Genomic DNA, 72,089 nt, shown 5'->3' with positions numbered 1-72,089 from the left:
CATGAATGCTTGAAAAGAATATGCATTCTGCTCTTTTTTGATGTAGTATCTTGTAAATATCAAGTTAGTACAGCTGGTCTATTTTGTCATTTAGGACCTCTCTATGGATTTCTATCTGGTTTATCTGTCCATTGGTATCAAAGGAGTGCTAAAGTCTCCCATTATTATCATAATTCTAACCATTTCTCCCTTAATGTCTGTTAGGATTTACTTTATATATAGGTGTTTTTACATTGAACGTGTATATGTTAGCAAGTGTAATTTCTTGATCACTTTATTATTTATACACTACCCTTCTTTGTCTTTCTTTATGATCTTCCTTTTAAAATCTATTTGTCATATGAGTGTTGCTACCCCAGCTTTCTTATCATTTCCATTGGCATAAATAATTTTCCATCCCCTAACTTTCAGTCTATGTTTGTCTTTCAGGTTCTCTTTTTTAAAAAAATCTCATCAGTCAGTCTATGTCTTTTGATCAGCATATTTAGTCTGTTGATACATAAAGTAATTATTGATAAGTATGTAATTATTGATAGGTATATATTTATGGCCATTATTATCTTTGCTTTCCAGTTGCTTTTGTAGTTCTTTGTTCATTTCTTCTTCTTCTTCTTTTTTTTTTTCTTTTGTGCTTTGATGATTTCCTCTTGGGTAGTATGCTGGAGTTCTGTTATTTTTGGATTTTGTGAATTTGTTTGTTTTTGATTTGTGGTTAGCATAGCGTTTATGTATGTTGACCTATAACTATCTACTTGCTTTAGACTGATAGTCATTCAAGTTCAAATACATTCTAACAGACCTATATTTTTATACTCCCCTAAAGGAGATGGCAACCCACTCCAGTATTCTTGCCTGGAGAATCCCATGGATGGAGGAGCTGGGGGGCTACAGTCCATGGGGTCGCAAAGAATTGGACATGACTGAGCCACTTCACTCACTCACTCACTCACTCAAAGCATCACTATGAATAAAGCTAGTGGAGGTGATGGAATTCCAGTTGAGCTGTTTCAAACCTTAAAGATGATGCTGTGAAAGTCCTGCACTCAAAAGGCCAGCAAATTTGGAAAACTCAGCAGTGGCCACAGGACTGGAAAACATCCGTTTTCATTCCAATCCCAAAGAAAGGTAATGCCAAAGAATGCTCAAACTACCGCACAATTGCACTCATGTCACATGCTAGTAAAGTAATGCCCAAAATTCTCCAAGCCAGGCTTCAGCAATACATGAACCGTGAGCTTCCTGATGTTCAAGCTGGTTTTAGAAAGGCAGAGGAACCAGAGATCAAATTGCCAACATCTGCTGGATCATGGAAAAAGCAAGAGAATTCCAGAAAAACACCTATTTCTGCTTTATTGACTATGCCAAAGCCTTTGACTGTGCAGATCACAATAAACTTGGAAAATTCTGAAAGAGATGGGAATGCCAGACCATCTGACCTGCCTCTTGAGAAATCTGTATGCAGGTCAGGAAGCAACAGTTAGAACTGGACATGGAACAACAGACTGGTTCCTATTTGGAAAAGGAGTACGTCAAGGCTGTATATTGTCACCCTGCTTATTTAGCTTATATGCAGAGTACATCATGAGAAATGCTGGACTGGAAGAAACACAAGCTGGAATCAAGATTGCCAGGAGAAATATCAATAACCTCAGATATGCAGATGACACCACCCTTATGGCAGAAAGTGAAGAGGAACTCAAAAACCTCTTGATGAAAGTGAAAGTGGAGAGTGAAAAAGTTGGCTTAAAGCTCAACATTCAGAAAACTAAGATCATGGTTTCTGGTCCCATCACTTCATGGAAAATAGATGGGGAAACAGTGTCAGACTTTATTTTTTTGGGCTCCAAAATCACTGCAGATGGTGACTGCCGCCATGAAATTAAAAGACGCTTACTCCTTGGAAGGAAAGTTATGACCAACCTAGATAGCATATTGAAAAGCAGAGACGTTACTTTGCCAACAAAGGTCCGTCTAGTCAAGGCTATGGTTTTTCGTGTGGTCATGTATGGATGTGAGAGTTGGACTGTGAAGAAAGCTGAGTGCCAAAGAATTAATGCTTTTGAACTGTGGTGTTGGAGGAGACTCTTGAGAGTCCTTTGGACTGCAAGGAGATCCAACCAGTCCATTCTGAAGGAGATCAGCCCTGGGATTTCTTTGGAAGGAATGATGCTAAAGCTTAAACTCCAGTACTTTGGCCACCTTATGCAAGGAGTTGACTCAGTGGAAAAGACTCTGATGCTGGGAGGGATTGGGGGCAGGAGGAGAAGGGGACGACAGAGGATGAGATGCCTGGATGGCATCACTGACTCAATGGACGTGAGTCTGAGTGAACTCCGGGAGTTGGTGATGGACAGGGAGGCCTGGCATGCTGTGATTCATGGGGTCGCAAAGAGTCGGACATGACTGAGCGACTGAACTGAACTGAACTGATCCAACATTATGTAATTTTACATCTTCATGCTTATCTTTTTACTGTTTATTGTAGTTATAATCACTTTTACAAGTCTTTTAATGTATTTTAAATCTACATACTGACTTATTTAAGTGATCTTCAACCCTTACTATGTATTTTCCCTTCCTATTTTGATTTTCCTACAGGTTCTTGATTCTTTTCAATTTAGAGAAGATCTTTCAATATTTCTTTTAGGGTAAGTTTAGCATTGCTAAATATTTTTCGTTTTTGCTTCTCTGAAAAATTCTTTATCTCTCCTTCTATTCTAAATTATAATCTTGCTGGGTAGAGTATCCTAGGTTGCAGATATTTCCCTCTCAGGACTTTGAATACATCATAACATTCCTTTCTGGCTTGCAAACTTTCTACAGGGAAATCAACTGATACTGAAAACCTTTTAGGGGTTCTCTTTTAAATGACTCTTTTTTTTTTTTTTTTAATCTTGCTGCCTCTAGAATCCTCTTTTTATCTTTAATTCTTGCCATTTTAATCATAATATTCATTTGTGTGGATATGTTTGGGTTCATCTCTTTTGGGGCCCTCTGAGCTTCCAATGCCTGAATATCTGCTTTCTTCTTTAGACTTTGGAAGTTTTCAGCCATAACTTTTCCAAATACATTTTCTATTCCATTTTATATTTTTTCTCTTTCTGGAATTCTTAACTTGCCTAGGTTGGCATGCTTTCAGCTCAGCCACTTAGTAGTGTACAACTATTTGTGACCCCATGGACTGTAGCACACCAGGCTTTCCTGTCCATCACCGACTCCCAGAACTTTGTCAAACTCATGTCCATTGAGTTGGTGATGCCATCCAACCATTTTATCCTTTGTCATCCCCTTCTCCTGCCTTCAATCTTTCTCAGCATCAGAGTCTCTTCCAATGAGTCAGTTCTTTGCATCAGGTGGCCAAAATATTGGAGTTTCAGCTTCAGCATCCGTCCTTTCAATGAATATTCAGGGCCGATTTCCTTCAGGATTGAATGGTTTGGTCTCCTTGCTGTCCAAGGGACTCTGAAGAGTCTTCTCCAACACCACAGATCAAAAGCATCCATTCTTCGGTGCTCAGCTTTCTTGATAGTCTAACTCTCGCATCCATACACGACTACTGGAAAAACCATAGCTTTGACTAGATGGACGTTTGTCAGCAAAGTAATGTCTCTGCTTTTTAATATGCTGTCTAGGTTTGTTATAGTTTTTCTTCCAGGGAACAAGTGTCTTTTGATTTCATGGCTGTAGTCACCATCTGCAGTGATTTGCAAAAAGGCAAAATGGTTGTCTGAGGAGGCCTTAGAAATAGCTGAGAAAAGAAGAGAAGCTAAAGGCAATGGGAAAAAAGGAAAGATATACCCATTTGAATGCAGAGTTCCAAAGAATAGCAAGGAAAGATAAGAAAGCCTTCCTCTGTGATTAATGCAAAGAAATAGAGGAAAACAATAGAAAGTGAAAGACTAGAGATCTCTTCAAGAAAGTTGGAGATACTAAGGGAATATATCATGCAAAGATAGGCCCAATATAGGACAGAAATGGTATGGACCTAACAGAAGCAGAAGATATTAAGAAGAGGTGGCAAGAATACAAAGAACTATACAAAAAAGATCTTCATGACCCAGATAACCGTGATGATGTGATCACTCACCTAAAGTCAGACATTCTGGAATGTGAAATCAAGTGGGCCTTAGGAAGCATCACTATGAAAAAGCTATGGAGGTGATGGAATTCCAGTTGAGCTATTTCAAACCATAAAAGATGATGCTGTGAAAGTGCTGCAATCAATATTCCAGCTAATTTGGAAAACTCATCAGTGGCCACATGACTGGAAAAGATCAGTTTTCATTTTAATCTCAAAGAAAGGCAATGCCAAAGAATGTTCAAACTACCACACAATTGCACTCATCTCACACACTAGCAAAGTAATGCTCAAGATTCTCCCAGCCAGGCTTCAGCAGTGCATGAACCGTGAGCCTCCAGATGTTCAAGCTGGATTTAGAAAAGGCAGAGGGACCAGAGACCAAATTGCCAATATCTGCTGAATCATTGAAATGGCACGAGAGTTCCAGGAAAACATGTACTTCTGTTTTATTGATGACATCAGCCTTTGACTGTGTGGATCACCAGAAGCTGTGGAAAATTGTTGAAGAGATGGGAATAGCAGACCACCTTACCTGCCTCCTGAGAAATCTGTATGCAGGTCAAGAAGCAACAGTTAGAACTGGACGTGTAACAACAGACAGGTTCCAAATCAGTAAAGGAATACATCAAAGCTGTATACACCCTGTTTTTTTTTTTTTTTCAAATTTGAAAGCTTCTTTTTTTTTTTTTGTAAGAGAGTTTTATTTATTTTATTTTTTTTTTAATTTTTTTCCTTTATTTCTCATGTGTTCCCCATCCTGAACCCTCCTCCCTCCTCCCTCCCCATACCATCCCTCTGGGTCATCCCAGTGCACCAGCCCCAGGCATCCAGCATCGTGCATTGAACCTGGACTGGCATCTCGTTTCATACATGACATTTCACATGTTTCAATACCATTCTCCCAAATCTTCCCACCCTCTCCCTCTCCCACAGAGTCCATAAGCCAGGAGGAATCAACCTACCTGACTTCAGGCTCTACTACAAAGCCACAGTTATCAAGACAGTATGGTACTGGCACAAAGACAGAAATATAGATCAATGGAACAAAATAGAAAGCCCAGGGATAAATCCACGCACATATGGATACCTTATCTTTGACAAAGGAGGCAAGAATATACAATGGATTAAAGACAATCTCTTTAACAAGTGGTGCTGGGAAATCTGGTCAACCACTTGTAAAAGAATGAAACTAGAACACTTTCTAACACCATATACAAAAATAAACTCAAAATGGATTAAAGATCTCAACGTAAGACCAGAAACTATAAAACTCCTAGAGGAGAACATAGGCAAAACACTCTCTGACATACATCACAGCAGGATCCTCTATGAACCACCTCCCAGAATATTGGAAATAAAAGCAAAAATAAACAAATGGGACCTAATTAAACTTAAAAGCTTCTGCACATCAAAGGAAACTATTAGCAAGGTGAAAAGACAGCCTTCAGAATGGGAGAAAATAATAGCAAATGATTAACCGACAAACAACTAATCTCAAAAATATACAAGCAACTCCTACAGCTCAACTCCAGAAAAATAAATGACCCAATCAAAAAATGGGCCAAAGATCTAAACAGACATTTCTCCAAAGAAGACATACAGATGGCTAACAAACACATGAAAAGATGCTCAGCATCACTCATTATCAGAGAAATGCAAATCAAAACCACTATGAGATACCACTTCACACCAGTCAGAATGGCTGTGATCCAAAAGTCTACAAATAATAAATGCTGGAGAGGATGTGGAGGAAAGGGAACCCTCTTACACTGTTGGTGGGAATGCAAACTAATACAGCCACTATGGAGAACAGTGTGGAGATTCCTTTAAAAACTGGAAATAGAACTGTCTTATGATCCAGCAATCCCACTGCTGGGCATACACACTGAGGAAACCAGAAGGGAAAGAGACACGTGTACCCCAGTGTTCATCACAGCACTGTTTATAATAGCCAGGACATGGAAGCAACCTAGATGTCCATCAGCAGATGAATGGATAAGAAAGCTGTGGTACATATACACAATGGAGTATTACTCAGCCATTAAAAAGAATACATTTGAATCAGTTCTAATGAGGTGGATGAAACTGGAGCCTATTATACAGAGTGAAGTAAGCCAGAAGGAAAAACACCAATACAGTATACTAACGCATATATATGGAATTTAGAAAGATGGTAACGATAACCCTGTATACGAGACAGCAAAAGAGACACTGATGTACACCCTGTTTTTTTAACTCATATGTAGAGGTCATCATGTGAAATGCTGGGTTGGATGAAACACCCTGGAATCAAGATTTCCAGAAGAAATGCCAATAAACTCATATATGCAGATGATACCACCTTTATGGCAGAAAGTGAAGAACAGCCAAAAACCTCTTGATGAAAGTGAAAGATGAGAGTGAAAAAGTAGCCTTAAAACATAACACTCAAGAAAGGAAGATCATAGGATCTGGACCCATCACTTTGTGGCATATAGATGGGGAAACAATGGAAATAGTGACAAACTTTATTTTCTTGGGCTCCAAAATCACTGTAGGTAGTGATGGCAGCCATGAAATTAAAATATGCTTGCTCCTTGGAAGAAAAGCTATGCCCTATATAGACAGCATATTAAAAAGCAGAGACATTACTTTGCCGACAAAGATCCATCTAGTAAAAGCTATGGTTTTTCCAGTAGTCATGTATGGATATGATGGTTGGACCATAAAGGTAGCTGAGCGCCAAAGAATGGATGATTCTGAACTGTGGTGTTGGAGGAGACTCTTGAGAGTCCCTTGGACTGCAAGGAGATAAAACCAGTCATTCCTAATGGAAATTCATCTGGAATATTCATTGAAAGTACTGATTCTGAAGGTGAAGCTCCAATATTTGGCCGCCTGATGTGAACAACTGACTCATTGGAAAAGACCCTGATACTGGGCAATAGTGAAGGCAGGAGGAGAAGGGGATGACAGATGATTAGATGGTTGGATGGAATCACCGACTCAATGGACATGAGTTTGACCAAGCCCCAGGAGTTGGTGATGGACAGGGATGCTTGGTGTGCTGCAGTCCATGGGGTCGCAAAAAGTTGGACACTACGGAGCGACTGATCTGAAGAAAAAAAAAAAAATGAACTGCGTGTCAAGTAGTTTCTCAAATCCAGGTTCTTTTAACCTGTCCATCATTTCTAAGAGATATGTGTCTTTCCCTGCAATTAGTTTGTGAGCACTTTGAGCTGAAAGCAAAGCCTGAAGCTCACACAGCTAGTTGGTGATAGAACTTTTATTTGAACCTAGGGCATCTCTGGAGAGCTGCCTCTTAGATGTCTATACCATGAAATTACTGACAGGTGTAGGGGGCCTACCAGTTTACCCAATGTGCCCTTCGTAAAGCTGTTGTCAGTTTCTACTGCATTTATACCCAAGGCAGCTCCATACCAGCATTAACACATCCTTTCCAGGAAAGTTTCTCTTAACGTCAGCAAGGAGAAATGGTTTATTTGTATCCCTGAGGGCCCATAATGTAGCAAAACAGTCACATTCTTCATTAGCAGCCTGGGCCAGACAGTTAGGGAATGCTTTTAAAAACAAACAGTGTCTCAATAAAGAATTTTGGAAATAACCCATTGTCCCCTTATTTCTCTATGTTTCACCATCGCTCTGTTAATTTCTGTCATTCTCAAAAGGAAGACTCCTAGTTAGATATGCGAAAAGAGTGCCATCATGTGGGGAACTGCAGCATCTCTAACACTGTGCTCACTTCTCTCTCCAAATCATGAGAACACCAAATACCCTGCAAGACCAAGTGTGGCTTCTGCTCTGCTTCTCCTAGGTCAGGTCATTTGAGCCATGGTGCACAGGATCCTTGCAAGGGAACCATTCAACAGTGCAGACAAGACATCTGGAAGTTCACTGCCTCACCCTGACCCCATGTATCAGGATGGCTGAAATACTCACCCACCGGAAGAACAAACAACCAGGTCAGGTCACTAACTACAGGCCAGGGACTGCCAGGCAATGGCAATACACACAGTGGAGGGCAAAACAGACAAGGCTCTGCCCACAGGGACCAAACCACTTAGCAGGAGAAACATTCTTAAAGTAGTGATCACAATGAGGCTTATAAATTTACAAACTGTGATCAGGATTATGAAGTCTATGGGAGAGTGCAGTAGGAGCCCTGGCTCAGTGGAGGGGAAGGGTGGGAAGGCTGTCAAAGGACTTTCATGAAGAAAGCCAGAGAAAAAGCATAGCAATGTGACTTTCTGAGCTCAGATTGGCCACTGAGTGACACTGGGTGATTCCCCTACCCATAAAACCAGGGCTGTGATAATATTAGCTCCTACTTCCCAGCTTGTTGAGAATGTTAATGACTTGAGAATGGTAAAGTGCTTAGAAGGGTGCCTGACATGAGAATGCTACAGTGTTTGCTGACTAGTTGTTGTTCAGTTGCTCAGTCATATCTGACTCTTTGTGACCTCATGAACTGTGGTGCACCAGGCTTCCCTGTCCTTCACTATCTCCTTGAGTTTGCTCAAATTCATGTCGATTGAGTCAGTGATGATATTCAACCATCTCATCCTCTGTCATTTCCTTCTTCTCTTACCCTAATCTTTCCCATCATCAGGGTCTTTTCCAGTGAGTCCTCTCTTTGCATCAGGTGGCCAAAGATTCAGAGTTTCAGCTTCAGCATCAGTCCTTCCAATGAATATTCAGGACTGATCTCCTTTAGGATTGACTGATTTCATCTCCTTGCAGTCCAAGGGTCTTTCAAGAGTCTTTTCCAGCACCACAATTCGAAAGCACCATCAATTCTTTGGTGCTCAGTCTTCTTTATGGTCCAACTCGCACATCCATACATGGCTACTGGACTAGAGGACTCCTGTAATCATAGCCCTGAAGGGTGAACTGAAACTAGCAAGCCAATGGTGAGAAAGCAGGTTCCAGGCAAGAAAGAATGACACAATGAGAATCTCTGAGGCTGGAAAGACTGTGGCATTTTGAGGCACCACAGCAGCCTGAAGAGACCACGCTACAGGGGAGTAGGCATAAGAGAGGCAAAGAGGCGGCTAGGTCTTAGAGAGGACTCTCCAGCTCACTGTAGGCAAAATGGAGCTTCTGAAGTATCTGGAACAGAGGAGGGGCATCACCAGAGTAATGGTTTAGAGAGAGATAGTTGACTGGGATGCAAGGGCAAAAAGGGAGAAAAAGTTAAAAAGAAGGCAACTATCTGACTGCAGGCTTTAGTGTCTAGTCTGTTGTACTCTACTGGTCAATCAGAATGAGAGGTTATTCTCTAGCTACTGGATGGTCTTTTCTCTGATGATGGGAAATTTTGTGGTCAGATCTGGCTCTGTAAGTATGGTCCCATACACGGTGGGTAGAAGTTGAGACAGCTTCCCTCAGGTGCAGCATACATGTCATATGGCCCCTTGGATGGCTTGGTTTGAAATGTTCAAAGCTCAAGGGAAATGTTCTCCTCTGTGTTGTGTCCCTGGGCCCCTAAGCCTAGCACAGACCTTCTTCATCCACTGTTTTATGCAGAGCCAGGATCTGATGGAAAGTGAAATCACAATCTTATGTAGGATTGGAAACCTAATTGAGAAGAACAAAGTCCTCCACATCCAGTGTTAATCCCCTTTTTGATAGAGGTAGGATCTTTAAAAACAATAACAACAACATTGAAATTTTGTGGAAGGGAAAGGGGCACTTTGACTCATTTAAATTTACTTAATATCAATATAGTAGGGAAGCCAGTTGCAGAGATGTCATGAACAAGAAATACAGATGTTTCAAATTAAATATGCAACCCCAGAACACATGTGGTTTTTGATATATTCAAGGTACAACTTTTCCCTGTCATTCTGGTATTTTAACCTTGGTTCTATTACATTTGTCTTTACAATGTCAAGTAGAGAGTATCAAACACTAAGATTTAAATTAAATTAGTCTGACCTGAGATACACACGCTATATGAAGCTGTAATAAATGTTTTGACCCAATTTCTAAGACTTAACATGTTGATGCTTATAACTGTGTGGAGGGGACCCTAACAGTTCTCATCCCTGCTAAGTTACTGTCATCTACAAAATGAATTTATTTCATTTGAGCACCTGTCTTGGCCAGCCCATAACCTTTTCCGGAAACTGATACAGATTAATTCATGAGCATAAAGTTCAAATTGTGTTTGGATGTTGATAATTTTTCACCTCAGCAATTAATGTGTCCTCTCAGTTCAGTTCAGTCACTCAGTCGTGTCCAACTCTTTGCGACCCCATGGACGGCAGCATGCCAGGCTTCCCTGTCCATCACCATCTCAAAACTCACTGAGTTTGAGCTTACTCAAACTCATGTCCATCAAGTCAGTGATGCCATCCAACAATCTCATCCTCTGTTGGCCCCTTCCCCTCCTGCCTTCGATCTTTCCCAGTATCATGGTCTTTTCTAGTGAGTCAGTTCTTTGCATCACATGGCCAAAGCATTGGAGATTCAGTTTCAGCATCAGTCCTTCCAATGAATATTCAGGACTTATTTCCTTTAGGATAGCTTTGTTAGATCTCCTTGCAGTCCAAGAGACTCTAAAGAGTCTTCTTTAACACCACAGTTGAAAAGCATCAATTCTTCGGCGCTCAGCTTTCTTTATAGTCCAACTCTTGCATCCATACATCATCACTGGAAAACCATAGCTTTGACTAGATGGATCATTGTTGGCAAAGCAATGTCTCTGCTTTTTAATATGCTGTCTAGGTTGATCGTAGCTTTCTTTCCAAGGAGCAAGCATCTTTTATTTTCATGGCTGCAGTCATCATCTGCAGAGATTTTGGAGCCCCCCAAAATAAAGTCTGTCACTGTTTCTATTGCTTCCCTATCTATTTGCCACGAAGCAATGGGACCAGATGCCATGATCTTCATATTCTGAATGTGGAGTTGTTTTTTTTTTTTTAATTTTATTTAATTTTTAAACTTTACATAATTGTATTAGTTTTGCCAAATATCAAAATGAATCCTCCACAGGTATACATGTGTTCCCCATCCTGAACCCTCCTCCCTCCTCCCTCCCCATACCATCCCTCTGGGTCATCCCAGTGCACTAGCTCCAAGCGTCCAGTATCGTGCATCGAACCTGGACTGGCATCTCGTTTCATACATGATATTTGACATGTTTCAATGCCATTCTCCCAAATCTTCCCACCCTCTTCCTCTCCCACAGAGTCCATAAGACTGTCCTATACATCACTGTCTCTTTTGCTATCTCGTTCACAGGGTTATTGTTACCATCTTTCTAAATTCCATATATATGCGTTAGTATACTGTATTGGTGTTTTTCTTTCTGGCTTACTTCACTCTGTAGAATAGGCTCCAGTTTCATCCACCTCATTAGAACTGATTCAAATGTATTCTTTTTAATTGCTGAGTAATACTCCATTGTGTATATGTACCACAGCTTTCTTATCCATTCATCTGCTGATGGGCATCTAGGTTGCTTCCATGTCCTGGCTATTATAAACAGTGCTGCGATGAACATTGGGGTACACGTGTCTCTTTCCCTTCTGGTTTCCTCAGTGTGTATGCCCAGCAGTGGGATTGCTGGATCATAAGACAGTTCTATTTCCAGTTTTTAAAGGAATCTCCACACTGTTCTCCATAGTGGCTGTACTAGTTTGCATTCCCACCAACAGTGTAAGAGGGTTCCCTTTCCTCCACACCCTCTCCAGCATTTATTATTTGTAGACTTTTGGATCACAGCCATTCTGACTGGTGTGAAATGGTACCTCATAGTGGTTTTGATTTGCATTTTTCTGATAATGAGTGATGCTGAGCATCTTTTCATGTGTTTGTTAGCCCTGTATGTCTTCTTTGGAGAATGTCTATTTAGTTCTTTGGCCCATTTTTTGATTGGGCCATTTATTTTTCTGGAGTTGAGCTGTAGGAGTTGCTTGTATATTTTTGAGATTAGTTGTTTGTCAGTTGCTTCATTTGCTATTATTTTCTCCCATTCTGAAGGCTGTCTTTTCACCTTGCTAATAGTTTCCTTTGATGTGCAGAAGCTTTTAAGGTTAATTAGGTCCCATTTGTTTATTTTTGCTTTTATTTCCAATATTCTGGGAGGTGGTTCATAGAGGATCCTGCTGTGATGTATGTCAGAGAGTGTTTTGCCTATGTTCTCCTCTAGGAGTTTTATAGTTTCTGGTCTTACGTTGAGATCTTTAATACATTTTGAGTTTATTTTTGTGTATGGTGTTAGAAAGTGCTCTAGTTTCATTCTTTTACAAGTGGTTGACCAGATTTCCCAGCACCACTTGTTAAAGAGATTGTCTTTAATCCATTGTATATTCTTGCCTCCTTTGTCAAAGATAAGGTATCCATATGTGCGTGGATATATCCCTGGGCTTTCTATTTTGTTCCATTGATCTATATTTCTGTCTTTGTGCCAGTACCATACTGTCTTGATAACTGTGGCTTTGTAGTAGAGCCTGAAGTCAGGTAGGTTGATTCCTCCAGTTCCATTCTTCTTTCTCAGGATCGCTTTGGCTATTCGAGGTTTTTTGTATTTCCATACAAATTGTGAAATTATTTGTTCTAGCTCTGTGAAGAATACTGTTGGTAGCTTGATAGGGATTGCATTGAATCTATAAATTGCTTTGGGTAGTATACTCATTTTCACTATATTGATTCTTCCAATCCATGAACATGGTATATTTCTCCATCTATTAGTGTCCTCTTTGATTTCTTTCACCAGTGTTTTATAGTTTTCTATATATAGGTCTTTAGTTTCTTTAGGTAGAGATATATTCCTAAGTATTTTATTCTTTCCGTTGCAATGGTGAATGGAATTGTTTCCTTAATTTCTCTTTCTGTTTTCTCATTATTAGTGTGTAGGAATTCAAGGGATTTCTGTGTGTTGATTTTATATCCTGCAACTTTACTATAGTCATTGATTAGTTCTAGTAATTTTCTAGTGGAGTCTTTAGGGTTTTCTATGTAGAGGATCATGTCATCTGCAAATAGTGAGAGTTTTACTTCTTCTTTTCCAATTTGGATTCCTTTTATTTCTTTTTCTGCTCTGATTGCTGTGGCCAAAACTTCCAAAACTATGTTGATTGGTAATGGTGAAAGTGGGCACCCTTGTCTTGTTCCTGACTTTAGAGGGAATGCTTTCAATTTTTCACCATTGAGGATAATGTTTGCTGTGGGTTTGTCATATATAGCTTTTATTATGTTGAGGTATGTTCCTTCTATTCCTGCTTTCTGGAGAGTTTTTTTTTTTTATCATAAATGGGTGTTGAATTTTGTCAAAGGCTTTCTCTGCATCTATTGAGATAATCATATGGTTTTTATTTTTCAATTTGTTAATGTGGTGTATTACATTGATTGATTTGCGGATATTGAAGAATCCTTGCATCCCTGGGATAAAGCCCACTTGGTCATGGTGTATGATCTTTTTAATGTGTTGTTGGATTCTGATTGCTAGAATTTTGTTAAGGATTTTTGCATCTATGTTCATCAGTGATATTGGCCTGTAGTTTTCTTTTTTTGTGGGATCTTTGTCAGGTTTTGGTATTAGGGTGATGGTGGCCTCATAGAATGGGTTTGGAAGTTTACCTTCCTCTGCAACTTTCTGGAAGAGTTTGAGCAGGATAGGTGTTAGCTCTTCTCTAAATTTCTGGTAGAATGTGGAGTTTTAAGTCAACTGTTTCACTCTCCTCTTTCACTTTCATCCAGAGGCTTTTTTAGTTCCTCTTTGCTTTCTGTCATCAGGGTGGTGTCAGCTGCATATCTGAAGTTACTGATATTTCTCCCGGTAATCTTGATTCCACGTGTGTTTCACCCAGTTCAGCATTTCACATGATGTACTCTGCACGTAAGTTAAATAAGCAGGGAGACAATATGCAGCCTTAATGTAGTCCCTTCCCCATTTAGAACCAATCTGTTGTTCCCTGTCCAGTTCTAACTGTTGCCTCTTTACCTGCATACAGATTTCTCAGGAGTCAGGTCAGGCGGTCTGGTATTCCCATCTCTTTCAGAATTTTCCACAGTTTGTTGTGATCCACACAAAGTCTTTGGCATAAACAATAAAGCAGAAGTGGATATTTTTCTGGAACTCTCTTGCTTTTTTGATGATCCAACGGATGTTGGAAATTTAGATGCCACCAAACTCCTTGAATAAGGAGATCTGGAACCTTAAAAGTGAAGTGAAAAGTGAAAGTTAAAATTACTCAGTCCTGTCTGATGATTTGCAACCTCGTGGACTATATAGTCCATGGAATTCTCCAGGCCAGAATACTGGAGTGGGTAGCTGTTCCCTTCTCCTGGGCATCTTCCCAACTCAGGGACTGAACCCATGTCTCCTGCATTGTGGGCAGATTCTTTACCATCTGAGTCACCAGGGAAGCCCAAGAATATTGGAATGGATTGCCTATCACTTCTCCAGGGGAACGTCCTAACCTAGGAATCAAACTGCCTGCATTGCAGGACGATTCTTTACCAGCTGAGCTACCAGGGAAGCTCTTGGAAACTTAATACAACCAAAGTGAAATGCCCCCTGAATATTATGGTTCTGGGTTAGGATGGGGGAACACCACTCAGGGTTGTGGCTTATGAAGTCAGTTAGAGGATACCCTTCTCTGGTCCTGCTCTGCAACTTGAGGAGATGGGTACATTTCAGGGTTTGCACATCTATTGCCTTATTTGCCATTCAGTTCACATAGCAGCTAACACTAAGATAAATGAAAATATATTTATATGAAATACTTCATTAAGAAAAGCTCATCATCTTGTTCCATGACCACAGAGAGGGTGATCATAATAAATGATTTACAATAGGAAGATATGAATATTTATTCAAAACTTTTCATTTTGTGATGTTACTACATTGGTTAATTTTTATAACTACTCAGGCTTAAAATACCCTTGACCTCAAGGTGAAACAACTGGAGACCAAAATCCTTCCTGTTAACAAAGCTCTTTGTTAATCCCAAGTCCCACCTTGGCCCATTAATCCTAAATCCCACCTAGGTCCATTCTGTTGTTCCAACAGCTCATCTGGGATCAAAATGAATGGAGAAGGGAGAAAGGAGCATGTCTGTCTACAGGACTTCAGGCAACTTCTTTTTTTCAGTTAGCTAAACAGTAGGCAAATTTCCACTCAATATAATAAAGAGCTTTTAAATATGCAGAGCTGTCTATCAACGGAATTAATTGCATCAGCATATAGTAAGCTTTCTCGTATGAGGAGTCTGCAAACTGAAAGATATGTAATAGCTACCGAGGTATCTTTCTATTCAGTAATGCTTTATTTCTTCTAAGCAGCTCTGGATGCAACAACTAATCTGTCTTGGAGAGAGATAAAGACAAATATTAATTGAAGACCTGTTGTGTGATAAGCATTGTGGTAGGCACAGGCCAGGGATGACAACCACAGAGCCTCAAGCTTCAAGAGTATGACAAACAGCTGGGAAATTTTCTTTTCCTCTTGATAAGCAGGTAGTGGGCACTAACCCTTCTTGACTTCTAGGATCCTTACCTTTTTCATCAACTCCAGTCCACAACTCTCATTTCATGGTCACCAGGAATACATCCGGGTTCGGTTCATAGAAGGCCACATGCCAGAGTCTCAGCATCCAGCTGGTGCAGCAAGGGTCAAAGGGCACCAGACAAATTCATGTCAGCAGAGTGTAGCATCATCCTTTCAGAGTAAAAACTTAAAAACTTTTTCACTGTAGGTCAAAGCACTTGACCCAATCAGCAAAGCTGGTCAATTTCCTCAACTCTGTTCCCTAGCAGAGTATTCTAGCCTTTGGTTTTTCTCTCGTGTTTGGGAAAAGACTGTCTGTGAGCTAACTTTCTGCTAACAACTGTGATAACTCCTAGATGACAATCTGGTCACAACCAAAAATCCCTATGGTCTATCATCTTCAGGCACAAATGCATTTCTTTATTTCTTGTTCATTTCTTTATATATTAATTTTTAAGGTCCTGACATATTAAGGCCCTGGCACCAAAGGAATCCAGCTTTAAAGAAATATTTCAAGAGAAAACCTCGTCCCTTAAACAGAGAACCATTAATTTTTTCAATTAGCAGAAAAAAATAAGCCAAGGCTGTTAATGCTTTACATTATTCCCCTAGGCTACAAAAACTGATAACAAATTAATAAATAGTTAATATGTATTGAGGAGAAGGCAATGGCAACCCACTCCAGTACTCTTGCCTGGAAAATCCCATGGGCGGAGAAGCCTGGTAGGCTGCAGTCCATGGGGTCGTGAAGAGGCGGACACGATTGAGTGACTTCACTTTCACTTTTCACTTTCATTCGTTGGAAAAGGAAATGGCAACCCACTCCAGTGTTCTTGCCTGGAGAATCCCAGGGATGGGGGAGCCTGGTGGGCTGTTGTCTATGGGGCTGCACAGAGTCGGACATGACTGAAGCAACTTAGCAGCAGCAGCAGAAGCAGCAATATGTATTGAACACTTATGTATGCCAAGTGCTCTTCAGTATATTTGTAAGTATTATTTCATTTAATCTTCAAATCATTTGTATGGTGTTTGGAGAATCCCCTGGAGAAGAGAAAGACTACTGACTCCAGTATTCTTGCCTAGAGAAATTCATGAACAGAGGAGCCTGGCAGGTTACAGTCCATGAAGTCATAAATAGTCGGACATGACTGAACAACTAACATGCCCCATATATCTCTTTATTCTGGGACTAATGGCTAGCTGGGATATACTCTTTTCACATCTGAGTTCAAGAGTGGAAGATGATGACCAGAAACACCACAAAACAAAACATTTAAAGCCTCTGGCATGTATCTGTTCCTATCACATTAGCCAAGAAATTCATAAGACCAAGTTATAGTTGGTGGAGTGAGGATGTATGTTTTTCACTCAATAAACTAAAGCAGGCAAAGAGTGGGGAGAGGAAGAACTGTCAATAAATATTACCAATCAATCCAGAGAAAAAAGTACTTTCCTTACAAGGTTGTGAAAGTCACATAAGAAAAGTGTTTAGTTTAGTGCCTGGTACAGAGTGAGTGCTCAAAAACAGTGAACTAATAATAATTTGTTATTTTCACCCGCACAACAGAAAGGAAAAAAGGGACCTTGACATTAACCTATGTGAGAACTTCATCTCTGCTTGACAAACTCTCTCTTTGCAAGAGGAAGCAGAAATATTTTATGCTATGTATGGTGGGCCAATGCCTTACTTTGCATAAAAGCAATTTCGTGATTTGTAATAGGTTTATCCTTTGACACAGTTATTTTTAGGATCTTCTAGGAGCCTATTTTAATAATATAGACAGAAATACAGGAATATTTATGTGTGAAGATGTTCATCAATGCCTTTTTAATCATAACAAAAAATAAGAACAATATGTCCAGAAATAGAATATTTAAATCCATTTGAGGGAGGGAGAATTGCAAAGTTAATTTTCAAAGGGTCTAAGGAGATATAATGAGATAGGAAAGTGTACCTAAAATAAGGCTAAGTGAATAAAGCAAAATAAAGAAATATACAATATAATCAGTTTTGTAACACATTTGGATCTGTATCATTGAGAAATAACTGGATGGAAGTTTGAAAATTGCTAACACTGGCTAGATATAGACAATGGACAGATGATATAGTCTGAGTACTTTTTATTTTCTTATTTTTTCCTTCTATGTTTTCCAAATTTCCTACAGGAAACAAATAGACAAATGTTTTTAAGTTGCTAAGCTAATCATGGGTGTGCTTTGATGATGGAGGTTCCCAACCAAACTGCAGTAAGAGTTTGGATCATGTTTCCTAGAACAGAGATTCCTGGAAAGCTCTGCCTCAGTTCATTGCCATTTATCTTGTTACCCTCTAATTATAAACAATTGATGCAAATGGCATCCACATCCATAGTTGAATCAATTTTGCTTCACTGACTACGCTAAAGACTTTGACTGTGTGGATCACCACTAACTGGAAAATTCTTCAAAAGATGGGAAAACCAGGCCATCTTACCTGCTTCCTGAGAAATCTGTATGAAGGTCAAGAAGCAATGGTTAGAAATGGACATGTTCTAAAATTAGAAAAGGAGCACATTAAGGCTGTATATTGTCAATCTGCTTATTTAACTCATATGCAGAGTACAACATTTGAAATGCTGGACTGGATGTAACACCATACTGGAATCAAGATTTCAGGGAAAAATATCAATAAACTCAGATATGCAGATGATATCACCCTTATGGGAACAAAGAGTGAACTAAAGAGCCTCTTGATGAAAGTGAAAGAGGAGACTGAAAAAGCTGGCTTAAAACTCAACATTCAGAAATTGAAGATCATGGCATCTGGTCCCATCACTTCGTGGCAAAGAGATGGGAAACAATGGAAACGGTGACAGACTATTTTGGGGGGGCTCCAAAATCACTGCAGATGGTGACTGCAGCCATGAAATTAAAAAATGGTTGCTCCTTGGAAGAAAAGTTATGGCCAACTTAGACAGCTTATTAAAAAGCAGAGACATTATTTTACCAACAAAGGTCTGTCTAATCAAAGCTATGGTTTTTCCACTAGTCATATATGGATGTAAGAGTTGCACCATAAAGAGAGCTGAGTGCCAAAGAATCAATGCTTTTGAACCGTGGTGTTGGAGAAGACTCTTGAGAGTCCCTTAGAGTGCAAGGATATCCAACCAATCCATCCTAAAGGAAATCAGTCCTGAATATTCATTGAAAGGACTGATGCTGAAGCTGAAACTCCAATACTTTGGCTACCTGATTCAAAGAACTGACTCATTTGAAAAGTCTTTGATGCTGGGAAAACTTGAAGGCAGGAGGAGAAGGGGAGGATGGAGGATAAGATGGTTGGATGGCATCACTGACCCAATGGACATGAGTTTGAGCAAGCTCTGGGTGTTGGTGATGGACAGTGAGGCCAGGCCTGCTGCAGTCCATGGAGTCACAAAGAATTGGACATGACCGAGTGACTGAACTGCACTGAACTGACCAGAAAGACACCTCTGACCCTATTAGCAGTATTAAAGAGGATGAGACTTTGTTCATTTGATTAATTTGTAGATCTTGAAAATTACATTTGCAAAGGAATGGATGTGAGACTTGGACTGTGAAGAAAGCTGAGCGCTGAAAAATTGATGCTTTTGAACTGTGGTGTTGGAGAAGACTCTTGAGAGTCCCTTGGACTGCAAGGAGATCCAACCAGTCCATTCTGAAGAAGATCAGCCCTGGGATTTCTTTGGAAGGAATGATGCTGAAGCTGAAACTCCAGTACTTTGGCCACCTCATGCGAAGAGTTGACTCATTGGAAAAGACTCTGATGCTGGGAGGGATTGGGGGCAGGAGGAGAAGGGGACGACCGAGGATGAGATGGCTAGATGGCATCACTGACTCGATGGATATGAGTCTGAGTGAACTCCGGGAGTTGGTGATGGACAGGGAGGCCTGGCGTGCTGTGATTCATGGGGTCGCAAAGAGTTGGACACGACTGAGTGACTAAACTGAACAGAACTGTAGCTAACATTGTTATTGAGGTTTTCGGGAGATAGAAAATATCTAATGTTTGAAAACTAGGGTTCTCTGTTTTGGTGCTGATTTATTATTCTAAATGATTATTTTGGGGCCTTCTTGACTTAGAAAAATGAATTTGGCTTATGACTTTGGAAAGACAGCCTTTAGAAGCCAGGGCTCAATAAATCCCTTCTAGTCACAAAGTCACACACAGACCTTAGATATTTTGATATTAGAATTAGATATTCCTTTTAGTGGGGAAGGCAACCAGTCCCTTACTCTCCAACAGTTATTGGGATTATTTGCCCTCAGGATTCAACTCACCTATTGGTACTACCAGGTAAACAGCACCAGGCAAGTACTTTCTGGACAAAGTTTTCCCTAACTTCTCTCTTAGCACCAGCTTTCTTGGAGTCAAAATTGGGCAGTTTATCCCACCACTGGATTCATCAGCATGCCAGGAAGTTTCCCTTTACCACTCCCAAACTGATCTGAGTAAATCTGCTCAAGTGCCCCTTCTAGACATAGATCTCCTATGCCAGGTTTCTGACTGGAGCACATTCTTTTTTCCAAGTTACCATCTCCAAAATATTGGTTTCATATTGGAAAGGCTGACATAGTCTCAGTCACTGAGACTCAAGCAGTCCCCAATCATCCTTATGCTGCCAAAAATATTTATTATCATTTCTTCATATAATCACTATTTAATACCAGTCATGGGCTTCCCCAGTGGCTCAGAGGGTAAAGAATCAGCCTGCAATGAAGGAGGTGTGGGTTCAATCCCTGGGTCGGGAAGATCCCCTGGAGGAGGAAATAGCAACCTACTCCTGTATTCTTGTCTGAAAAATCCCATGGACAGAGGAACCTAGTGGGCTATAGTCCATGGGGTGGCAGAGTCAGATAGGACTGAGTGACTCACTTTCACTTTCCTCTGTACTAGAGCATTCCACTAAGAGCCAGGTTGGGCCCTATAAGCAGACACAGGAAAAAATCTGGCCAATTATCAGACACACAGGAGCCAACCAGCCTTCCTAGCCTGACTTTATCTTAGGAAATAGTAATAAGACCTCTTATGGAAATTAAGCAGTTATTGAGGAATGGCCTCTTTGTGCTTTTCTGGAAAGAAACTGTTTTAAAGCATAATTGATTTGTGAGCAGAGCTGCTTTCCCCAGATGGATGGGGTTGAGTCCTCATAGATCTCAGCAGTAGTGATCAGGGGTCCCAGAAGCACAAGTCACCTGCCCATTGCCAGACTCGGCTCCTGTGGTCCTCTAGGTAGAAAACTGACTGAGAGTTGTACCCATCTGCCACACACTTCAGTGCCCCTGAGTCAGGACTAGGAAAGAGATTTTCATAAGCTCACCAATGCTTCTTGAAAACCAGCTAAGGCATCCATTCATTCCTGATAGAATTCTGTCCTGGCTCTTGGATTGTACTTGTCAGAGTTCTCTTGAACTGGAGGCATGTCTTAGTAATCCCTTAGTAACAAGGACAGCCCAGAGCACATTCCTTGAGTAGCCTGAGCCTTCTGCAGCTCCCATGGGGCACTGACCCAGGTACTCAGCAGTCTGCTAAGAAAACTTCAATACTGCCCCTTCTGGGTTGCTTGTTTTGCAGGCCTCATTGTCAGGAAGTGGAGGAGCTGACCACTTTGGTTACATTCTTATATCTTCTTTTCAACCAAATTTTCCCTCAAGATGTTCAAGCTGGCCACAACTCTGCCTTTTCTCAGCCCTTCTGCTACCTGAGCTGATTCTCAGTAAAATTATGAAGTTTACCATATTTGTCTCTTATCTCTCGGATCTCCCCTTCCATCTAACTCCTGCTCTAAATCCCAGAAGGAATCTGATGCCCATTAGAGCTCAGTGTGGAGCAGTTTCAGTAGAGCCATAGATCCCAGTGCCTACAAATCCAGCAACTTAAATAGCACTGCCTGTCTGCACTCACCTCTTGTGGCAAACTCACAATAGAGCATCCTCATGTTGCTTGAGCCTGGATTTCTCCCCTTTCTTCATGGCAGCTTTTACCTGATCCAGGTCATGTATTCAAAATATCCAGTAATTCACCAAGCAGCAGGCCTGTGGGAGGGATGGGGATTCTGCAGTACCTAATTCTCTGTACCTAACAGGATAAAATCACAACTGGTCAAAGGGAAAACAGAATCAGGTTGACAGGTAAGCCCCATTGAAAGTGAAAGTGAAAGTTGCTCAGTTGTGTCCAACTCTTTGTGACCCCATGGACTATACAGTCCACGGAATTCTCCAGGCCAGAATACTGGAGTGGGCAGCCATTCCCCTCTCCAGGGGATCTCCCCAACCAAGGGATCAAACCCAGGTCTCCTGCATTGCAGGCATATTCTTTACCAGCTGAGTCATAAGGGAAGCCCAATAATACTGGAGTGGGTAGCTAATCCCTTCTCCAGCAGATCTTCCTAACTCAGGAATCGAACTGGGGTCTTCTGCATTGCAGGCAGATTCTTTACCAACTGAGCTATCAAGGAAGCCCTAGAGTAACACAATTCATTTTCAGAAACTTTATAATTTCTATTCAAAAGATGACCAGAAGCTTGCTGCTCCCTTGCCTTGACACACATAGGCTGCCAAACTCATTTTTTTTTTTTAATTCCCTGGACTTTACATTATATTCTAGTGATCTTTACAAAGTGTCTTAAAAGCACTTTGTGCAAATGTATCTCAAAGCCCCTTTGAAGCAATCTCCCACCACCCGTGCAGTAAAGGTGCCAAACAGAAAAACACCAAAATAGAGGTTAGGTGACTACTTCCAAGTGATGGCTTCCATAACTTGGAGTCTCAGTTTTCACTCTTTGCTTTCTGCTATTAGCATAGTATTATCTTCATATCTGAGGTTGTTGATATTTCTTCTGGCTACCTTGATTTCAGCTTGTGAATCATCCAGCCCAGCATTTCATGTGATATATTCTGTGTAAAATTTAAATAAGCAGTGTGACAATATACATCTTCTTGACCTGCATACACGTTCCTCAGGAGACACATAAGGTGGTCTGTTATTCTCATCTCTTTAAGAATTTCCCAGTTTGTTGTGATCCAAGCAGTCAAAGCCTTTAGCATAGTCAAAGAAGCTCAAGTAGATGTTTTTTCGTCTTTTTATTTTTTAAAATTTCCTTGCTTTCTCTATGATCCAATGAATGTTAGCAATTTGATCTCTGGTTCCTCTACCTTATATAAACCTAGCTTGTACATCAGGAAGCTCTTGATTCACTTATAGCTGAGGCCTAGCTTGAAGGACTTTGAGCATAACCATGTTAGCATGTGAAATGAGTGCAATTGTGTATAGTTTAAGCATTCTTTGGCATTGCCCTTCTTTGGGATTGGAAAGAAAACTGACCATTTCCAGTTCTGTGGCCACTGCTGAGTTTTCCAAATTTGCTGGCATGTTGAGTGTGGTACTTTCACAGCATCATCTTTTAGGACTTGAAATAGCTCAGCTGGAATCCCACCACTTCCACTAGCTTTGTTCATAGTAATTCTTCCTAAGGCCCACTTGATTTCACACTCTCGGATGTCTGGGTCTGGTGAGTGATCACACCATTGTGGTTATCCAGATAATTAAGACCTTTTTTGTGCAGTTATTCTGTGTATACTTGCCACATCTTCTTAACCTCTTCTGCTTCCGTTAGCCCACTTGACTTCACACTCTCAGATGTCTGGGTCTGGTGAGTGATCACACCATTGTAGTTATCCAGGTAATTAAGACCTTTTTTGTGTAGTTATTCTGTGTATACTTTCCACATCTTCTTAACCTCTTCTGCTTCCATTAGGTCCTTATAGTTTCTGTCCTTTATCATCCCCATCCTTGCATGAAATATTCCCTTGATATTTCCAATTTTCTTGAAGAGATCTCTAGTCTTTCCCATTCTATTGTTTTCCTCTATTTCTTTGCATTGTTCACTTAGGAAGGCTTTCTTATCTCTCCTTATTCTCTGGAACTCTGCATTCAATTTGGTATATCTTTCTCTTTCTCCCTTTCTTTTTGCTTCTTTTCTTTCCTCAGCTATTTGTAAAGCCTCCTCAGACAACTGTTTTGTTTGCTTGCATTTCTTTTTCTTTGGGATGGTTTTGGTCACCACCTCCTGTACAATGTTATGAACCCCCATCTATAGTTCTTCAGGCACTCTATCTACCAGATCTAATCCCTTGAATCTGCCACCTCCATTGTATAATAAGGGATTTGATTTAAGTCATACCTGAAGGGTCTAATGGTTTTCTCTACTTTCTTCAATTTAAGTCTGGATTTTGCAAAAAGGAGCTCATGATCTGAGCCACAGTCAGCTCCAGATCTTGCTTTTGTTTTTGCTGATTGTATACAGCTTCTCTATCTTTGGCTGCAAAGAATATAATCAATCTGATTTCGGTATTGATCACCTGGTGATGTCCATGTGTAGAGTCATCTCTTGTGTTATTGGAAGAGGACATTTGCTATGACCAGTGTGTTCTCTTGGCAAAACTCTGTTAACCTTTGCCCTGCTTCATTTTGTACTCCAAGGACAAACTTGCCTGTTACTCCAGGTATCTCTTGACTTCCTACTTTTGCATTCCAATTCCCTATGATGAATGTTAGGTGTTAGTTCTAGAAGGTCTTGTAGGTCTTCATAGAACTATTCAACTTCAGCTTCTTTAGCATTACTGGTTGGGGCACAGACTTGGATTACTGTGATTTTGAATGGTTTGTTTGGGAAACTAACCAAGATCACTCTGTTGTTTTAGAAATTACACCCAAGTACTGCATTTTGGCCTATTCTGTTGAGTATGAGCAATCACTATGTTGAGAACTAGGCTGGTATCCCTAAAGAATAGGGTCCTTTCACTGGGACTTCTCCTCAAGATATTGGTTGGAAAGAGCATCTTCCAAGATGTGTTCAGACAATGAATTAATGTCTATTAGGCTGACTTCTAGCTCTGCTCCTCTGTTTGTTTCCTAGAAGAGCAAGAGCCATGTGTGTTGAGAAAGGCTTAAAGTGGGTCGGTTTTCTTACATTTTCTTAACTCAGATGCTAGGAGTACTGCCTATTCAGACCTTTGCCTTGGGTCATGAATGACTGATGTGTAAGAGAAGAGTTTTAATGCCTCAAGCTCACCTCTAGTACAAGAGTCACTAACCCTCTGAGGTGGCTCTGAGCACAGTGCTCCACTATATCCTTATGAGAGGAATATTGTTAAAGAGAAGGAAATGGCCTTAGGTTAATGACAGAGTTTGCCAAAGACCACAGTGCCAGCTAATAGGAGAGGTGGGATTGAGCTACATGTAGGACTCATTCCATTCAGTTTTGAAGGAACAAAATTGTTGGGGGCCAGCGTGAGGTACTCCGCCCATGGCAAAGGTCATGAGGAAGGAGGCTCGACTATGCAAAGGCGGGATCAAGCCTCAGGAATCCCCCTGGAAATCCTTGAGCATCTACCCCCATAACCAGAGCCTGCCTACTTTACTACTTTGTGCTCTCACCTACACCTCTGATTTTACAGGGGGCTGTCTCCCACCACCTCTTTCGGAGGAGTTAACTTAGAGCTCCAGTTAATAATAATTCCTGGGCATGATAGGAGTGTTTCAACCTACAAACTCCTCTGAAGGTTCTCTAGCCTGCCTGACGGGCTTGTCCGGCCACATGTGATTGCTCACAGCCTCCCAACCGTGAGAGGCACGAGATGCTTTAAACCTTCTAAAAACAGGTTCCTTAGAAAAGTTAGAAAACTATTAGTATAAGTATAATGGGCTGATTAAAAATTGTATTGGTGAAGGGTTTTTCATTTGTTGAGCCAATGTTTGTTGCTAAGACTCCACATCCCCTGCCCTTACACACATTAATGAATATATAGAAGAAATAAGTATTAACCTTTGATATTAATCACGTTAGACCTTAGGCTAAGTAAATTCTTTCCTTAACTAAAACCCACTACACCCTCACCCTATAGGAATGTAACTTTATTTGGGTTGCGTCTGTTTTAAGAATAATCACCCTTGGAGAAAAAAGTGTTCTGGTTGACTGACCACTGTCACAAGGAGAGGGTCATAAATTGTCAGCAGGCCCCCCTGGCCAGAAGATGATGTAACACCCCTAAGACCTCTGTATACATTTGTGTGAAGCACCTGACTTTAATAAAAGTCAGGACTGCTGACCCCGCGTGACTTTTGTATAACAGTGTATAAAAACAGTGTATAAAAACAGTGTATAAAAACAGACTCTGGAAAATAAAGAATTGGGATCAGTTCCTCGAAAGACTGGTTTCCCCATGTCTCTCTCTCTCTCACTCTGGCTGAGTCTCCATCTGGAGCGTGGAACCCGCCATGCTTACTAATTATGCCTGGGCTTCTAAGATCCGACAGGGGAGGCCTCAGTGTCTCCTCTCCTTCGGGAGAATGGAAGGATGCCTGTGGCCTACGTAAGTGGTGCAAACTTCTTGTCTTGAAGTTTTATTGGTCTTCCGTGTAAACCAAGCTACTCAGCCTCTTTTCTCCACTGAATTTTCCTACTGAGCTATCCTCATTCTATTACTTTTTATATCTTTGATGAATATTTAAATAGTCGCCTAAGCCGTCTCCCCTTCGAATACCCTGGATCAGCTGGGGCTGGACCCTGGCACAAAATGAAAGGAAGGAAAGAAGAGGCCTGAAGGCAGGCCAAGGGATGGGAGCAGACAGGCATTACTAGGAAGCATGAGTGAATGAACTGTTCAGCTAGATTGGAGAAGTGGTGCTTTGGGTGGGTAATGGAAGAACTGGTAGCAAAATTGCATTATGTATGTATGCACACATACATCATAGGAAGCATGAAACAGGCATCACCTTAGCTAGGCAAATGGATTCCCCAATAGTACAGAAACGGCCTTCACCCAAGGAACACAGTCTCCCTACTCTAGCTTTTCTCATTGATTCTCTTTGCCTTCCAGCAAGTATCGGACATCTGCTTAACATTATGCAAGGATTACTGTCAATGAGAGATGCTTGAGCCTGCCAGAGGGGCTGCCTCATGGGAAAGATAAAGCAAAATCTGAGCCTTAAAAATAGAAAACTATAAAACGCTGGTGAAAGAAATCAAAGAGGACACTGATAGATGGAGAAATATATGATGTTCATGGATCGGAAGAATCAATATAGTGAAAATGAGTATACTACCCAAAGCAATTTATAGACTCAGTGCAATCCCTATCAAGCTACCAACGGTATTTTTCACAGAGCTAGAACAAATAATTTCACAATTTGTATGGAAATACAAAAAACCTCGAATAGCCCAAGCAATCTTGAGAAAGAAGAATGGAACTGGAGGAATCAACCTGCCTGACTTCAGGCTCTATCTACTACAAAGCCACAGTCATCAAGACAGTATGGTACTGGCACAAAGACAGAAACATAGATCAATGGAACAAAATAGAAAGCCCAGAGATAAATCCACGTGCCAATGGACACCTTATCTTTGACAAAGGAGGTAAGAATATACAATGGATTAAAGACAATCTCTTTAACAAGTGGTGCTGGGAAAACTGGTCAATCACTTGTAGAAGAATGAAACTAGAACACTTTCTAACACCATACACAAAAGTAAACTCAAAATAGATTAAAGATCTAAATGTAAGACCAGAAACTATAAAACTCTTAGAGGAGAACATAGGCAAAACACTTTCCGACATACATCACAGCAAGACCCTCTATGACCCACCTCCCAGAATATTGGAAATAAAAGCAAAAATAAACAAATGGGACCTAATTAAACTTAAAAGCTTCTGCACAACAAAGGAAACTATAAGCAAGGTGAAAAGACAGCCTTCAGAATGGGAGAAAATAAGAGCAAATGAAGCAACTGACAAACAACTAATCTCAAAAATATACAAGCAACACCTGCAGCTCAATTCCAGAAAAATAAATGACCCAATCAAAAAATGGGCCAAAGAACTAAATAGACATTTCTCTAAAGAAGACATACAGATGGCTCACAAACACATGAAAAGATGCTCAACATCACTCATTATCAGAGAAACACAAATCAAAACCACAATGAGGTACCATTTCACACCAGTCAGTATGGCTGCGATCCAAAAGTCTACAAGCAATAAATGCTGGAAAGGGTGTGGAAAAAAGGGAACCCTCTTACACTGTTGGCGGGAATGCTAACTAGTACAGCCACTATGGAGAACAGTGTGGAGATTCCTTAAAAAACTGTAATAGAACTGCCTTATGACCCAGCAATGCCACTTCTGGGCATACACACCGAGGAAACCAGAATTGAAAGAAACACGTGTACCCCAATGTTCATCACAGCACTGTTTATAATATCCAGGACATGGAAGCAACCTAGATGTCCATCAGCAGATGAATGGATAAGAAAGCCATGGTACATATACATAATGGAGTATTACTCAGCCATTAAAAAGAATACATTTGAATCAGTTCTAATGAGGTGGCTGATTATACAGAGTGAAGGAAGCCAGAAAGAAAAACACCAATACAATATACTAACGCATATATATGGAATTTAGAAAGATGGTAACAATAACCCTGTATGCGAGACAGCAAAAGAGACACAGATGTATAGAACAGTCTTTTGGACTCTGTGGGAGGGGGCAAGGGTGGGATGATTTGGGAGAATGGCATTGAAACATGTATAATATCATATAAGAAACGAATAACCAGTCCAGGTTTGATGCATGATACTGGATGCTTGGGATTGGTGCACTGGGATGGCCCAGAGGGATGGTATGGGGAGGGAGGGAGGTTCAGGATGGGGAACACATTTACACCTGTGGCGGATTCATGTAGATGTATGGCAAAACCAATACAATATTGTAAAGTAATTAGCCTCCAATTAAAATAAATAAATTTATATTAAAAAAATAGAGCTCTCTACTGGTGGAATTCGCTCCTACTGCCATGACCATTTAGTCACAGGGGGAATGGCACCCTGCTAGGAAGGTCATGAGATAGTAAGTAAACAAGCACTGAGGTAGGCCTTCAGCATGTGTCCCCTCATCCCCAGACTTTTGTGGCCCCATAAGAAGAGGATGGCTGGGTGTTCTTGTGTCTATCTGTAACCACAAAGCATGTGTTTGGTTTTATTATGCTGGGTGCCAGTCTGGCCCTGAAGTTCACTGCTTGCACAGACAACACTCATTCATTCAGACACTGATGCTGCTGTTGCTGCTGCTAAGTCGCTTCAGTTGTGTCCGACTCATAGACGGCAGCACACCAGGCTCCCCTGTTCCTGGGATTCTGCAGGCAAGAACACTGGAGTGGGTTCCCATTTCCTTCTCCAATGTGTGAAAGTAAAAAGTGAAAGCGAAGCCACTCAGTCACATTCGACTCATAGCAACCCCATGGACCGCAGCCTACAAGGCTCCTCTGTCCATGGGATTTTCCAGGCAAGAATACTAGAGTGGGTTGCCATTGCCTTCTCCTCATTCATAATGAGATCAATTCTTACCCAGCTCATAGATCAATAGGATTTGGCAATTCCTCAGAGTCTTAAAGATTACATTATTTTTAAAACTGCAGAGCTAAATAAAAGAGTCCAAAATTAGGGGTATTATTTGACTGTCAAACAGATGTCCCCTCTTCTATGCCATTGCCCTTGTGTCTGCCTGCTTTGAGTTCTCCTGGCACTTTACTTCCCAGGTTTCCACTTTCCAGACATTACAAGGTCTTCCTGTGAACTACAGGGTTTAGAGCCTAGTGTTCTCAGTTGCTCCTCCTCCTCTCCATCCCAGAGTTTGGCACATATTTGGGATTCCATGAAAACCAAACAGGGAAAAGGTTTAGGTAAGGAAGCCACATACCTAAGTTGGGAGCCTGCAGAGAGTGGTTTTTCCTTCCGACCACTTATGTCTAGAAAAGAAAGAGCAGCAGACCTCTCCCCCAATGCCCTGAGTCCAGAGCTTGTCCCTTCAGATAAACAGAGCTGCCCTCTTTTGCCCTTTGTCTCTCCTCCAGGTGCCTGTAGACCCTAGTTTGCACTGTTCTGGGCTTGTCTATGGCTCCTGGGGGCAGGCACAGGGAGCAGCAGCATGCTCTCCACCCACACATGCTGCACTGAGCTTAGTGGTCCTTTTATTTAAAGCTTGTGGCATATAGAAGGGATGGGTGCCAGGCCTCAAATTCAATTTAAAACAGAAAAGTCAATTTTCACATTGCAAATCTTTTGTGGGGGAAGTTGGGAAAGAAACAGGAAGTAGCTGAAGAAGTGGCTACTTTGAAGTGAAGCAACATTTCAGAACAATTAATAATCATGCTTCCCCAGAGACAAGCTGCAGAGGAGGCAGTGGAGCTGAAATTGTTTCCTTCATTGTACTTCCTTTTCATGGGTGTCAGACTGGAACCCTCTGGGTGACTTCTCAACTCGCATGTCTTGCTCATCTATTAAGCTGAATATTAATCATTAGCAAGACTCATCTTTTGTCCCTGAATTTAATTTCATTAGTTATAATTTCTTTCCCTGTTTATAGTCTCTGATGCCTTTGCTTGAAAGGTAAATGAGCATCAGCCCTGCCCCTCACCTCTCCTCAATTGAAACTTTCCTTGTAATAGCAGAGATGATTGTTGAATAACCAGTTCAGGCTATCTGGATCTCAATGTAGCCAGAACCAAGTCATTTTTTTAATGGACTCTCAGGAACTTTCTCTAAGGCAATCAGGGATACTGTGGTTTTGTAGCAATGACCAGGACATCTGATCTCTGAGTTCCATTGCATATGCATTGCATATGGAAATGCACAGAAAGTTCCATTGAAAGTTTATAAGCAAGGGGGCCTCAAGTTCATATAACAGCCATATGTCTCAAATTCAGCCTTAACTGTCCACTTTTACCACCCACTTGGTCTCAAAACCTCACCATACTAACAAAATCTTGGCCTCTGTACACTGGCACTGAATCAAAACAGTGTACACAGAGTTTGGGTAAAGAAGAAAGGGGTAGCTTTATTTCTTTGCCAGGCAAAGAAGGCCACAGCAATCTGGTGCCCTCAAGACTGTGTCCTCCCTAAAAGGGTCAGTGAGTAAAATTTATAGGGTTAGCTCAAAATAGGATTCTTGATAATGGTTAGGGCAGGTGCAAGGTATGCACTCTTCTCTTCTCATTGAACATCTCAAATTCATCAAGGCTGGTGTTGGGAGGTCCAGAGACGGGCCCTGGTGGTCTCTGAGGTTATCACACCATGACCTTCTCTTCTGGAATGAAGTGAAGTAAAGTGAAAGTCGCTCAGTTGTGTCCAACTCTTTGCTACCCCATGGACTATACTGTCCATAGAATTCTCCAGGTCAGAATACTGGAGTGGGTAGCCTTTCACTTCTCCAGGGGATCTCCCCATTCCAGGGATCAAACCCAGGTCTCCCACATTGCAGGCAGATCCTTTACCAGCTGAGTCACAAGGGAAGCCCCAAAATACTGGAATGGGTAGCCTATCCCTTCTCCAGGGGGTCTTCCCAACCCAGGAGTTGAACCTGGGTCTCCTGCATTGCAGGCAGATTCTTTACCATCTGAGCTAGCAGGGAAGCCCATGGTAGCTCCTCCTCAAAGAGAAGGAGTGTTAGGGAATGTTTCTGAGGAAAAACACCAAATGCCTAATGTAATTTTAGCTAACGAGTGAGTTGTTTTCAGTGATTAGATGCAAAGGAATCATTAATGGAAGAAAGAAAACTATATATGGGAAAGCGGATGTGCAAGTGAAGCGTAAGGTGACCTGGCTAGTCCAATCAGTTTTAGCTACAACAACCACAATTCTCCTAGCCTGAAAGTGTTTACTAACTAGTCTCCCTGGCTCTAGTCTTGTTCCCTCAACCAGAGACTGAAACTGCTTGAGTGCAGGGATTGTATTTTATCTATAGTCACATCATCTACCCAAAGTTATGATACCTAACATTGCTTGGTAAATGTTTGCTAAGTTAGCAAATAAATTAATGAAGGATAAAAACTGGATGAGTCTGAAAGCAACACCCAAAGGAGTGTAAGGAAGGATAAACAAGCTTTGGTTCACCCCGCACTGTAGACCCAGACAGTGGCTAGGACACTGCAGGGGACTGATGCTGCTGGAGCCCAGCAGGGAAAGCCTGACAAGACGATGGTCTTGGAGAGAGGCGTTTCTTCATATACTCTCCAGTCCAGCCCTGATCCATGCTACTCTGCACTGGGCTCTACTTTGGGTGTTGTAGGTGTTCAAAATTGTCTAAAGCAAGTGTCCTTGTCTCTCTTCTTACCTCCCTTTAAGAAACATTTGAGTGCCTACTACAGACTAGGTCCTGTGCCAAGTGTAGGTATCAAATAATAAGGTTACAACAACAGTGAGGCCTCTTCTTTCAGGAGGCCCCCCACCTAGTGAGGAGACCACTGTAAACACACTATACCTGCACCTACAGCTCTCTAGATCCACATTTACTTATAATGGAACAGGACCCTGTGGCCCTTCCTGGGATGGACCCCTCCCCCATAGACTCTGTTATGGCTCTTCTTGGAAGTACCTAAGTAATAGTAGCTGACATATTTCCCATTTTCCCAATGCTAAAGCCACCACCAAATGGAAGAAATTAACTACAGGATGATCACAATCATGTAGCTCCCAAACCTTCTGGAGTGTAAGAGTTGATAATGTTATCCACTCTGTTACCTCACTATCCACCAATCAAAGGATAGTGTAGGAGCTAATCACATACCCTGTGACACTCCTCCTCTCTAAAAATGCTTTACTGAAGCCTTTGGGGAATTAGGGGATTTTGGGCATGAGTCACCTGTATTTCTTTGCTCAACCCTGCAATAAACCTTTCTCTGTTCCAATTCTGACCATTTCAATTTGTCCTCACTGTGTGTCTGGCACACAAATACCTTTGATAACGCATTCTGTTCAGTGCTTGAACAGAAAAGCAGAAAGAGCTTGAGAAAGAAAAACTGTAGGGTAATAATCACATCAGGTTTGAAGAAGTGGGGAAAGAATGCTCACCACAGGTGTGTGAGAGAGAGGGGTAGGTGGAGCCAATTACCTCACAGCTTTGGAAGAAAGGGGGCTCTGTCATGATCCTGACACTTTAGTCTTCCCTACAGATTTTAAAAGAAGATCCAAAGATCCACTAAGTGGCACTGCAGGATAACATATTGTTCAGACCAGTGCACCAGCATCCAGGATTTGTATAATTAATGGCAACTTAGAACTCTAGGTGAGGTAAAAGCTCCTTTAGACAGGAGACCTATGGCTAGAAGTCCAGAAACAGATTCTAGCCTAGTTCAGCCCTTCTGGTTTTTTGTTGTTTTTTTTTTCCCCAGCACCTCTTAATCCCTGGGACTTGGGGCCTCACATGTAAAAGGAACAACTGAATAAAAATTGTCCTTTTCTGATGCAAGATCTGGTCCTTGAAGCTCTGGATGTAACCATGTCCATAGAGGAGTAGTTTCCCTCTTCTAGGGAAACTCCTATTCTGAGTCTCCAGGTACTATTTGCTCCAGTGGATTTAGAGACTTGTGGCACTGGGTCTGTAAACACACTATACCTATACCTACAGCTCTATAGATCCACACTTACCTACAATTTAACCTATGGTTTTAAAAAGAGTCTGGAGCATCAGTGATATCCTTTCCTCTTACTTTCTTACTCTGCTCGTAGCCTCACCTTGTGTGCATGCATGCTAAGTTCTTTCTTTGTGAGCCTAAGGACTGTCACCCTCCAGGATCATCTACCCATGGGATTCTCCAGGCAAGAATACTAGAGGGGGTTTCCATGCCCTCCTCCAGGGGATCTTCCCAACTCATGGATTGAACCTGTATCTTTTATGTCACCTGCATTGGCGGGCAGGTTCTTTACCACTTAGCACCACCTGAGAAGTCCCAGCCTCACCTTATCTTCTCTCTAATTCCATTCCTTCTCCACATGATGGTGAGTGGGAGGGCACTGCTCAGGGGCCCAGAGCCTGGATTTCAGATCTAGGCTTTGCCAGGGACTCACTGTGGGACTCTTTGGGCAGGTGACTCCAAAGAGGACTTCAAACTCCCATGTGAAAGCATCAGGAAAACAAGCTCTGACCCAGTCTATGGGGTTTAGTCTGCCTCAGTCAGAAAAAGGTCTAAGTTCACGCTTTTCCCCCCAGGAGGCCACCAAGAGTTTATTCCAGGTTACACTTTTTATCTCCAGTTGAAATCCTGCAGCTGCCCTAAAGCTTGACCCAAAGTTTTCTGATTAGAAAACTAATCTTAATTTGAAAATTAGTTAATGGAGAGGAGAAGTTATTTCCTGCAGAGAGTGATCCACCCCCCTCCACCACCACCACAATCATCATCTGGCAGGTTGCCCACCAGTCACTGTGACCTGACTGACAATGTCGTTTGGATGACAGGTTGTTTACACTCATTTACAAGAGGGAATTAATTCATGTGGGAGGGAGGAGTACAGAGCCAGTTTCGAAGAGGCATTTTGACAAAAACATTTGTTCTCCTTTTTGGGGTGCAATTCAGCATGGCCATTGAAGAAGAAAGTCTTTCAGGAGTTATGGAGTGGCCATTCCTTGTCTCTGAGTGTTAAGACAGCTCGGTCCACTCTCTGAGGACTGAGGTGGTCAGGTCAGGAAAGACCCTATAAGGTAAACTGCACAGTTGAGAGACGTTTGGCACTTGAGATGTGCCTGATGTGTGAATGCTAAAAAAAAGAAAGGGCTGAAGGGCAGGTGCATCAAGGATAGAGACTCAGTCCTCTCTTTGCTCTTTGCTGATATTCATCACATCAACACTTCTTGGGAGCCCACTACAGACTAAGTACATTGCAGGAGCCCTTAAACAAAGTCCTTTAAAGGGATCACAAAAGACAAGAGCTCTTTTTGTTATGAATGGTAGAAACCAAATTCACACTGATGTGGGGAAACAAAAAGAAAAATGCCTTGGTTCATGCATAGTGCTGTCACCTTGCAGGGTCTGACTGCAGGCACTAACAGATCTGTGTGTGAAAAGGGGCCAGAAATCTGACTTCATGGCTTCCCTCTGCTTCCTCAGAAGGTGATCTTATGTTTGGCAGGATTTCTCCTATTACAGCAACTTGCCCCTGATCCCCATCCAAAAATAAACCTATATTTCCCAATACTTCAAGTCAAAATTTGTAGACCAACCCTTCTTTGAATTTGTGTCACTTGCCCACCTGTTAATCAACCACTGCAGTCATGAAGTGAAATAAGATTGGCCAGATCCATGCAATATGCTGTTGGTGGGGGTGTAAGGTCAGTTCCATCCAAACTGCATGGACTGAGACTGGTGAAGACAGGATTTCCCAAAATACAGTAAGCATGTCACGAACAGGATATGTATGTGTGAATTCTATACCAGTCACAACATACAACCATGGAGTACTGAGGGACACTGAAAGCTCAATGAAGGGAGGGGTCAGTGCCGGGGGGAAGACAATAAGAAAAATTGTAGATACAAATAGGCAAAGGGATGCTTGAGTTAAAATGAAAAAGAGCACAGGTCCAGCAGGTTGAGGAAGAAGGAATTAATGCAGACAGAGGTACTAGTTTGCACAAAGACCTAGATACTCATACAAATGCAAAGAGTCAGCTCTGTGGCTATAGATGCTTAGCTAAATGTATTACACACTTCTTCCAGTTTAATTACCACAGCAACCCTAAAAGAGAGCTCAGATTTTATGGGTCTGGGGTGGAGCTTGATAAATTGCATTTTTAACAAGTTCCTTGGTGATGCTGATACTGCTGGTATGAGGACCACAATGAGTCAGAGGAGATAGAATCAGCAAATCTTCAGATTCTTTATATTGAGGAGCTTGGACTCAAATGTAAATGCAGAGTTAAATACTGGGGCCTAACTACACTGTGAGAATTCAGGGCCCTATCCTTAAACTTAGGGAAAAAGCTGTATATCTGAGAAGACTTAAGATCCAGAAACCTGAACAAAACCTTGAGACGTGTTCAGATTAGATGATATGAAAATATGTTGCCCCACCTGCTTAGTGTAAATCATAAGGTCATTGGTTTTATAACCAGTGATTCCAATGTCATATGTCTTTTGAAAAACTATCAAGATGCCATTACATTCCCCTGCCCTGTTACTGGGCTGCATCACGATTAATGAAGTGAAAGTCAATCAGTTGTATCTGACTCTGTGACTCCATGGACTATACAGTCCATGGAATTCTCCAGGCCAGAATACTAGAGTGGGTAGCCTTTCCCTTCTCCAGGGGATCTTCCCAATCCAGGGGTAGAATCCAGGTCTCCTGCATTGCAGGTGTATTCTTTACCAGCTGAGTCACAAGGGAAATCACAATCAATGACCTCTGCATAATCTGCCATTAAGCTACCCCTCTGGAATATGCACAGAAGCACTCAAATATTATTCTTTCCAAGGCCTACAGCAGCCTTTTCTGGGAGACTGTGCAAAGCTCATCACCACATTTTCTCTCTTCTAATTCATCTCATTTACTCCCTTACACCACTCCCCACATTTTCTCTGCCCCAAATCTGTGTCATCTGGGAGTCAAGCATCACCAACAGTCAAAACATACTTCTGGGAGTCCATGCGGCAGTTACCAGTCTCCTGCCACCAAACAATACTAAGATACTCTAGGTCAGTGAGAACCTGGATGCTGTTGCATAATCATGGAAAGCAAGCACCCTGTCCAGAGGCAGGATTTCTGTTTTATTAGTCCAAGTTCCATTGCAGGAAACAGAAACCATTCTAGCTAATTCAAGCAGAAAGGGGTTTAATACTAGAAATAAAGTGCTTGCAAAAATCCATGGAAATCCTGGGTCTCTACAGGATTTGTGAGACTGAGACCAAGACCATCACTGTAGAAGTGGCCACAAAATGAATTGCTTGCTACTTTCATCACACTCAGGCAGGGTTATATCAACATGTCTCTGTCCTAACTCCAGGTTCTACCACTTTGACACTTTGACAGTGATATGGGAACTAAGAAGCAACTCTACAACTGCTATCTTTACACAAGTTAAAACAACAACAACAACAACAACAACAAAAAACAGTCTCTTTTCCCATTTAACTTGGTTACGATCAAGTCTTATAGGAATGCTGCTGATTGATAAAACTTACATCACATACAAGGTTCTAGCTATAAGAACTCTTTGACTTGGAAATGTTAGCTCCCTCTTCCTCTTCCTGCAGCAAAGAAAAACCCACTAGAAAGAGACTGGAGCAGATATTGAATAAACCAACCTACTGTATTCCCCACTGAGACCCAGTGTCTCAAACTATGAGCACTGAAAGTGAAAGAAAATGCACCATAAACTGGCCAAGAATAGAGGGTTATTGCTTTACATAACTGTAAAACACAGGTACGTTTTGATCCAGGGACTCAAAAAAAAAAAAAAAATCACTGGAACCCAACCTCTCTCTACTTTCCTTCCTCATGTTTTGTTTTCAGACTCCACCTGGAGGTTATAGGACTCTTAAATGCTCCCCCCTCACATTCTCCTAGCATCAAATCTAGTGGGAAAGAAACTGTTATTCCCAATAGCTCCTGGTGCTATTCTCATTGGACCAGCTTGGATCACAAGATGTGCCACGAATTAATCATCATCTCTAGGGCATTTGAGGGGCAGCTGTCCAGGGTTGAGTCACATGAATGCCCTGGAACCAGAGGGCCCTGGAGTCTAGATGGGGGCACATAAACTAAAAGTAGGAGTGGAAGTGATTTCCTGGAAGAATATACATATATATCGGAGGCAGAACAACATAACAAAAACAATAGCTGTTTACCTCCTTTGGGATCTTGGACAAGTCCTTCCACCTTTCTGATTAGCTCTTGCTTATATATAATGAGACGATTTGATCACTAGACATCTAAATGCCTCTGACAGACTCAAGTTGCTTGCATCTGTGTTTCTTCCCCAGCAGTCCTCCCATTCTGCTTTTATCATTTCCTAGAAAATCCTTAAGTCTCGAGTAATTTATCCATCCTCTTAGGTGTGAAAATTATCTTATCACCTCCTCTTTTGCATTTCCAACCTGTTACCATGCCTTTTCCAGCCCTCAGTCCCCAACTATCTCATGTATTTGTCTTGTTTTGCTTTGCTTTTCTTATTTTTAATCACACCTTCTAGGGCAGCATCTGAAGGTCTCATCAGCAGATGGATTAGGATTGATAAGAAAGTTAAATGATGACAGAGATAACCAACTTCCACACAGTTCCAGGAGACATCACTCTGCTCCCTGAAGGGAAATAACTTGAGTTCCATTTGCAACCATTTAATTCTGAAATGCATTATAATAGTCACCAATAATTAATTGTCTACTACATAGCATGCAATGTGATGAATACTTTTTGTTCATTATCTTTAATCCTCCCAACACCTCAAAGGATGTACATCTATTATTGCTCCTATTAAAAAAGTAAGATTTGGGACTCAAGCAACATTATCAAACAGCAACTGACTACTGAGAACTGAAATGCCCATCGCTTCCAGACACTGAAGAAATGAGTAGGAGACACAACTCCTGCTTCCCCAGAAAGCAATCTGGGGAGGCAAATTTAGACAACAAAGATGAAATAGTCAAGGACACACACTGAAATCCCAAAACGCAGAATATCTGACCCTTTGGCAAGCTGGCTCAGTGAACACTTCATGGAGGTAGTGTGATTTCTATCAGGGCTCAGAGGCATTCCTTGCAAATATCACAAAATTCAAACACAGTTTATGAGAAGCTCTAATTCTTACTTTAATGTGACAATTATATTAGAAAGAGAACAAAAATGTGGGCCTTAGCTTCTCCACAAAAGTTCATCTGTAACTACACTGTAACTACATCTGTAACTACACATGCCATCTCTCCCCTTCTTACAAGACCTTGCATAATTGGCTTCTGCTCTAGGGCTCTGTGTCAGCAACTTTTTCAGGTTATATTTAGAAAAAGTAACAAAATTACTTGCAGTCTTTACTAACTGGATGGTGTTATTTTAAATTAAATGCAGAAGACAAGAAAATAAAACAAATTACCAACTTCTGGAAAAAAAAAAAGGCACACAGATTATTCACAGTGTCTGTTCCAGGCTGCTTACAACCTGCCCCAATCCAACTGTCTTTGGGGTATCCTGGTCCTTGGCAATTCCCTGAAGTCTCACAGTGTGCAGTGTGAGGCCTGGCTGCAGCCGCTGCTGTTTAATGCAAGATCTACAAAAATAACCTGTTTTGAAATTCTGATCTACCACTTAGCAGTTCTGTGACTGAGAATGTCAGTTAACATCTCTGTGACTCTTACTCACTTACAAGTGAAAAAGATAAAAATTTCTGTCTCTTTATGTTATGATAAAGTGGTATAATGCATTTGAGTACTTGTGTGGTGCCTGGTACATAATAAGAGCTTGGCAAATGGTAATGATCATGATTACTATTGATCACTCATCTTGCTATTTGATTTTCCTAGGCCTACCACTGTTTAATAAAACACAAATCCACTGTCTCTATCTAAACACAGAAGAAACAGGAGCAATGAGATTAGCACTCAGCATGAAGGACTCTTTTGTCCTGGTGGAAATAGGCTGTTGAAGAAACATCTCTGGGGGAAAATAAAACTTGAATCTAATATGTAACCTGGACATGGAACAATGGAGTGGTTCCAAACTGGGAAAGGAGTACATCAAGGCTGTATATTGTTACCTTGCTTATTTAATTCATATGCAGAATAAATCATGTGACATGCAGGGCTGGATGAAGCACAAGCTGGAATCAAGATTGCCAGGAGAAATATCAATAACCTCAGATATGCAGATGACACCACCCTTATGGCAGAAAGCTAAGAGGAACTGAAGAGCCTCTTGATGAAAGTGAAAGAGGAGAGTGAAAAAGTTGGCATAAAATTCAACATTCAGAAAGCTAAGATCATGGCATCCAGTCCCACCACATCATGGCAAATTGTTGGGGAAACAATGGAAACAGCAAGAGACTTTATTTTCTTGGGCTCCAAAATCACTGCAGATGGTGACTGCAACCATGAAATTAAAAGATGCTTGCTCCTTGGAAGAAAAGCTAAGACCAACATATGCAGCATATTAAAAAGCAGAGACATTATTTTGCTAACAAAGGTCCATCTAGTCAAAGCTATGGTTTTTCCAGTAGTCATATATGGATGTGAGAGTTGCACCATAAAGAAAGCTGAGTGCCAAAGAATTGATGCTTTTCAACTGTGGTGTTGGAGAAGACTCTTGCGAGTCCCTTGGACTACAAGGAGATCCAACCAGTCCATCTTAAAGGAAATCAATCCTGCATATTCATTGGAAGGACTGATACTGAAGCTGAAGCTCCAATACTTTGGCCACCTGATAGAAAGAACTGACTCATTGGAAAAGCCCCTGATGCTGGGAAAGATTGAAGGCAGGAGGAGAAGGGGATGACAGAAGATGAGGTGGTTGATGGAATCACCAACTTGACGGACATAAGTTAGAGCAAGCTCTGGGAGTTGGTGATGGACAGGGAAGCCTGGCGTGTTACAGTCCATGGGGATGCAGTGTTGGACATGACTGAGCAACTGAAATGAACCGAACTGAATATGTAACCCACACTGCCTGTTGTCCTCTATGAAAAACACTTAAAGAGACTGAGGTGGGGATAGTAAGTTTGATTTCTCTGACAAGTTTTCCTTTAGTGCTGAGAGATAACCAGTCCAAATTTCTTGGCAATGGGAACCATCCTGCCGGAGAAGAGGCAGCACAAATCACGTTTAGGGTGTCCTTCTCCGTGTACTCCCATAATGGTCTTCTAAAATAGAAGCAAGAGGATTATAGAACCTAGGAAAAAAATGTAGTAGGCTGATTATTAATTCTTTAAAGTCCAAATGTTCACAAAGGTGTTAGTATATTTTTCTGTAACATAACTTTTGCCTAATAGCTATCCCAGATAAATTTAATCCAGAAAATTTCTCCCCAGAGTAGTATCTAAATATGTAAGACTCATCTAATTTGGAAATATTATTTTTGAGAAGTAGGGGATTTATTCTTGGGCAGCCTCTGCCAACACTGACATCTATAATGCTGTCTGGTTTTTATTGAGCTTCAGTCCTTGTATACACACTCTGAATGCCCAAGGTTCTGTTAACAAGGTCTATTTAAGGAACTTTCTTATCCTTCCAGTATTGAGCTGTGAGATACTTCAGTGACTGCTCACTTGCAAGGTATGAGAGACTACTATCTGCCCCATGCTGGGCTATAAGGGAGGTGCAGTCTGCACAGACCTGGGTTGTAGGGAATAGAATGTATGCACAGTCCAGGCCTGTGAGGGATTATGGTGTCTGCTCAGTCCTGTGAAGGATAACAATATTGGCACCATCCTGGGTTATATGGGACTATGATATCTTCAATGTCCTATATGAGTTTATAACATTATATAAGTTTCATATGTATATCATTGCATACACTGTAAGAGTGCTCACCACCAAAATTTTAGTTTCTATTAGAGAATATCTTGGTTCAGTTCAGTTCAGTTTAGTCACTCAGTCATGTCTGACTCTTTGTGACCCCATGGACTGGAGCACACAAGGCTTCCCTGTCCATATCCAGCTCCCAGAGCTTGCTCAAACTCATGTCCATCGAGTCAGTGATGCCACCCAACCATCTCATCCTCTGTCATCCCCTTCTCCTCCTGCCCTCAATCTTGCCCAGCATCAGGGTCTTTTCAAGCAAATCAAACAATGCTGGAGGATTATCCCTAGTATCAAATAGTTGGAAACAACTTCAAAGTGTTCCATTTAGAAATGGCTGAAATAAATTATAGTACAATGTGATATTCTTCAGATTTCTATTTCTTTCTATTCTATGAAAGGGGGTTATTAAAGAATAATAAAATTTAATAAAATGCCACATGCATGCATGCGTGGTCAGTCCTGTCCAATTCTTTGTGACCCTACAGACTATAGCCTGCCAGATTCCTTTGTCCATGGGATTCTCCAGGCTCCTCTGTCCATGGAATTCTCCAGGCAAGAATACTGGAATGGGTTGCCATTTCCTCCTCCAGGGTCTTCCTCACCCAGGGATTGAACGTGCATCTCCTGCACTGCAGGTGGATTCTTTACTGCTGAGCCAACAAGGAAGCCCATTGAATGCAATACAGTAGATGTTAAACAAAAAGAAGCAGGTTGAAAAACAACTCCCATAGTGCTGTCCCAAATCTGATGATGACTTTCACCTCATCTCTCATCTGCCTCCTGCTTTACTCATGCCTGGCCTCACTGCCTTTCTTCTTTCCCACCAAATGCCATTCTCCAAAAAGCATCTAGAGATATTTTGCAAAAGATAAATTGTACCATTTAATCACCTTGTTTAAAATCCTCCAATGGCTTTCCATTGCATTTAGGATCAAATAGAAATGCCTTACTATGACCTTACTATGACCCCATTGGTACGGGCCCTCTTACCTCTTTGGATTTCTCTCTGCCTCCTATCTTTCTGGGCCCTGGTCAGCATGTTCCTGTCACACTGGCCATCTTTCTGTCTGTTAAAATTTCCCAGTACCTACCACTTTAGGGCCTTTGCACTAGCTACTTCCTTACTTGGAATGGTTTCCCTGTAGAGAAGGGTCAATAAATTATGACCCATAGTTTGTTTTTGTATAGCCATGAACTAAAAGTTTATTTTTATAATTTCAAGGCTTTTTTTGGTTCTTTTATAGAAAAAGATATGACAAATCACATGTAGCTCACAAAGGCTAAAACATTTACCATACTGCACTGTACAGAAACATTTTGTCAATTCCTGACCTAGATCTTTGTTTGGGAGTCTCTTACCTGTCATTTTGAATTTAGTTAGAATGCTGACATTCTACAGAGGACTTTCTTAACCTCCTTCAACCTAAAGTGACCACCTACTCCTTACTTGATACACCTCAGTTCAGTTCAGTTCAGTCACTCAGTCGTGTCCGACGCTTTGTGACCCCATAAACCAAAGCACACCAGGCCTCCCTGTCCATCACCAACTCCCAGAATCCACCCAAACCCATGTCCATTGTGTCAGTGATGCCATCCAACCATCTCATCCTTTGTCATCCCCTTCTTCTCTGGCCCTCAATCTTTCCCAGCATCAGGGTCTTTCAAATGAGTCAGCTCTCCGCATCAGGTGGCGAAAGTATTGGAGTTTCAGCCTCAACATCAGTCCCTTCAATGAACACCCAGGACTGACCTCCTTTAGGATGGACTGGTTGGATCTCCTTGATCCAAGGACTCTCAAGAGTCCTCTCCAACACCACAGTTCAAAGGCATCAATTCTTTGGCGCTCAGCTTTCTTTATTGTCCAACTCTCACATCCATACATGACCACTGGAAAAACCACAGCCTTGACTAGATAGACCTTTATCAGCAAAGTAATGTCTCTGCTTTTTAATATGCTGTCTAGGTTGGTCAAACTTTCCTTCCAAGGAACAAGCGTCTTTTAATTTCATGGCTGTAATCACCATCTGCAGTGATTTTGGAGCCCAGAAAAATAAAGTCAGCCATTGTTTCCACTATTTTGCCATCTATTTGCCATGAAGTGATGGGGATCTTAATTTTCTTAATGTTGACCTTTAAGCCAACTTTTTCACTCTCTTCTTTCACTTTCATCAAGAAGCTCTTTAGTTCTTCTTCACTTTATGCCATAAGGGTGGTATCATCTGCATATCTGAGGTTATTGATATTTCTCCCAGCAGTCTTAATTCCAGCTTGTGCTTCCTCCAGCCCAGCGTTTCTGATGATGTACTCTGCATAGAAGTTAAATAAGCAGGGTGACAATATACAGCCTTGACATACTCCTTTTCCTATTTGGAACCAATCTGTTGTTCCATGTCCAGGTCTAACTGTTGCTTCCTGACCTGTATACAGGTTTCTCAAGAGGCAGGTCAGATGGTCTGATATTCCCATCTCTTTAAGAATTTTGATACACTAATCTTCATCAAAAACAATAAAAAAATTATGCCAAGAGATATACTAGTTTCTTGAGACTTGGCAGTCATGGGGTTTGTAGGTTGGAGGTGGGGAACAAACAGATAAGGACTAAGAAGAACAATGAATGAGGGAGGAGTTCTTTTATATATACTTGTCAGGAAAAGCATTTCTGAAAAGGCTTTGAAACAAGACCTGATATAATGAGGATGGGAATGTTTCATGGTAGAGAGAGCGACTAAATAATTGTACAAAAAACAATTGTAACCAAGAGCTTGATGCTGGGGAAGGAGGGGGTACTTTGAAAACAACAGATGAAAATCACTCATTTAATTAAAGTGTGCAGATTATATTTCACAAGCTCCTGCTGTTTCAATCTAGGATGGTTTCCAGCCTTAAGGCATTAAATGTTCCCTTAAGATCAGTTCAGTTCAGTCCAGTCATTCAGTTGTGTCCAACTCTTTGTGACTCCATGGACTGCAGCATGCCAGGCCTCCCTGTCCATCACCAACTCGAAGAGTATACTCAAACTCATTTCCATTGAGTTGGTGATGCCATCCAGCCATCTCATCCTCTGTCGTCCCCTCTCGCCTTCAATCTTTCCCAGCATCAGGGTCATTTCCAGTGAGTCAGTTCTTCACATCAGGTGGCCAAAATATTGGAATTTCAGCTTCAGTATCAGTCCTTCCAATGAATATTCAGGATAGATTTCCTTTAGGATGGACTGGTTGGATCTCTGTGCAGTCCAAGGGACTCTCAAGAGTCTTCTCCAACACCACAGTTCAAAAACATCAATTCTTCAGCAATCAGCTTTCTTTATTGTCCAACTATCAATCCATATATGACTACTGGAAAAACCATAGCTTTGACTAGATGGATCTTTGTTGGCAAAGTGATGTCTCTGCTTTTTAATATGTTGTCTAGGTTGGTCACAACTTTTCTCCCATGGAACAAGCATCTTTTAATGTCATGGCTGCAGTCACCATCTGCAGTGATTTTGGAGCCCCCCCAAATAAAGTCTGTCACTGTTTCACTTTATCCCCATCTATTTGCCATGAAGTGATTGGATCAGATGCCATGATCTTAGTTTTCTGACTGTTGAATTTTAAGCCAACTTCTTCACTCTCCTCTTACTTTCATCAAGAGGCTCTTTAGTTCTTCACTGTCTGCCATAAGGGTGGTGTCATCTGCATATCTGAAGTTATTGATATTTCTCCTGGCAATCTTGATTCCAGCTTGTGCTTCATCCAGCCCAGTATTTCTCAAGATGTACTCTGCATATAAGTTAAATAAACAGGGTGACAAAATACAGCCTTAATGTACTCCTTTCAGTATTTGGAACTAGTCTGTTGTTCCACATCCAGTTCCAACTGTTGCTTCCTGACCTGCATACAAATTTCTCAAGAGGCAGGTCAGGTGGTCTGGTATTCCCATCTCTTTCAGAATTTTCCACAGTTTATTGTGATCCACACAGTCAAAGGCTTTGACATAGTCAATAAAGCAGAAATACATGTTTTTCTGCAACTCTCTTGCTTTTTTCGATGATACAATAGGTGTTGGCAATTTGACCTCTGGTTCCTCTGCCTTTTCTAAAACCAGCTTGAACATCTGGAAGTTCACAGTTCACATACTGTTGAAGCCTGGCTTGGAGAATTTTGAGCATTATTTTACTAGAGTGTGAGATGAGTGCAATTGTGCCTTAGTTTGAGCATTCTTTGCCATTGCCTTTCTTTGGGATTAGAATGAAACCTGACCTTTTCTAGTCCTGTGGCCACTGCTGCATTTTCTAAATTTGCTGCCTTACTGAGTGCAGCACTTTCACAGCATCATCTTTTAGGATTTGAAATAGCTCAACTGGTACTCCATCACCTCCACTAGCTTTGTTCATAGTGATGCTTTCTAAGGCCCACTTGACTTCACATTCCAGAATGTCTGGCTCTAGGTGAGTGACCACACCATTGTGATTATCTGGGTCATGAAGACCTTTTTTTGTATAGTTCTTCTGTGTATTCTTGCCAGCTCTTCTTAATATCTTCTGCTTCTGTTAGGTCCATACCATTTCTGTCCTTTATTGTGCCCGTCTTTGCAAGAAATGTTCCCTTGGTATCTCTGATTTTCTTGAAGGTGAAAGGTTGTTGCTGAACGAAAAGACACCGGGATTCTTGGCCTCTGGAGGAGAAGAACTCAATCCAGGGCCAGAGCTCAGAGGTTTTGTGTAATAAAGTGTTATTAAAGTATAAAGGAGATAGAGAAACTTCTGACATAGGCATCAGAAGGGGGCAGAAAAAGTACCCCATGCTAGTCTTCAGCTGGATGTTATATAGTCACTAGAAGTCTATTAATGAAAGAAAGGAATGTCTTAAAACTCAGAATGGCACCAGGCCCCTCACCCATAAGATGCATTTTGGGGTAATCTTGGCACCAAAAGGTTCAACTCGGGCCATAAAATGATTAACTTGAATCTTGTAGAAGGGCAGATCACCATACAAATAGTTTCGTTTACATAGATTAGGGGAACAATATCTGAGTATAACATACTGGTTTGTCAAGTAGGTTCTGAGCCATTAGGCAGAACCAACTTGAAGACAGCGTTTGGGGTAAATGCATAGTACATTAACATAGCTTAAGACAAACATGACTGACTCGATGGACGTGAGTTTGAGTGAACTCCGGGAGTTGGTGATGGACAGGGAGGGCTGGTGTGCTGTGATTCATGAGGTCGCAAAGAGTCAGATATGACTGAGTGACTGAACTGAACTGAACTGAAGACAAACATTTCCATAAGAAAAATGCATTGGTTAACTCAAGTTTTGAGAATAGTTAACTTAAGGTGAAACCAGGTGTCATTTTGGCAACACAATATTTTAAGAGAAACCTCCTTTTAAATTTGTATAGAGAAGAAAAAAACATTGCTAGTTTGTTTCCTCCTGCCGCTTCAGTTCAGTTCAGTCGCTCAGTCGTGTCCAACTCTCTGTGACCCCATGAATTGCAGCACGCCAGGCTTTCCTGTCCATCACCAACTCCCGGAGTTCACCCAGACTCACATCCATTGAGTCAGTGGTACCATCCAGCCATCTCATCCTCTGTTGTCCCCTTCTCCTCCTGCCCCCAATCCCTCCCAGCATCAGAGTCTTTCCCAATGAGTCAACTCTTCACATGAGGTGGCCAAAGTATTGGAGTTTCAGCTTTAGCATCATTCCCTCCAAAGAAATCCCAGGGCTGATCTCCTTCAGAATGGACTGGTTGGATCTCCTTGCAGTCCAAGGGACTCTCAAGAGTCTTCTCCAACACCACAGTTCAAAGGCATCAATTCTTCAGTGCTCAGCCTTCTTCACAGTCCAACTCTCACATCCATACATGACCACAGGAAAAACCATAGCCTTGACTAGACGGACCTCTGTTGGCAAAGTAAAGTCTCTGCTTTTGAATATGCTATCTAGGTTGGTCATAACTTTCCTTCCAAGGAGTAAGCGTCAGAGATAAAAATGTCTGACACTGGCAGGCTATTTCCTCCGTTTGGAGACCCCTGGCCTTCCTGTCTGTTACCCTCTGAAAGAGATCTCTAGACTTTCCTATTCTATTGTTTTCCTCTAATTCTTTGCATTGATCACTGAGGAAGGCTTTCTTATCTCTCCTTGCTTTTCTTTGGAACTCTGCATTCAGATGCTTATATCTTTCCTTTTCTCCTTTGCCTTTCACTTCTCTTCTATTCACAGCTATTTGTAAGGCCTCCTCAGACAACCGTTGTGCCTTTTTGAATTTCCTTTCCTTGGGGATTGTCTTGATCACTGCCTCCTGTACAATGTCATGAACCTCTGTCCATAGTTCTTCAGGCACTCTATCAGATCTAATCCCTTGAATCTATTTGTCACTTCCACTGTATAATCATAAGGGATTTGATTTAAGTCATACTTGAATGGTCTAGTGGTTTTCCCTACTTTCTTCAATTTAAGTCTGAATTTGGCAATAAGGGGTTCATGGTCTGTGCCCCAGTCAGCTCCCAGTCTTGTTTTTGCTGACTGTATAAAACTTTTCCATCTTTTGCTGCAAAGAATATAATCAATCTGATTTCAGTATTGACCATCTGATGATGTTTTCTCTTGTATTGTTGAACGAGAGTGTTTGCTATGATCAGTGTGTTCTCTTGGCAAAACTCAGGGTTTTGCCCTGCTTCATTCTGTGTTCCAAGGCTAAATTTGTCTGTTACTCCAGGTATTTCTTGACTTCCTACTTTTGCATTCCCGTCCCCTATAATGAAAAGGACATCTTTTTGGGGGTGTTAGCTCTAGAAGGTCTTGTAGGTCTTCCTAGAACCACTCAACTTCAGCTTCTTCAGCATTACTGGTCGGGGCATAGACTTGGATTACCATGTATTGAATGGTTTGCCTTGGAAACAAACAGGAATTATTCTGTCATTTTTGACATCTCATCCAAGTACTGCATTTTGGACTCCTTTTTTGACTATGATGGCTATCCATTTCTTCTAAGGGATTCTTGTCAACAGTAGTAGATATAATGGTCATTTGAGTTAAATTCACCCATTCTAGTCCATTTTAGTTCACTGATTCCTAGAATATCGATGTTCACTCTTGCCATCTCCTGTTTGACCATTTCCTATTTGCCTTGAATCATGGACCTAACAGTCCAGGCTCCTGTGCAATATTGCTGTTTATAGCATCAGACCTTGCTTCCATCATCAGTCACATCCACAACTGGGTGTTGTTTTTGCTTTGGCTCCATCCCCTCATTCTTTCTGGAGTTATTTCTCCACTTATCTCCTGTAGCATATTGGGCATGTACCAACCTGGGGAGTTCATCTTTCAGTGTCCTATCTTTTTGCCTTTTCATACTGGTCATGGGGTTCTCAAGGCAGAATACTGAAGTGGCTTGCCATTCCCTTCTCCAGTGGACCATGTTTTGTTAGAACTTTTCATCATGACCTGTCCATCTTGGGTGACCCTACATGGCATGGCTCATAGTTTCCCTGAGTTAGACAAGGCTGTGGTCTTGATTGGTTAGTTTCCTGTGATTTTGGTTTTCAGTCTGTCTGCCCTCTGATGGAGAAGGTATGAGGTTTATGAAAGCTACCTGATGGGAGAGACTGAATGGGGGAAATTGGGTCCTGCTCTGATGGGAAGGGCTATGTTCTGTAAATCTTTAATCCAATTTTCTGTTGGGTGGGTCTGTTATTCACCTGGGGCCAAACTATGGTGGAGGTAATCAAGATAATGGTTCAGTTCAGTTCAGTCGCTCAGTCATGTCCAACTCTTTGCAACCCCATGAATCGCAGCATGCCAGGCCTCCCTGTCCATCACCAACTCCCGGAGTTCACCCAGACTCATGTCCATCGAGTCAGTGATATCATCCAGCCAAAAATGTTCTATTGTCCCCTTCTCCTCCTGCCCCCAGTCCCTCCCAGCATCAGAGTCTTTTCCAATGAGTCAACTCCTCGAATGAGGTGGCCAAAGTACTGGAGTTTCAGCTTTAGCATCATTCCTTCCAAAGAAATCCCAGGGCTGATCTCCTTCAGAATGGACCCGTTGGATCTCTTTGCAGTCCAAGGGACTCTCAAGAGTCTTCTCCAACACCACAGTTCAAAAGCATAAATTCTTCGGTGCTCAGCCTTCTTCACAGTCCAGCACTCACATCCATACATGACCACAGGAAACACCATAGCCTTGACTAGACAGACCTTTGTTGGCAAACTAATGTCTCTGGTTTGAATATGCTATCTAGGTTGGTCATAACTTTCCTTCCAAGGAGTAAGCGTCTTTTAACTTCATGGCTGCAATCACCATCTGCAGTGATTTTGGAGCCCAAAAAATAAAGTCTGACACTGTTTCCACTGTTTCCCCATCTATTTCCCATGAAGTGATGGGACCAGATGCCATGATCTTCATTTTCTGAATGTTGAGCTTTAAGCCAACTTTTTCACTCTCCACTTTCACTTTCATCAAGAGGCTTTTAGTTCCTCTTCACTTTCTGCCATAAGGGTGGTGTCATCTGCATATCTCAGGTTATTGATATTTCTCCCAGCAATCTTGATTCCAGCTTGTGTTTCTTCCAGCCCAGCGTTTCTCATGATGTACTCTGCATTTAAGTTAAATAAGCAGGGTGACAATATACAGCCTTGACGTACTCCTTTTCCTATTTGGAACCAGTCTGTTGTTCCATGTCCAGTTCTAACTGTTGCTTCCTGACCTGCATACAGATTTCTCAAGAGCAGGTCAGATGGTCTGGTACTCCCACCTCTTTCAGAATTTTCCACAGTTTATTGTGATCCACACACTCAAAGGCTTTGGCATAGTCAATAAAGGAGAAATAGATGTTTTTCTGGAACTCTCTTGCTTTTTCCATGATCCAGCGGATGTTGGAAATTTGATCTCTGGTTCCTCTGCCTTTTCTAAAACCAGCTTGAACATCTGGAAGTTCACGGTTTATGTATTGCTGAAGCCTGGCTTGGATAATTTTGAGCATTACTTTACTAGCATGTGAGATGAGTGCAATTGTGCGGTAGTTTGAGCATTCTTTGTCATTGCCTTTCTTTGGGATTGGAATAAAAACTGACCTTTTCCAGTCCTGTGGCCACTGCTGAGCTTTCCAAATTTTCTGGCATATTGAATCCAGCACTTTCAGAGCATCATCTTTCAGGATTTGAAATAGCTCAACTAGAATTCCATCACCTCTACTAGCTTTGTTCGTAGTGATGCTTTCTAAGGCCCATGTGACTTCACATTCCAGGATGTCTGGGTCTAGATCAGTGATCACACCATTGTGATTATATGGGTTGTGAATTTGTTTTTTGTACAGTTCTTCTGTGTATTCTTGCCACCTCTTCTTAATACCTCCTGCTTATTTTAGGTCCACACCATTTCTGTCCTTTATCGAGCCCATCTTTGCATGAAATGTCCTCTTGGTATCTCTAATTTTCTTGAAGAGATCTCTAGTCTTTCCCATTCTGTTGTTTTCCTCTATTTCTTTGCATTGATCGCTGAGGAAGGCTTTCTTATCTCTTCTTGCTATTCTTTGGAACTCTTCACGGCTGTTCCAGCAAAGCGCAGCCGCTGCTTCTTACCTTGGATGAGGGGTATCTCCTCACTGCTGCCCTTCCTGACCTTCAACGTGGGATAGCTCCTCTAGGCCCTCCTGTGCCAGTGCAGCCACTGCTCCTTGGACATGGGGTTGGTCCTCCTGGCTGCCAGCCCTGGCCTCGGACTTGGGTAGCTTTGCTCTGCCGTTCCTGTGCTGTCGCCGCCTGGCACTCTCGGCCGCTGCCCCTGACCTTGGAAGTGGGGTAACCTCCTTTGGCCACCGCCCTTCGGGCCTGGGGTCCTCCCGGCTTCTGCCCCTGACCCTGGACATGGGGTAACTCCTCTTGGCTGCGCTTAGTGCGCTGGTCGCAGCCTCCGGGGCTTAGTTTGCCGGTCGCAGCCGCCCGTGCTTAGTGCGCCGGTTGCAACAAGATATTGGTAACCTCCTTCAAGGGGTCCCATGCATGACCTGCTACACTCCGTGGCCCCAGCCCAGCAGCAGGCCACCACTGGTCTTTCCCTCCTCCCTCCCCATACCATCCCTCTGGGTCATCCCAGTGCACCAGCCCCAAGCATCCAGTATCGTGCATCGAACCTGGACTGGCGACTCGTTTCATACATGATATTATACATGCTTCAATGCCATTCTCCCAAATCTTCCCACCCTCTCCCTCTGCAACAGAGTCCATAAGACTGTTCTATACATCAGTGTCTCTTTTGCTGTCTCGTACACAGGGTTATTGTTAGCATCTTTCTAAATTCCATATATATGCGTTAGTGCACTGTATTGGTGGTTTTCTTTCTGGCTTACTTCACTCTGTAGAATAGGCTCCAGTTTCATCCAACTCATTAGAACTGATTCAAATGTATTCTTTTTAATGGCTGAGTAATACTCCATTGTGTATATGTACCATAGCTTTCTTATCCATTCATCTCATAGTTTTTATCATAAATGGGTGTTGAATTTTGTCAAAGGTTTTCTCTGCATCTATTTAGATGATCATATGGTTTTTATTTTTCAATTTTTTAATGTGGTGTCTTACATTGATTGATTTGTGGATATTGAAGAACCCTTGCATCCCTGGGATAAAGCCCATTTGGTCATGGTGTATGATCTTTTTAATGTGTTGTTGGATTCTGATTGCTAGAATTTTGTTAAGGATTTTTGCGTCTATGTTCATCAGTGATATTGGCCTGTAGGTTTCTTTTTTTGTGGGATCTTTGTCAGGTTTTGGTATTAGGGTGATGGTGGCCTCATAGAATGAGTTTGGAAGTTTACCTTCCTCTGCAACTTTCTGGAAGAGTTTGAGTAGGATAGGTGTTAGCTCTTCTATAAATTTTTGGTAGAATTCAGCTGTGAAGCTGTCTGGACCTGGGCTTTTGTTTGCTGGAAGATTTTTGATTACGGTTTCAATTTCCGTGCTTGTGATGGGTCTGTTAAGATTTTCTATTTCTTCCTGGTCTAGTTTTGGAAAGTTGTACTTTTCTAAGAATTTGTCCATTTCTCCCACGTTGTCCATTTTATTGCCATATAATTGCTGATAGTAGTCTCTTATGATCCTTTGTATTTCTGTGTTGTCTGTTGTGATCTCTCCATTTTTGTTTCTAATTTTATTGATTTGATTTTTCTCCCTTTGTTTCTTGATGAGTCTGGCTAATGGTTTGTCAATTTTATTTATCCTTTCAAAGAATCAGCTTTTGGCTTTGTTGATTTTTGCTATGGTCTCTTTTGTTTCTTTTGCATTTATTTCTGCCCTAATTTTTAAGATTTCTTTCCTTCTACTAACCCTGGGGTTCTTCATTTCTTCCTTTTCTAGTTGCTTTAGGTGTAGAGTTAGGTTATTTATTTGACTTTTTTCTTGTTTCTTGAGGTATGCCTGTATTGCTATGAACTGTCCCCTTAGGACTGCTTTTACAGTGTCCCACAGGTTTTGGGTTGTTGTGTTTTCATTTTCATTTGTTTCTATGCAAATTTTGATTTCTTTTTTGATTTCATCTGTGATTTGTTGGTTATTCAGCAGGGTGTTGTTCAGCCTCTATATGTTGGAATTTTTAATAGTTTTTCTCCTGTAATTGAGATCTAATCTTACTGCATTGTGGTCAGAAAAGATGCTTGGAATGATTTCAATTTTTTTGAACTTACCAAGGCTAGATTTACAGCCCAGGATGTGATCTATCCTGGAGAAGGTTCCATGTGCGCTTGAGAAAAAGGTGAAATTCATTGTTTTGGGATGAAATGTCCTATAGATATCAATTAGGTCTAACTGGTCTATTGCATCATTTAAAGTTTGTGTTTCCTTGTTAATTTTCTGTTTAGTTGATCTATCCATAGGTGAATGGGGTATTAAAGTCTCCCACTATTATTGTGTTATTGTTAATTTCTCCTTTCATATTTGTTAGCATTTGTCTTACATATTGCGGTGCTCCTGTGTTGGGTGCATATATATTTATAATTGTTATATCTTCTTCTTGAATTGATCCTTTGATCATTATGTGGTGACCATCTTTGTCTCTTTTCACAGCCTTTGTTTTAAAGTCTATTTTATCTAATATGAGTATTGCTACTCCTGCTTTCTTTTGTTCCCTATTTGCATGGAAAATCTTTTTCCAGCCCTTCACTTTCAGTCTGTATGTGTCCCCTGTTTTGAGGTGGGTCTCTTGTAGACAACATATGTAACGGTCTTGTTTTTGTATCTATTCAGCTAGTCTTTGTCTTTTGGTTCGGGCATTCAAGCCATTTACGTTTAAGGTAATTACTGATAGGTATGATCCTGTTGCCATTTACTTTATTGTTTTGGGTTCGAATTTATACACCATTTTTGTGTTTCCTGTCTAGAGAATATCCTTTAGTATTTGTTGGAGAGCTGGTTTGGTGGTGCTGAATTCTCTCAGCTTTTGCTTGTCTGAGAAGCTTTTGATTTCTCCTTCATACTTGAATGAAATCCTTGCTGGGTACAATAATCTGGGCTGTAGGTTATTTTCTTTCATCATTTTAAGTATGTCTTGCCATTCCCTCCTGGCTTGAAGAGTTTCTATTGAAAGATCAGCTGTTATCCTTATGGGAATTCCCTTGTGTGTTATTTGTTGTTTTTCCCTTGCTGCTTTTAATATTTGTTCTTTGTGTTTGATCTTTGTTAATTTGATTAATATGTGTCTTGGGGTGTTTCGCCTTGGGTTTATCCTGTTTGAGACTCTCTGGGTTTCTTGGACTTGGGTGATTATTTACTTCCCCATTTTAGGGAAGTTTTCAACTATTATCTCCTCAAGTATTTTCTCATGGTCTTTCTTTTTGTCTTCTTCTGGGACCCCTATGATTCGAATGTTGTAGCATTTAATATTGTCCTGGAGGTCTCTGAGATTGTCCTCATTTCTTTTAATTCGTTTTTCTTTTATCCTCTCTGATTCATTTATTTCTACCATTCTATCTTCTAATTCACTAATTCTATCTTTTGCCTCTGCTATTCTACTATTTGTTGCCTTCAGAGTGCTTTTAATTTCATTTATTGCATTATTCATTATATATTGACTCTTTTTTATTTCTTCTAGGTCCTTGTTAAACCTTTCTTGCATATTCTCAATCCTTGTCTCCAGGCTATTTATCTGTGATTCCATTTTGATTTCAAGATTTTGGATCAATTTCACTATCATTATTCGGAATTCTTTATCAGGTAGATTCCCTATCTCTTCCTCTTTTGTTTGGTTTGGTGGGCATTTACCCTGTTCCCTTACCTGCTGGGTATTCCTCTGTCTCTTCATCTTGTTTAAATTGCTGAGTTTGGGGTATTCTTTCTGTATTCTGGCAGTTTGTGGAGTTCTCTTTATTGTGGCGTTTTCTTGCTGTATGTGGGTTTGTACAGGTGGCTTGTCAAGGTTTCTTGGTTAGGGAAGCTTGTGTCAGTGTTCTGGTGGGTGGAGCTGTATTTCTTCTCTCTGGAGTGCAGTGAAGTGTCCAGTAATGAGATGTCTATGATTTTGGGGTGACTTTGGGCAGCCTGTATCTTGGAGCTCAGGGCTGTGTTCCTTTGTTGCTGGAGAATTTGCTTGGTATGTCTTGCCCTGGAACTTGTTGGCCCTTGTGTGGTGCTTGGTTTCAGTGTAGGTATGGAGGCGTTTGATGAGCTCCTGTCAATTAATGTTCCTTGGAGTTAGGAGTTCCCTGGAGTCAGGGTTTGGACTTAAGCCTCCTGCTTCCAGTTATCGGTCTTATTTTTACAGTAGTTTCAAAACTTCTCCTTCTATACAGCACCATTGGATAAAACATCTACATTAAAGATGAAAAGTTTCTCTACCATGAGGGTCACCCAGAGAGGTTCACAGCATTACATGGAGAAGAGAAGAGGGAGGAGGGAGTTAGAGGTGAACCGAATGAGATGAGGTGGAATCAATAGAGGAGAGAGTGGGCTAGCCAGTAATCACTTCTTATGTGCACTCCACAACTGGACCGCTCAGAGATGTTCATGGGGTTATACAGAGAAAAGAAGAAGGAGGAAGGAGACAGAGGTGGCCAGGAGGATAAAAGGGGGAATGAAAAGGAGGGAGACAGATCCAGCCAGTAATCAGTTCCCTAAGTGTTCTCCACCGTCTGGAACACACAGAAATTCACAGAGTTGGGTAGAGTAGAGGGGGGTTAGGGAGCAGACCAGGCGACCTGGTGGAGACAAAGGAGAGTCCAAAGGGAGAGAGAGCAGTCAAGCCAGAAATCTCGCTCCCTAGTGAAAAATGGGTACTGAAGATTGGGTTCTTAAAGGTACAGAATTGGTAACAAATACATAAAAGCAAAAATTAAAAATCTAGAGTAGAGTTTGGAATTTCAAAAATACGATGTTAAAGAAAAGAAGAATGAAAAGAAAGAGAGCAAAAACGAACAAACAAAAACAAAAAAGGTCGCAAAAATTATAAAGAAAACATAGGTATAAAATTGATAACTAATACCAAAAAGCAAAACTTAAAAATCTAGAGTGGAGTTTGGAATTTCAAAAATACAATGTTAAAAAAAAGAAGAAGAAAAAGAAAGAGAGAAAAAACAAACAAACAAACAAACACAAGCAAAGTCGCAAAAATTATAAAGAAAATACAGGTACAAAATTGATAACAAATACCAAAAAGCATAAATTAAAAATCTAGGGTAGAGTTTGGAATTTCAGATATACAATGTTATATAAAAGAAGAAAAAAAAATCAAGGTCAAAAAAATTATAAAAAATGTATATATGAAGTTTGCATTAAAAAAATAGGGTCTTTTTTTGTTTTGCAAAATAATAGGTTATAAAAGTGAAAATTAAAGGAATAATAGAGGGCATAAAATTTTTTTTTAAAATAAAAAAAAGAAAAAAGAAAGAATGATCGTAAAAATATTAAAAATATATCTAGGACTTTCTCTGGTTTTGTTGTGAGTATTGTGGGTTCAGTTCATTTTTGGCTAGTTCCTTGGTCCGACTTATATTTCTCAAAATCTATAGGCCCCTTCCTATGTAGTTGGTACTAACCACAGGGTTTTAATCTATTGCCTGTAGCTTCCAAGGTGGTTCCCTGTGTTATAGCTTCTTCTGTTTGCTGGTCTCTTCAGTGTCTGGTTTCCGCCCTGACACAAAGTGGACTGTGGAGGACACTTTTTTTTTTTTTTTTTTTTTAAGGCTCACTTGTTCAGTCTCGCTGTGGGGAGGGAGGGAGGGATGCTTCAAACAAATAACACTGGTGTGTACTCACAGTGCCTCAGTCACACTGGGTCTGCCCCCGCTCACGGCGCGTGTAGCCTCCCTGCCCACACTGCTCAGACTCTAGGTTGTTCCACTGGGAACCATCCGTGGTCGGCCCTGGGCTGCCTGCACCTCCCAGGTCCAAGCCGCTTAGGTTCTGGCACTCGGGTAGTCCTCAGAGGCGCAGACTCAGTTGGGCCTGCGTTTTGTGCCCTTCCCAGGTCCGAGCAGCTCAGGTGATGAGGTGTTTGGCGAGTGCAATTGCTGCGACTTATCACCTCCCCGCCACTTGGTTATCTAGGTGTACAACCGGCACACCTTCTCAGGCAGATGTTGACCATCCAGACCCCCAAGAAGTTTTAGTTAGCAAAGGAGCCTGCTTATAGTTTTATAGATAATGTCTCTCTGGGGCTGCAATTGCCCCCTTCCAGCTCTGGCTGCCTGTCACCGGAGGGGGATGGTCTGCAGCCGGCTATCTCTGTTCAGTCCTTTGTTCCATGCACGGGCCTGGTGGTGTCTTAGGTTAGGGCTGGCTTTTCGCGTGGTAGATATCCCACAGTCTGGTTTGCTAGCCCAAATTATTTCGCTCAGATAGTGCTCAGGGTATTCAGGCCAATTCCTTACTCTATGCGATGCAGCCTGCACTGCACCTCCCTGCCCAGCCCCCGCTTGCTAGTGGCATGTGCAGGCGTCTGCACTGCTTATCCGCTGGGGGAGTTACCGTAGGGCTCGCAATCTGTGGATTTTAATTGTTTATTTATTTTTCCTCCCTGTTATGTTGCCCTCTGTGCTTCCAAGGCTCAGCACAGATTCGGCAGTGAGAAGGTTTCCTGGTATTTGGAAACTTCTCTCTTTTTAAGATTCCCTTCCCGGGATGGAACTCTGTCCCTCCCTCTTTTGTCTCTTTTTTTGTCTTTTATATTTTTTCCTACCTCCTTTCGAAGACTTGGGTTGCTTTTCTGGGTGCCTGATGTCCTCTGCCGGCATTCAGAAGTTGTTTTGTGGAATTTACTCGGCGTTTAAATGTTCTTTTGATGAATTTGTGGGGGAGAAAGTGTTCTCCCCATTCTACTCCTCCGCCATCTTAGCTCCTCCCTTGGGAGGGTTCTTACAAACCATGCAGATTATGCTCAATAGAGACCCAGAGAGGGAGCCACAGAGCTGATTAAAAGCAGAGCTGGTATGCAAGTCAGGACTTTTGAATTTTCCCTTTTCCATCACAGAGTCCTGGCAAGGTTTTTCATTCCTGTCATGAAGCTCTGGATTCAAAAAATGATGGTGAGTCCTCCAAGAAAGAAGCAAAAAAAAAAAAAAAAAATCTTGGGAACACTGACCCAGAGTTGGAATCCAAGAAAGAGGCAAAAAAAAAAAAAAAAAAAAAAAATCTTGAGAACACTGACCCAGAGTCGGAATCCTCAGCTCATAGTTAAGATCTGTGTCCCATGTGTCACCTGACTCTGTATTTAAAAAGCAATTATAGTAGATGCCATCAGGGCTCACCCATCTCTCCACAGTGCTCACCACTTCTGTGTATTCTGCTCTGACTCCTCACAGCTAAGACTTTCATTCATCTGCCTAAAGACTTTGTCTGACTATCAGAACCATATCAGGTTCAAAATGTTAGGCAATCAATTAGAAGTGGCCCAAAAATGACTAATGGGGTTTGGTGGATAAATATCTCAGCACCCTCAACCCTGGAGTGGGTTATCTCTGAATGTGTTTTACAGTGTCCCCCAGTGTCCTCCAGTGGTATCCAGTTCAGTTGCCCATGGTGGTTCCTGACTTGATAACACATCTCTTGTTGCTGCCTTCCTTTCCCTGTCTAATTTCCTCCAAAGAAAACTACCTGTATTCAAATTCTTGTCTCAAGCTCTACTTTGGGGAAATTTTAACCAAGACTATCTTTGATCCACAAGGAATATGGAGAATTCTAAACATGTTTCTTTATGCTACCCTCTCATGACAATTGTTTGAATCATGAAGAAAATTTGAGTTAATTTAAAAAACAGACATTTATTAAGCTTCTAGCACCTGCCAGTTACTTTATCACATATAGAAAAAGTCAAGAAGGAAAAAACGACACACGGTTGCTGATCTCAGGAAGACAGTCAAGATGGAAATATGTAGCTAGGAGGAAAAACTATTGCCCAACACAAGAAATATTGCAAGGCATTACTCATGTGAGTATTCATTTATTTATTAGCCATTATATTGCGCATTTATTGAGAACTGAACTGAGCACTAAAAAATGAATGACAAGGCCTCAGATCTTGCAGGAGTCCCAGCAGATGTGCGAATCATGCATACAAAGCTAGTGCCAGAATTGGAGGGTTTAAGAAAAGGCAAGTTCAAGCCAAGTTTGTGGGAGTCCAGAAAGAACAAGATGGATTCTTTGTATTTGGCTTGGGGGATGAAGAGGAATGGTTCATTTTTGTTCTCTATGTTATTTTTCACTTCATGATTTGGATAAGTATTTACAATGTCTCTGGAAAGGCCTTTCCAGTCCTGTGAAAGTAGCCCAACATTGTTATGAAGCTTTACTAAAAACTCAGAAGTACATAATTTCAATTTTAAATTATTAAAAATGAGGATTGATGGGACAATTGTGTGCAAAATGCAAAGTTATAAAAACTATAAATTCAAGGAATAACAATTACTGTCATTTTTTAATGCATCCATTCATGTGTTCCTAATTGCTCAATTCTTCAGTATACATCAGGGTTTTAAACTTTTTTATTTTTTTTAAGTTTCACACTCTCCCTTTCCCATCCTAGTTTGAAACTAGCAGATTCATTTTATAACCTTGTCTTATTAAAGGATGACCAAGAACCTGGTCTCTTTCTTAAACACCTAAGTAGGCCCCAGTTTGGGGAAATTGTCCAAAGCTCATGACTTCAGTGACCTGTACCAAGTCCTGGGAAATGAACAACCCTGGACCCAGCCTAGCCAGAAGGCCAGCCTGCTTGTTTCCCTGCCTTGCACTATAAGGCCATAATTACCTCCAGAATGACTTGGCTGTTACTAATTTTCTGGCCACTCTGAACAAAAAATCTCTGAGTAGGAGGGGATGTGTGTATAATTATGGCTGATTTGCATTGTTGTATGGCAGGCTATCCTGGTGGCTCAGATGGTAAAGAAGCCACCTTCAATGTAGGAGACCTGGGTCGGGAAGATCCCCTGGAGAAAGGAATGACTAACCATTCCAGTGTTCATTCCTGGAGACTCCCATGGACAGAGAAGCCTGGAGGGCTGCAGTCCAGGGGTTGCAAAGAGTTGGACACAACTGAGTGACTAAGCACTACAAGGAGAAGCGCATGGCAACACATTCCAGTATTCTTACCTGGAAAATTCCATGGACAGAAGAGCCTGGTGGGTTACATTAATTAATTAATTCGACATGACTGAGCAACTAATACACACACTCACAAGCACTAGAAGCATGGCAGAAACCAGCACAGCACTGTATAGCAATTTTATCCCAATTAAAAAAAAAAAAAAAAAGCTGCTTAGCAGGCATGGCTATCCCCAGAAGCACAGATATCTTACTTTATAGCAAGAGAATTTGTAGGCTTTTTTTTTTTTGGCCACATATCACGGCATGTGGTATCTTAGTTTTCCAAACCCATGCCACCTGCCATGGAAGCACAGAGTCTTAAGCACTGGACAGCCAGAGAAACTCCTTCTATATGTTTTTATCAAATATCATCACAGCTTTGACACTCTGTGTTTTGAAGGGAAATTTCCCTTGCCAGTTTCCAGGCTTCTGAATGTCTCCAGAGGCACCATTCCCTTTGTATAACACTATGTGAGATTGATGTGATTTATAAGGACCATGTGGCAAATGTTCTAAACAGTAAAGTTTCCTTTTTATTTTAGTAATTCTGTGTGCTGGGATTTCTAAATATGGAATCTCTTTGCATTGTTGTCATTTTTAATCAACATATTTTAGTGGGCATCTATTATGCCTTTAGCTCTGGGTACTCATGCAAAGATATATAAATTGGATGTTTGCTTTAAGAAGTTTATAAACTAGAGGGTAAATGCATGAGATGTATTATGTGGCATCTCTCTCCTTTATAGCAGAAAGTCTTTTCCCAACTGCCTTGATTTTCCTTAAATGCTTCTGAGAGGATAACAGGCAGGAAGGCCAGGGGTCTCCAAGCAGAGGAAATAGGCTGCAAGTGTCAGACATTTTTTAATCTCTCTCTTAAGCAGCAGGAGGAAACAAACTAGGGATATGTGTGTATATATATACATATATATATATATATAGTCACACAGAGTTGGGCACGACTGGAGCAACTTAGCAGCAGCAGTAGCAGCATACAAATTTAAAAGGAGGTTTCTCTTAAAATACTGTATTGCCATAGTGACACCTGGTTTCACCTGAATTTAACTATTCTCAAATCTTGAGGTAACCAATGCATTTTTTCTTATGGAAATGTTTGTCTTAAACTATGTTAATATACTATGCATTTACCCCAGATTCTAATGGCTCAGAACCTACTTGACAAACCTGTATGTTATACTCAGATATTGTTCCCCTAATCTATGTAAATGAAACTATTTGTATGGTAATCTGCCTTTCTACAATATTCAAGTCAATTGTTTTATGGCCCATGATGACTCATCTGGTTCCAAGATTATCCCAAAATACATCTTATGGATGAGGGATCTGGTGCCATTCTCTGAATTTTAAGACATTCCTTTCTTTCATTAACAGAATTCTAGTGACTGAGCACTGGCTGCGACCAACCGCGCAGAAGTGTGGCTGAGAGGAGCTACCCCATGTCCGATGTCAGGGGCAGTGGCCGAGAGGAGTTATCCCATGCATGAGGTCAGGGGTGGTGGCTGAGAGGAGCTACCCCACACCCCCAGGTCAGGGGAGGTGGCCGATAGGAGCAACCCCATGTCCAAGGAGCAGTGGCTGTGCCGGCGCAGGAGGGCCTAGAGGAGATACTCCACGTTGAAGGTCAGGAGGGGTGGCCGTGAGGATATACCCCTCATCCAAGGTAAGGAGCAATGGCTGCCCTTTGCTGGAGCAGCCATGAAGAGATACCCCACGTCCAAGGTAAGAGAAACCTAAGTAAGACGGTAGGTGTTGCAAGAGGGCATCAGAGGGCAGACACACTAAAACCATAATCACAGAAAGTAGTCAATCTGATCACATGGACCACAGCCTTGTCTAACTCAATGAAACTAAGCCATGCCATGTGGGGCCACCCAAGATGGGTGGGTCATGGTGGAGAAGTCTGACAGAATGTGGTCCACTGGAGAAGGGAATGGCAAACCACTTCTGTATTATTTCCTTGAGAACCCCATGAACAGTATGAAAAAGCAAAAAGATAGGACACAGAAAGATGAACTCCCCAGGTCGGTAGGTGCTCAATATGCTACAGGAGATCAGTGGAGAAATAATTCCAGAAAGAATGAAGGGATGGAGCCAAAGTAAAAACAACACCTAGTTGTGGATGTGACTGGTGATAGAAGCAAGGTCCAATGCTGTAAAGAGCAATACTGCATAGGAGCCTGAACTGTTAGGTCCATGAATCAAGGCAAATTGGAAGTGGTCAAACAGGAGATGTCAACAGTAAATGTCGACATTCTAGGAATCAGCGAACTAAAATGGACTGGAATGGGTGAATTTAACTCAGATGACCATTTTATCTACTACTGTGGGTAGGAATTCTTTAGAAGAAATGGAGTAGCCATCATGGTCAACAAAAGAGTCCGAAATGCAGTACTTGAATGCAATCTCAAAAACAACAGAATGATCTCTGTTCGTTTCCAAGGCAAACCATTCAATGTCACAGTAATCCAAGCCTAAGCCCCAACCAGTAATGCTAAAGAAGCTGAAGTTGGATGGTTCTGTGAAGACCTACAAGACCTTTTAGAACTAGCACCCCAAAAGATGTCCTTGTCATTATAGGGGACTGGAATGCAAAAGTAGGAAGTCAAGAAACACCTGCAGTAACAGGCAAATTTGGCCTTAGAATACAGAATGAAGCAGGGCAAAGGCGAACAGAGTTTTGCCAAGAGAACGCACTGGTCATAACAAACACCCTCTTACAACAACACAAGAGAAGACTCTACACGTGGACATCACCAGATGGTCAACACCAAAATCAGATTGATTATATTCTTTGAAGCCAAAGATGAAGAAGCTCTATACAGTCAGCAAAAACAAGACCAGGAGCTGACTGTGGCTCAGATCATGAATTCCCTATGATCAAATTCAGACTTAAATTGAAGAAAGTAGGGAAAACCACTAGACCATTCAGGTATGACTTAAATCCCTTATGATTATACAGTGGAAGTGAGAAATAGATTTAAGGGACGAGATCTGATAGATAGAGTGCTTGATGAACTATGGACGAAGGTTCATGACATTGTACAGGAAACAGGGATTAAAAACATCCCCATGGAAAAGAAATGCAAACAACCAAAATGGCTGTCTGGGGAGGCCTTACAAAAAGCTTTGAAAAGAAGAGAAGTGAAAAGCAAAGGAGAAAAGGAAAGATATAAGCATCTGAATGAAGAGTTCCAAAGAATAGCAAGGAGAGATAAGAAAGCCTTCCTCAGCGATCAATGCAAAGAAATAGAAGAAAACAACAGAATGGGAAAGACTAGAGATCTCTTCAAGAAAATTAGAGACACCAGGGGAACATTTCATGCAACGATGTGCTCGATAAAGGACAGAAATTGTATGGACCTAACAGAAGCAGAAGATATTAAGAAGAGGTGGCAAGAATACACAGAAGAACTATACAAAAAAGATCTTCATGACCAAGATAATCATGATGGTGTGATCACTCACCTAGACATCCTGGAATGTGAAGTCACGTGGGCCTTAGAAAGTATCACTATGAACAAAGCTAGTGGAGGTGATGGAATTCCAATTGAGCTATTTCAAATCCTGAAAGATGATGCTGTGAAAGTGCTGCACTCAATATGCCAGCAAATTTGGAAAACTCAGCGGTGGCCACAGGACTGGAGAAGGACAGTTTGCATTCCAATCCCAAAGAAAGACAATGCCAAAGAATGCTCAAACTACCACACAATTGCACTCACCTCACACACTAGTAAAGTAATGCTCAAAATTCTCCAAGCCAGGCTTCAGCAATATATGAACCGTGAACTTTCAGATGTTCAAGCTGGTTTTAGAAAAGGCAGAGGAACCAGAGATCAAATTGCCAACATCCACTGGATCATGGAAAAAGCAAGAGAGTTCCAGAAAAACATCTATTTCTGCTTTATTGACTATGCCAAAGCCTTTGTGTGGATATCAATAAACTGGAAAATTCTGAAAGAGATGAGAGTACCAGACCACCTGACCTGCCTCTTGAGAAACCTGTATGCAGGTCAGGAAGCAACAATCAGAACTGGACATGGAACAACAGACTGGTTCCAAATAGGAAAAGGAGTATGTCAAGGCTGTATATTGTCACCCTGCTTATTTGACTTATATGCAGAGTACATTGTGAGAAACTCTGGGCTGGAAGAAGCACAAGCTGGAATCAAGATTGCTGGGAGAAATATCAATAACCTCAGATATGCAAATGACATCACCATTATGGCAGAAAGTGAAGAGGAACTAAAAAGCCTCTTGATGAAAGTGAAAGAGGAGAGTGAAAAAGTTGGCTTAAAGCTCAACATTCAGAAAACGAAGATCATGGCATCTGGTCCCATCACTTAATGGGAAATAGATGGGGAAACAGTGGAACAGTCAGACTTTATTTTTTTCGGCCCCCAAATCACTGCAGATGGTGAGTGCAGCTATGAAATTAAAAGACGCTTACTCCTTGGAAGGAAAGTTATGACCAACCTAGATAGCATATTCAAAAGCAGTGACATTACTTTCCCAACAAAGGTCTGTCTAGTCAAGGCTGTGGTTTTTCCAGTGGTCATGTATGGATGTGATATTTGGGCTGTGAATAAAGCTGAGAGGCAAAGAATTGATGCTTTTGAACTATGGTGTTGGAGAAGACTCTTGAGAGTCCATTGGACTGCAAGGAGATCTAACCAGTCCATCCTAAAGGTGATCAATCCTGGGTGTTCACTGGAAGGACTGATACTAAAGCTGAAACTTCAATACTTTGGCCACGTCATGCAAAGAGTTGACTCAATGGAAAAGACTCTGATGCTGGGAGGGATTGGGGGCAGAAGGAGAAAGGGACGACAGAGGATGAGATGGCTGGAAGGCATCACCGAGTTTGAGTGAACTCCGGGAGTTGGTGATAGACAGGGAGGCCTGGCGTGCTGTGATTCATGGGGTCGCAAAGAGTCGTACACGACTGAGCGACTGAACTGAACTGAATGACTATATAACATTCAGCTAAAAAATAGCACGGGGGTACTCTTTCTGCCCCTTTCCAATGTCTATGTCAGAAGCTTTCTCTATCTCCTTTATACTTTAATAAAGCTTTATACACAAAAGCCCTGAGCGATCAAGCCTCGTCTCTGGACCTGGATGTTATTCTCCTCCAGAGGCCAAGAATCCCGGTGTCTTTTCGTGGTTCAGGAACAATCTTTCACTTCCTCATCTGCGGATGCCCTAAGATAAAGCCTGCACCATTCTGGTCCACAGACCCTGTTTCTAGCACAGTGCCAGCCACAAAGCTTATACTCAGGAGATATTGGGTGAATGGGTGGGGAGAGGTACATGTGGCTGACTCTTCCCAGGACACAACACCACACACTGTGTGTGCTGGTTCAGGTAGAGTCTAGCTTGGAAGCTGGGGATTGGTGGCAAATGACTTAAGACACACCACTGCCCGCTACCCTGCATCCCACGTTGCCCTAACATGTTAGATAGTCAGCAGGGTCATGCCTTCCCCAGAATGCTATGAAGGAGGAAACCTGTCCTTGTATAATCCTTTCCTCTCAAAATTAGCTTTATTCAAGTCAGCATTGTGTTTTTATTGCAAGAAATTGGGTGGAAATGCTTATCACTCAGAGCTATTTTTCAGACAGAAGGACACATATAAGCAGCATTAGTAGAGCTGGCAGTTCACTGTTAAAGGAACAACTCTGTCAGGTGTTTCCTGGCACTCACCATGGCTTAAGAAGTTTGGCCCCTGTATGTGAAGCAGTAAGCTTGGGAGTGCTCAAAGGCCTGAGAATCCCCTTTGGGTGTGGGCCATGCATCGTGCCAAGTGATCTGTCTCAAGTGTTCCATGCAATCCTCACAAGCCTGAGAAAGTTGTCACATAACCTCATTCTCACTTGCAGATAACAGATCCCCAAAGATCTTCAAACCAATATATATAATAACTAACAATCATGAAGTGTTTCCTAGGAGCTTACCCTCTACTTCACTACCTCCTCCAGAGGGAGATGAAGGTGAGGCAAGAGTGCTACCTAGGGGGCAAATTTTGAGACATTAATTCTTAGGATCCTGAAGGTGCAGAGTTGGTCTCCTTCCATTTTGCTCTTCAGGAATTTTTTTCTGTCTGACCTTAGCATCTTCCCTTTCATGTGAAACAATCTTGCAAGGTAAAGATTATTTTGCTCATTTATTGAGGAGGCAGAGCATTTTAGAGAGGTGACTTAGCTTACTTGAGGAACACAAAGAAAGCAAAACCTGGAGTTGGGCTGAAAGCTTGCTGTTGAGCCCTGAAAGATGCCAGGACTATTGGCCTCTGGAGGAGAGGAATTCAATCTGGGGCCAGTGACAAGGCTTGATCACTCTGTTAGGCAGGTAGAATAGGGAAAAGGAGTCCAAAATGGCGGTGGCTAAAAGACAAGGAAGGTCAAAGGAAGGTCCGAGGACCAGAGTGAAAACTTCAGGCAGAACAAACAGCACTCATGGCTAAGCCCAATTTGCATAGGGCAGGCCCAGGTGGAGGAAAAAAACATATAAAAGGAGCCAAAGCGCTTTATCTCGGACTCTCTCTCCCGAGTGCATGCGTGCGCGCTCTCTCTCTTTCTCTCTCTCTCTCTTTCTCCCTCCCCATGCACTCCTCCGCTCTCTTCTCTTCGAGTCTTGGATTCTCCTGCTATCTTATAAATAAAATGGAGCTGTAACACTGATTTGCCTAAGAGCTGTAACACGGTTTGTCCAAGACCTGAGAGCTGTGATGCACCGAGGGCTTTAATGTCCGTTGCTCCAAAAATTTGTTGTGATGAGACAAAGAACCAAGGAACATACACTCGCGTGACAACTCAAAGCTTTTGTATGATAAAGTTTTATTAAAATACAAAAGAGATAGAGAGAGCTTCTGACATAGATATCAGAAGGGGGAAGAAAGAGTGCCCCCCTGCTAGTCTTTAGCCAGATGTTATATAGCTAGTAGCAGGCTGCTAATTAGAGAAAGGAAATGTCTCAAAACTCAGAGACTGGTACCAGGCCCCTCACCCACAACATGCATTTCGAGATAACATTGACACAAAGGGAGTCATCATCCCAGGCCATAAAACGATTGACATGAATCTTGAAGAAAGGCAGGTTTCCAAGCAGATACATAGTCTCATTAACATAGATGAGAAGAACAATTGTATGAGTAAAACATACTGGTTTGTTGAGCCATTATCAGTTCTGAGTCTTAGGTGGAACAGACTTGAAGAAAGACAGAGTTTAGGGTAAATACATAGTTCATTAACATAGCTTAAGAAAAACATTTCCATAAGAAAAACACATTGGTTAGCTCAAGGTTTGAGAAAAGTTAAGTTCAGGTGAAACCAGGTATCATCATGGCAACCCAGAATTTTAAAAGAAACCTCCTTTTAATTTTGTATAGAGAAGAGGAAAAAAAAAAAAAAAAACACCTGACACTTGTAGTTTGTTTCCTCCTGCCCCTTAAGAGAGAGATAAAAAATGTAAGACACTTGTAGCCTATTTCCTCCGTTTGGGGACCCCTAGCCTTTCTGCCTGTTACCCTCTCACGACCTGTAGTTCTCAGTTCCTACCACCATACAGCTCAAGGTCATACTGCTGATGCATTATGGTACTAATAACAACCATAGAGCCCCTCTATTGCATACCTTGCTCTCATACATTCTCCTCTCATATATTTGCTCCACTTTATCCTGACAAATTCTATAATGCAGTCAAATTGAGGAAAAGTGTCAGATCAGCCTCTTACTCAACCACTCAGCCAAGACCATTCAGTCCCCTACAATGGAGCCACGTCAGCATCTTTCAGCCAAGCCCATTCAGTCCCCTACAATGGAGCCACGTCAGCATCTTTCAGCCAAGCCCCGGGTATTCCTTGGTTTTTTCCCAATCGAGTCACCCTACCTATTAGCTTTCCACTGGGTGGGTAGTTCCCCTGGCATCTTTCAGCCAGCCCCCCATCCAGTATCTTTTGATTGGGTGGAAATTTCTGAGTAGGTATTCCCTGGATGTTTCACCTGCCCCCTCCCAATATCTTTCCTAGTGCGAGGGGGCAGGTAACCTTCTCTACCGCCAAATAAAACTCAGAATCTCAACCAATACAGGAGATTCAAGAACCAGGACAGACTTACCCAAATTCATCTGCATTCCCCAAGGAGGCAGATGGGTGCAAGGAGTCACTGCCCATACCAAAGCTCTGGTTCTTCGTGGAGTCCAGTTGAAGGAAGAAAGTCCACTCTGGGTCACTTCATTGGTCGCCATAACTGTAAACTAAAAAGGATGTACAACTTGAGAGTTGTGAGGTAAGTTTTATTTGGGGCAATATGAGGACTGCTGCCCAGGAGGCAGCATGTCAGATAGTTCTGAGAGACTGCTCCAAAGCAACAATGGGGGAAGGTCAATGTATAAGATTTTGATGAAGGGGGAGTTCAATACCATGAAGCACTCATTTTACAAAAGGTTTTTTGCTAGTCATGAGAATCTGATGTCACCATGAAGGGATTTAGTGCTCTAAGACATGAAGAGATGCAAGGATTGGGATCATAAGATCTGTTTCTAAAAATATCCCATTATCTAAAGACCTGTCCCACTAGATTTCCTGGAGCACAGAGTGCCTCACTCCACCCTGAATTCCCTCAGGGGTTGTTGAAGGTCAACAGCTATAGCAGCACAGGTTTCAATCTCTGTAGAGGGAAATGGCAAATGCCTTTGTTGTTAAATCATTGGCAATGCTCTTGGTAAGTGCCAATTTGTAGTTGACAGCTATATGATTATATTTAGGTCAAAAAGCTTAAACATTAATACTAAGTACCAATTTAATATTAAATACTTTCCTAGTTCATGTGAACCTCAAACTCATTTAATTTAATTTCTTTTGTATTTATAATTGGTTTGTACATGCTTACTTTTATTTAAGCCAGTTAAATAGAGCTCCTTTATGAGTCAACCATGGCAACATTGTCCAAAGACAATGATGCAAGCAAACAGAGAGTCCTCAGTTCTTATTTCAAGAGTTTAGTCCTGAGTCAGGCATAGCAATATGAAACCCAACAGTGTACAAAAGAAGTTGAGTTTCCCACAGACAGAACAAGCCAAGATCTCTTGGCTAGATGGCTAAATATTATTATTTGCAGAAAAAGCAATTTCTAATTACCTTGGACAAGCTAACTTCCTTTTTTTATTTGTTCATTATTTATACAGTTTTGTTTTTATTTATTTATTATTTATTTTTTAACTTTACAATATTGTATTGGTTTTGCCATATATCAACATGAATCCACCACAGGTATACACATGTTCCCCATCTTGAACCCTCCTCCCTCTTCCCTCCCCGTACCATCCCTCTGGGTTGTCCCAGTGCACCAGCCCCAAGCATCCAGTATCGTGCATCGAACCTGGACTGGCGACTTGTTTCATATATGATATTATACATGTTTCAATGCCATTTTCCCAAATCATCCCACCCACAAGCCAACTTCTAAATTTACCCTGTCTAAAATTTTCATTAAAAGACAGCAGAAATAAGGCTCCTAAGAAGACCAGCGAGGACATTTACATCTCCAAGATACAGGCAAGTTCTTCCAAGGATGACTTTGTTTCCCCTTTGTTTAACATTTACAAACCTCTTAAGATACACAAGGAAGATTTTTGGGGTGGTAGAAGAATTTTTGGAGTCAATCTTCTGGTCCCATAAAGACTACATTTGTTAAAAAAAAAAAAAAAAAAAAAGGACAGTTCTGTTTTTTCCTTCTCTTTTTCTTTTAAAGGATTAGGTGGCTACCTCAGCAAAATAGGACTGACATACCCATCCACCCATGCTGGAAAACTTTATCCCTCCTCTTCTAGCCTAGGGGAGAAGGCCTCTTAGGGAAGGCTCAGAAGTTACATCCAGGCTCCCGAAAATCAATCTGGGCTGAGGGGGAAAGAGATGATAGCAACAAGAAAGATAGGGAAGACAGGTTGAAGAATCTGCTTTGCAATTCTGCTGGGAAGGTGGCAGCCAGGAGGAAATGGGCTCTGTTTTGTTTGAATCAATATGTTTCTGAGTTGCAAGGGAGTTATCTTGCCAGGAGTGGACTAAATTGCTGGCCTGCTCTGTGACTCCCCTTATCCTATCACAGGAATCTTCAAGCAGCAGATGCCATAATGGCTTTTAAGTGTCTGACCCATGCCCATGTGATATTAATTGGCCTTGTCCTCAGCTTAAAGGACAAAGAGAATAGGAGAGCTCTACCCACTTGGGTAGCAGCTTCTGAGGCACAGTGGGCTGTGGGCCTTCAGAATTCACCAGAGAGTAACTTTGGACAGAGTTCCTCAATACTTCCACAGCCACTTGCCTTTTCGCAGAGGGTTCAAGAAGAAAGAAATGAGAAATCATAGAGGAAGCCTAGAGGAAACAGTATCAGATATCTACCAGAATAAAACAAAAATCTGGCCAGCAACAAAGTAACATTAACAAGACTTCCCAGTCCGATTTAACCTGTGATTTTTGTCCAAAAGGTCAGAGTTTTCCATTATAGGGGGAGCTCCCCTAAACTGGCACTGCAGTTCCAGTTAAAGTTACCTGTGGCTCCTGTAGGGAAATTTACAAAAATCAAATGCCTCAAGTCCAATGGAGTCCCCAGGACTCTTCATTTATTATCAGGTGTTCCTCTCCTTTGCAAAGTGCTTCTACATGCCAGATTGTTTAATTGTGAGCCATTGAAGGGCCATTACTCTTCTTATCTTAACATATCTAATATGTGCCCCCAAAATCTTTTTTGGGGGATTAGATGAAATATTTCCCATTTTTATAAGTTTGAAAAATATCAAAACACAAAAGATGCAGGCAAACTTCAACAAAATTGGCACAAATTCCAGCAATGATGTATAGATGAACTGATTTCCAACTCAGGTAAGTAAATTTACCCTACAAAAATGAGCTAGTTCCAACTAGTATAGGCTTACCCACAAAAGAATGAATTCCCAATGAACAAGTTCCAACTTAAGAAAAGTCCAACAACATTTTCCCCCTCCAACAGTGTCTCAGTCTTGGTCTCACTAGTCTCTCAGTCTTATTCAACTCTTTGCAACCTCGTCGAATGCAGGATGCCAGGCTTCCCTGTCAATCATCAACTCCAGAGTTTCCTCAAACTCATGCCCATCAAGTGGGTGATGCCATTCAACCATCTCATCATCTGTCATCCCCTTCTCCTCATGTCTTCAATCTTTACCAGCATCAGGGGCTTTTCCAATGAGTCAGTTCCTTGCATCAGGTGATCAAAATATTGGAGCTTCAGCTTCAACATCAGTCCTTCCAATGAATATTCAGGACTTATTTCCTTTAGGATTGGCTGATTGAATCTCCTTGCAGTCCAAGGGACTCTCAAGAGTCTTCTACAACACCATAGTTCAAAAACATCAGTTCTTTGGCACTCAGCTTTCTTTATAGTCCAGCTCTCACACCCAAACATGACTACTGGAAAAGCCATTGCTTGAATATATGGACATTTGTAACCAAAGTAATGTCTCTGCTTTTAAATATGCTGTCAAGCCTGGTCATAGCTTTTCTTCCAAGGAAAAATTGTCTTTTAATATCATGGCTTCAGTCACCATCTGCAGTGATTTTGGAGCCCAAGAAAATAAAGTCTGTCTCCATTTCCATTGTTTCCCTATCTATTTGCCATGAAGTGATGGGACCACATGCCATGATCTTCATTTTTGAATGTTCAATTTTAAGCCAGGTTTTCACTCTCCTCTCACTTTCATCAAGAGACTCTAAGTTCTTCTTTGCTTTCTGCCATAAGGGTAGTGTCATCTGCATATCTTAGCTTATTGATAATTCTCCCAGCAATCTTCATTCCAGCTTGTGCTTCATCAGTCTGGCATTTTCCATGATGTACTCTGCATATAAGTTAAATAAGCAGGATGATATATACAGCACTGACATACTCCTTTCCCAATTTGGAACCAGTCCATTGTTCCATGTCCAGTTTTAACTGCCACTTCTTGACCTGCATACAGATTTCTCAGGAGGCAGGTAAGGTCATCTGGTATTCCCATCTCTTTAAGATTTTTCCACAGTTTGTTCTGATCCTCACAGTTGAAGGCTTTAGTGTAGTCAATGAAGCAGAAGTAGATTTTTCTGTAATCCTTTGGCTTTATCTATGATCCAACAGGTTGGCAATTTGATCTCTCGTTCCTCTGCCTTTCCTAAATCCTGCTTGAACATCTGATAGTTCTGGATTCACACACTTTTGAAGCTTAGCTTGGAGAATTTTGAGGATAACATTGCTAGCACGTGAGATGAGTGCAATTGTGCAGTAGTTTGAGCATTCCTTGGCATTGCCTTTCTTTGGGATTGGAATGAAAACTGACCTTTCCTGTCCTGTGGCCACTGCTGTGTTTTCCAAATTTGCTGACATATTGAGTGCAGCACTTTCACATCATCTTTTAGGATTTGAAATAGCTCAATTGGAATTTCATCACCTCCACTAGCTTTGTTCATAGTGATGCTTCCTAAGACCCACTTGACGTCACATTCCAGGATGTCTGGCTCTAGGTGAGTGATTACACCATCGTGATTATCTGGGTCATGAAGATCTTTTTTTGTATAGTTCTTCTGTGTATTCTT

This window comes from Bos javanicus, chromosome 18, assembly GCF_032452875.1.
Source record: "Bos javanicus breed banteng chromosome 18, ARS-OSU_banteng_1.0, whole genome shotgun sequence".
In the NCBI taxonomy this organism is placed as follows: domain Eukaryota; kingdom Metazoa; phylum Chordata; class Mammalia; order Artiodactyla; family Bovidae; genus Bos; species Bos javanicus.
This window is presented reverse-complemented; position numbering follows the sequence as displayed.